At 38.0% G+C, this 72,089-nt stretch overlaps 1 protein-coding gene across 1 annotated transcript; it reads left to right on the forward strand.

Moving 5' to 3' along the window:
• The first annotated feature begins 1,274 nt into the window (after nucleotides 1-1,274).
• Nucleotides 1,275-57,946, forward strand: VIPR2 (vasoactive intestinal peptide receptor 2). The gene is made up of 12 exons (XM_010296649.1): nucleotides 1,275-1,416; nucleotides 13,655-13,762; nucleotides 17,480-17,577; nucleotides 34,797-34,894; nucleotides 40,240-40,381; nucleotides 43,348-43,498; nucleotides 44,741-44,801; nucleotides 46,127-46,196; nucleotides 51,467-51,558; nucleotides 55,293-55,422; nucleotides 55,509-55,550; nucleotides 57,244-57,946. Exons 1-12 carry the CDS (start codon nucleotides 1,275-1,277, stop codon nucleotides 57,415-57,417), a joined length of 1,308 nt encoding a protein of 435 aa, XP_010294951.1. The 3' UTR covers nucleotides 57,418-57,946.
• Nucleotides 57,947-72,089: the final 14,143 nt, after the last annotated feature.

Genomic DNA, 72,089 nt, shown 5'->3' on the forward strand with positions numbered 1-72,089 from the left:
TTGAAAACATATAATTTCAATAGTCAATATAGAGAAAATATGGGGGAAAGGAAGTAAGGTTCTGATGTTGTAGATGGTGAAATGAGACATTTGGAGAAGAGACAGATTTTTGTGAGTTTTCATAGGAGCTCCCGCTGTTAAGCTTATGGCTATTACACTCTATTTTTAAAAGCTGTGCAAGTGGCTTGCCTGTAAGGAGACTGCAGAATAACCAGGTTCTCAGTCCAAACTCTTGGTCCTAGGTTCTGGGTTGATGATCACAACTTAATTAATTAACTATTGCCATTTTAAAAAATAGTGTCTCACGAATCAGATACTATTACCAGATTATGCTATTAAATGTTTCCTAGAAAAAGTTAGAGAGAAAATGGGAGAGAGAAGCTTGGAGAGAAACCAGCCTTTTCTTGGTGCTACAAGTGTGAGAACGTCTGAAGTACAACATAGTCACATTTTATTTCATGATGATGTTATTTCCTTTGAGCTCATCTCACTGTCCCCTCAGCTCCAGTGGCGCTTCCTATTTTCCCATTTGTCACCTACTACAGTCATTTCTCCCACGCAGTCTCTTACGGACTCTGCATGTTTCTCTATTAGGCTCTGTCTGCCTCTGTGAATCCAGCTGACTTCAGCACAACTTCCCAGTGTCTTGTTTCTCTCCCCCATATTGCTCCATCCCTGCCTCTTCCCATGGACATAAACAACCCTTTCTGAAAATCAAGGGAGCAGGGCTGTAAATGAGTAAAGGCAATAGTGCCTTAATTTTTAAAGGAGTGTGGTTTTCCTCTGTGTAGCACTTGCTTGAATCAAATAATCATGCTCTGGGGCTTTCAGGAGGTAAAATATACATGGTGGAAAAGGGAAGAAAAGCAAAATTTTACCATGTCAGAGAGAACGCAGTTTGATCAGGTTTCCTGTTCTGTGATTCGTATTAAACTTTCAGGTTCCTAACTTACTACAAAAGCAAAAATATGTTTACTTTCCTGCTTCAGTTTTTCTGGAGGAAAAAGTCTCATGAAACAATATTGGTGAATGCACTGGAAAGTTAAGTATTTTCTTGTAAATGACAATTGGCCTTGAAATGCTACAGGAAGAAGGCAGTGAATGCTCCAGTAGATTATTTTAACATTTTGTTTTTAAAAGTCAGTGCGTGAGAAGCTGAAATGGGCAATGACTGTGTCTGTAAAATGCCTACACACACTTGGGCAAAACCAGTGCCAGTTGAAGTTGTGGATTGCATTATTGGTAGTTGCATCCTTCATAAAGCATTTTAATTTATGTTTCAAGATTCTGGCCTGTTTGTTCATTTGACACAGGTGAATGGTGTCCAGCCAGAATGCAGGTTTCATCTGGAGATTCACAAGGAGGAAACGAGGTGCATGGAACTTCTAAAGAATGCAAAGCCAGTGGACTACAAAGGTAAGAAAAGATAAACTGTAACGTAGAGATGACTGGAGTATTCAAGATTTTCTGCCTTTACCTTCTTTGCTGCTCTGGTTGCAGTCGCCATACTTACCTGCACTGTGCTTATAATTTTATGTATTTTAGAATTCATGCAGGTTTTGCGTTAAGAGTACAGCTGCAGCAAGCATGTTGTGAGAGGTGTGCCAGGCGCTAGGCACACACTGGATGGGACGCTAGATGGGAGCAAATGCATTCTCATGTTTTAACCTGTCGCTGCTAGTATTTTCTGACTGGCAGAGAAGCTTCAAGGCTGGTGATGACAGGACCAGCAGAAAGACGAAGTCTGAGGAAAAGTTGAAAGCCTTGATTCCAAGCATCTCTCTCTAGCTATGGTTGAAAGTAAAATGCTAGTGGCAGAAATGATCTCTGGGTTTCCCAGTCAGAATATGCTTCAGACAGAAGATCACATTCACCCCCAGAGTATGAAAGAGTCATGCAAAGGAAAAACTGGACAGCAGTGTTACGTTAAAAATACAAATTCTCTCTGTTGCTTTATTGTTTTTATTTGCTCTCTGCATAGAAAGATAAATATAGAGATACAGATATGACAAATTTTAATTTAATAGAAGAAAGAAGAAAGAGCAGATGTAGTTTATTATTTTTTTATGTTAGATTTTACTAGATTTCCTTGCTACATTTTCGTGTGAGTGAAAATTATGAATAAGATTATGAATAAATGACTTTTTTTATTTTCGTAAGTTGGAGCTGCTGATAAAGCCATTTGTTCAGTAAGCAAAATATGAAGGCAGCAGATAAATCCAGACAGCCAAATGAAAAGCAAATCTGTAACATGACAGTAGCTAGGGCACAGCTTGGTTAAATTTTTTTTTTTTGCTATTTAGGAAAGTTGGAAGTGTGCATTAATTTTTTTTTTTTTTATACAAAGGTATTAATGTTTTGTGATTAGTTACCTTTTGTAAACCATATGCCGGAACTTGTGAGCAGAAAGCAGCCTCTACTCACCTCCTGGTGAAAAGGTAAAAGTGCTTCTTGGCGTGCTTCATTTGCATTTGTTACCTGTCCAGCACGCCTCTCGTAACATGTAAAATATTGAAGGGAAGGATGGGCTTTCAGTGAGGCTTAGAAAAAGGGGAAAGAAATTTTACATCTAACGGTGACTGAACATTTTTCAGTTGAAAACACAACTTTGATATTTACAAAGTAATGTCACAATAACGGGACTCCTTGGAATACTACAGTATATCTTGCAGTGCAGTTGTTTTCCTTTGGCTGAACCAGGTGATACATAGTGTATTTGTTTTTTCATACTCACTCTGTTTTGAATGCACTCTGAAGATGATTATGCTACCTCAGGGACTTGCCATGTGCAGTGCCCTTTGAGCGTAAACATGAGTCCCAGCTCATGATGCTTTCTCCACCTCTTTTCTTGATTTAAATGTGTAACTCCCTCCACGCATACTCTAATATCAATTTGTAAACAATAAAATGATTAAAAGGATCATCAACAGTTTGTATTTTACAATAATTTCTCCTTTTGATTAATCCAGATAAGTAATTAGAAAAATTATAATAACAGTGAATAATTTACATGGCTATCTCTCCAAGTAACATCTTACTGGAATAATTAATCTACATTTAGATTTTTTTTATTTATATGAGTGGTGAAGAGAGACGGCTGTTTCATAAATAATACTAGTGTGAAGCCAGATGGAGAAATAATTACTAGCCCAGATTAAGGCATTAAATCTTGAATTAATAAATTCATTATTAGCTATTACACAGCTTTGAAAGTCAAGCTTTTTTCAGGATCTGCTTTTGTGATCCAGATGTTGGTCTGCTCCAAGGGTATCCTTGTGATGCACACCAGTTTTATTTTGGGTTCCCTAGAGGAAGAAATAAGTTTTGTGTCAGTATTTTCTTCACAGCCTCTTTTCACTGGAAGAGGGGTGCCTCCTGAAGGCAAACTGCTGTGTAAGAACTTCATGTCTTGGAACGAGACAGTATGTCTGATGGTGTTGATTCAGCCCTGCAGGTAGTGATAAAACAGCAGAGGAAGGATTTATACATTTAATTGAATGTCTGGCAGAAAGTAAGGGACTATTCCATTTTGTAGGAGACTGGAATAAAGCCCCTATGGTAATGAACCCTTAAAAACTGTATGTTTAATGTTATAGGAGAATTTATCCTATGCTTCATGTTATAGATACCTTTACCAAGCACCTGTTCAGAAGAGCCTATATTAAATACATGCATTTGCACTTCCAAAAATATCCATTCTATGTATGTCTTTATTTTCTTAATAAACTCCTAAAAGGAGTATTTTGAACAGACTTGCAGATTGTCACAGAGATACTCTGGCTACTGATAAAGAAGAATTACTGATGAAAACTGGTAAACTTGAACTAGTCCAAGTTGTAGCTCCACACCTAAAACTTGTAGTACACTTGAAACATAATTCATGACTATAAATTCACAAAACCTATTTCACTTTTTCCTCAGTGGAAAAGATGGTTATACAGCCCTTGTCACACTTTTGTAACTCTAGTATGTGCTACTTGCCTCACAAAAGCTATAATGGAATCCAGTGAAGGTCCTGTCTAGAATTTGGAAATAAAGGTTCACTGAGATTTTCCACTGGAGGCTTGGGCCTCAGTTATCAAAATCAGTGGGAAATTTTTCTATTAACTCCTTGAGCACCAGAGAAGCCTTCACACCTCTATGTAACATGCTCCAGAATTAGACTGGCATGCACAGCTACTGAATTTTGAAGGATACAAATTTTATGGGACAGACAGTTTCTCCTATGGCCTAGATGGCAATTATGTATGGAATACCGTATCTAATACTTCCCAGCTCCCAGTTAGCAAGACATAAAGGAAAGATTTAAAGGCAGTTGTGGCATTTTGTTTTTTATATAATAAAATGCTGTTACAGTCATCTCACCTGAGCTGCATAACGTAACATGGGCTGAAGAATTTCACTGAGTAATTTTTGTAGTGCACCTAAAATCATTGGCTATGAAGTCTACAAAGGACTTGCTTGCTTCATGGCTTAATAAAGCAATAATGTGTTTTGCAAGTAAACACTGTATAAATACTGTGTAAAAAATCCTTTCAACAATGCTAAGGATATAGTAAAACCACAGGACCCAGTTTGTCTAAATTCTGCTCATTTGCCAGCGTCAAACTGTTAGACAGCAATCTGGACCTCCAGAGCGTTACACCCTTTGGGGGTTTTTCAGGCATTAGTATATACTGTTCCATTAGTGGAGAGCATTACACTCCATTTAGGGAAGAAAGTCACTCTCCAAAGATCCATGGCAGTGTCTTCCTCTCTGTAGTGCTCTCAAGTTGTTTATTTTATGAAGACTGCATTAACTTCCATTCTCATTTATTTTCTTCTTTCCTCCTATAATTTGACACCCAAGGTATGGATGCACCTTAGCTGGAAGCCTAGGAGAGGATTTTTTTTGCACTCTCATTTTTGGAGGGCAGATTAATTCCATTCTAAATAACTCATAATAGCTACAGATTCTGAGGTCCATATGGGAAAACACTAATTTATCTTTTACCTACTACCCATGGCTTGTCGTCTTAAAAAAATAGAAAGCTTCCAATAGAAGTGATTGAAAATACATAAAAAAAGGCCAACTGCAAATTTCAGTTTATTTTATTCAGTATCTAGAATTTTACATTATAAAGTAATTGATTCATTTCTGTTCACCTTTTCATTTGAAGTGAAATGTTATGGTCAAAACTGTTGAAACTCAGTCAGAAGACTTTATAACAGGGATCTACAACAAAACATTCTAAAAAGAAAGGTCTCATTACAAAAAAATGAAGTGTGATTTTGGGGTTTTTAAAATTTATTTATTGTATTACTTGGGACTGAATGGCTGCACAGTTAAATGAGTTTTCAGCTCTTGCTTTTCAAAATGTGTTCTTGTCAGACCCATATGCCAGACAATATTTATGCCAGACAATATTTTCAATTTTAGATATGGCATCTTAACTTTGAGGAAGGGATGTAGACGGAAAGAGAAATGGCTTTGGGAAGAATTTCATAAACCTCTCAAAGAGGGGTTTCATAATGCAGCTAGTAATGGGAAATTAAAAAGGACAGGACTACCAAAATTATATTCTCACTTATTCATAAACTTAAAGCAAGAGGGACCAATGTCACTATGTAATCTAATCTCCCAAATTACACTGCCAGCAGAATTTCACTCAGTGATTCCAGCACTGAGCTCGTAATGTTGTGGACGAAAAAGAGCATATCTTTCTGAAACCTTTTCAGAATGGTGGGATGAATGTCCAAATGGTGGACCCATGGCCAGTTGTCCAAAAGTTAGTTTACCCAACTAACCTCTGCTGTTAAGGTTATTTCTCCAGTAAGAAAGGTGCCTATTTTGCATTCCAAAGCCACATATACACGCACATATCTCTGTATTGTACAAAAGAAGGACTGTGAGTGTAACTAAGCCAACCTAGCGATCACTTTCTCCTCCACATCAGTAAATAGGAGACTTACACAAAGCCAGATGAGGCCTTTCTTATGCTATGTGAAAAGGAGTCTCCTCAAGGTTCCCCCTTTCCTAATCCTCCCAATCTCGTCAAGGTCTTCCATCAGTTTTTGTTTGGTTTTGCAGCTATTTTCTCTGTAAAATGAGCCAGTAGTTCAGACTGCAGTGTTGCTTAGAGTTATCCAAGGTAGCACTAAAGGTAGAATTAAATGAGATAGTGGGATCATGGAACTTCCTTTCATACAGCACCAGTAGCTCTTGCAGGACAACTTGTGCTTTCTTGAATCTCCATGCTGCTGCTTTTCTAGCTGTAGCACACACATGTTGCTACTTTTTGGCTCACATAATTTTTTATGAGGAGAGCTGAAGGGGCTGCTTTGAACATTGTCTGTTTTGGTTCCTGTTAATTGAAGTGTCATCGTTATGACAGTGATCATCCTTAGGGTGTTGACAGTGTCTGGGCTTTGTGGAAGCTATACTTAATTATTTGAGGGCAGAAGACAGGCAGAGCTGGCGTACCTTTTGAGGAGGCGGGGTGATAGGTCAGAAAGAACCTTTCAGTAGGAGCTGCCTACTGAAAAATAACCAACGGGAAATAAATGGTGAAGACCAAGAAAATGTCCTGATCAGCCTCATTCAAAAATCGCACATAATAAAGGTTACTAAGAGTGACAATAACAAACCTTGTTGGAAAGAAGAGAGGCAACATTTGGCCACAGATACATTCTACAATTTTGAAGGTCTGAAATTTCTACCCCTGCACAACATAAATAGAAATTCAGCAGTAGATATTATTAAATGGCATTTGAAGCCCTGAAAAGGGAAAGTGCACAGTCATAAGTGAATTTATTGTGTTTTTCAGAAGATTCTGAAAGAAATACTGCCCTGCATAGTTTTGCTCTTGAGTCGTGATAAAGACAGCTGTGGCCGTGGCGGTCTACTCTCCATGACATCCTAAGTTCAAATACCACAAGCAAGCAATCGGCTCCAACTGATAAAACAAACAGCATGTGGGTTAGACATAATCCAAACTAACAAATCCAAGCTAAAACTCTTACAGCTTTGACTATACACCCATGAATATTTTTCCAATATAATAGAAAATGGTGTTCTTATGGTAAGATTAGAGTGCTGTCCAGTTATACAAAAATAAATGCTGTTGTCTCCAAAGGACATTTTGACTCATTGGATAGCAAGATTTACTTGGTAGAAGATTGGGGTAGAAATGTGTGGAAATTCTCTTTTTCAGAGGGTTTTTTTTTCAAAGTTTTCAGCTGGCAATGTCCATATTTCCTTACAGTGCTCTAAAATATGTAAATTACATTAAAAATAAAATTGGCTTGTAGATTTTTGATTCTATAATGGGAAACTGTTCTTCTGAAAGGAAGTAAGGTATTTCTTCTGAAGTGTTTCGTTTAGTGAAAAGCCAGTAATCTCCTAAGTATCTCAGTAACAGTGTTTTTGCCATTCCTGGTAATAGGGCTGGCTTTTGAAAACGTATAAACTGCAAACATTTAAGGTGAATATGAGATAAATGCTACTGGTTTCATCATTCTGTTTAACTAGTTACATATGATGTATATGGTAGCCTTCCCAAATTCTACTTGCTGTGTATGAGTGGTTTGTGTTGACCGGTAATTTAAAAAGTTTACACTCACATCTGCTCAGTATTGCTGAATAACCAGAGCTTGTATACACTCTGTACAATTTCACAACAGTGTTTTAGTTCAACATAGGCATATTGGAGCTGCTTCTTGGCCGTTTTGCAGCCCGTGTGTTCATTTTCACATGACTGCAGGCCAGCAGCTCCTTGTGGAGGGGGATTGGGGGTCCCTGGGCAGGCAGGGCAGGCGTCGGCCACCTCCCTGGGGTCGGGACAGCTGAGGACAGCAGCCTGCAGGTGTGGGGTCGGGATCCGGCCTGGTACGGGCAACCAGGGCCAGACGCAGCCCTGGGAAGGCCAGGCAGGGCCATAGTGGCGGTCGGGACCCAGGCAGAGGCAGGCACAGGCGCTGCTGTGATGAAGCTGAAGTCAGGTGCACCCACAGCACCGCTGGAGGCCCAGACCTGAGCCTGGAGGGGACCCTGAGCAGGGGCTGTGAGGCTGGGCAGGCCCCTGAGGCCTGTTAGTCTGCTCAGGGCCTACAGAAGTAGATGGCAAATAACTTGAGCAAAGTAGGTTGCAGCAAAGTGTTTTTGCTTCTGTCCTATTCCTATTACCGCTTTAAGCAGTTCTGCTGTGTGTTTGCTTTGCTTCCAGTTGGCTAGCTCGCTACTTCTCTATAGCCTCCTTTTGCTTCCTCTCTTACGACTTGGGTGAAAATGCAGGAATAATTTCAGTCCGTATATGTTCATAAATTCTCATGCAGCCTAAATTACATGCTGCGGTGTTCAGACCTACAGTCTAGAAAACATTGCCCATAAGAGGTGAGATTGCTTCTGCTTTGTCAAGTTCAGTACAAAAATCAAAACGTTTCCCTGTTCGAAAAATAAACCCTGGACTAGTTGACAATTTTCTGGCTGATTTTCAAAGCACTCTCTGTTTCATGTATCATGCATGCCTAGGCAGTTTAAAAAGTGCTAAACCTTTCTTTGAATTGGCAATTTTTAAAATCCAAATGCAAAGTGCCACCTAGTGGTTAATATATGGATAAAATGTTTATCTAAACCAAACTTTACAGTACAAACCCAGTGTTACACGTTTTCATAGACAAAGAAGCATATGTAGGTAAGCAAATTTGTTGCTCAAAGACTGGATCTCAGATAATCCTAACACTGAATGAATCAATGGCGGGACAGAGAGTAGTAGAGAGTGAGTACAGAGTAAGTACAGAGTAGAATATCAAGCTTGATCAAGCTAGATATTCTATGTGCAGAAAGAGGCACATTTAACATAGCATTTATAGCACCTTCATTTTCCAGTAGTATAGGTATTTATAGCATTGTAGGCTGCTCTATAGTCACTGGGAAGAAACAGGCAATTGTTGGGAGCAATTAATCTGGCCTATTTTCATGTGTTTTAGTACGAAGTGAATCATGCTGTCACCCTCTGACAATATTGTGTATGTCATTATTGTTGTAAAAGGATGCTATGGTGGGTAAAGAGCAGTATCTACTTGAAGACTTATGAAACTCACCAAGATCTCCAGTTGTGCCACATCTTCAATTTCCAAGATTAGTGAGAATTAATTGCTAGTTTCAATTGTGCACAATTAAGCTCGTGCTGTACAATAGAGATACGTTGTTGGGATGAAAGAGATGAAATGATGCAAGTGTAGTAAGAATGAAATTGTTGATTGTATCCCACCTCTGCATAAGGGTGTGTTTTGCTAAGAGAAGAAGATACATCACTGCAATATTGTCAGAAATCTATGGTAATAGGAGGAGGGAGAAATGGGGAAAGGTATGAGTTGAAAGCCCAGAAAAGTGCATATTGTTTAATAGTTGTACCTCTAAGACCTCCTAGCAGTGCACCAGTAAAACCATCATTTCAGCATTCAGCCCTAGACCAGTTTTCAGAAGTACACTGTAGTCAGTCAGTGACTATAAAGGCCTCCAGAACATTTCAGCAGTTTTCTCAGATTTCCTGTACCATAATAAATAAGCCTGTAAATATACATAAATTGAGGCTTAATGTTTTCTTGGAATTCTGATGACAGCCACTCAAGTTTCGCTCTCATAATTGTTGATGCATCTGAATGTAGTCTAGATGTAGGAAATACATCTTTTGTGTCATTTCATCTATTTGATTTAAGGAGTCTGAAAAAGTATCATTCTCTCCCGTGCTGTAGATACCTGTAAAGTCCTAAAATACTGAAGACAAACTGAGGTAAAAAATACATTCCCCAGAACACATTAGTGACTTGTAATGTTTTGAATGTCAAAAACTTGCATACTGATTTCCTTCCTGCAAGTCAGCTTCGAGATCTGATACAAATTGTGTTAATGAATTTTGGTGGGAATAGGACTTGGACCTCTGTTTTTCTGTCTAATATTTCATGTAAGTGCAACTTGAATAAAAGTTTTCTGGGCTTTTTTTTATGGTAAAGGTACTAATGGAGCTCTGAAGTCCACATTGTTCAGCTGCCTTTTTAGCAAAACCTTAGCCCAGTCCATATAGCAGTGTAGCCTCTGAACTGTTTGCAGATTACTGTAGCAAATCCACCATTTTACAGAGAGAATACTGAACAAAAGGGAAAATCTGTGAAAGTCATCAGCTTTTATGGGTGTGCATGAACACTTTCATGACTCATCTCAGCTCTCACTTGTTAGTGGAAATGGGGATGAACTAAAAAGGTCTGAAGTCGCATAAAATGCTAATTATTCTTGTGTACTACAGGGCTTGTTTATGCTGGCTCAGGCAGTACATCCATCAAAGCCAAAAGAGTTGCATTTGGTCACTATAGTTCTGAGTGCTGACAGATAAAGAAAATAGTTTCTTTGTCTTTCATGTATGTCACATTGTTGATGTTGTTTCTGGCTTAAAATCAATTGGGAAGGAAGCATGACCTGAACTGGCTGAAGTAAATATCTTTTTACTTTGCATAAGCTCTGGTGTTGCATCATAGAGATGCAGGACTTGATTTTAAGCCAGTACTGTAACTCAGGAAGTACATAAGCATGTTTAAGTTCCATTGACTTCAAAGGGTATGAAGATGACTTGCTCAGATGTAAACCTCTTAAATGATATACATATGGCCAAGTCAACATCACCTCGGAGATATCATTACTAACGCTAAAAGAAAAGCCACAAGTGCTGGAGAGAGTAGAAGGGAGTCAGGTGAAATAGAGCATAGATAAAACTCATGAGTTAATTCTTAAAGAAATGTATGAACCAGTTGTAGGGGCAGATACACTAGAAAGGGCAAACTTTGCATGATCATCAGGAAAAAAGGAATGATTATGGAATATTAAATTCTGATTCAGTTGCTAAACTCATTCAAGAGGTAAGGACCAGAAACATGAAAAGAGTGAATTGTCAATGGGAACAGGAACTTCTCAGCCAACTGTGGAATACAGATAAAAAGAATGCCACTTTCACAGTTCCTAGTCCTAAGTAAATCTCCCTTACCCTAAGGTAAGACTAAAAGATATATTGGTCTTGGAGTCCAAGTTACTAAAGGAACCAAAACAATTAGTCCTCTTCGGGTAACTGGAGAACTTGACAAGCTGAAGTTAGTCACACAGTGTTAAGCAAGTAAGGGTGGGATTGCTTAGAGTAAAGACAGGTACCTACAGTCTTGATTCCGCAACTGAATTAACAACTTCAGGCTCTCTTGAGAAGAAATAAGCATTTTTTAGGATGAAATTCTTCTGACCCATTTTAGGTGTTTGCATTAGAAATATATTGATTTAAACATGAGTCAGCAGTGCACCGTTATGGAGATGAGGTTTAACCATATATTGTGCTACATCAGCAAACTGGTAGATCAAGAGAAGCAATTGTCTGTCTCTATTTGGCTCCTGTGAGACTGCATCTCAGCGGAGGACTGTGTCCAGTTTTGGGCTCCTGTGTACAGGAAAGCCATTAACCAGCTCAGCAGAGAGCATGGAGATGGCATGAGAATATGCAGCATATAACAATTGACTGAAAGCTGGGTTTCTTCAGCTTGGAGAAGAGTGATCTGGTTGCTGTCTTCATCTACCTAGTGGGCTTATAGAGAAGATGAAGCCAGACTCTTCTGAGATGTGAACAGAAAAAAAAAACCCTCCAAACAAAAAAAATCACAAGAAGCAGCAATGGAAGCAACCTGCAGCAAGGGAAATCCTGATTAGATGCATGGCAAATTCTTCATGCAGAAAGTTGTGTGTGTGCAGGTTGCCCAGAGAGGTTGTGATAGACTGGAGATTTGGAATCTCCAAATCTCTTTGGAGATTTTTGGTGCCTGAATGGAAGAGGCATTGAAGTGAGTATGGGTGAGTGTGTGAAGTAATGAACAGCAATACATTTGTTGTATACCTCTTTGGAGGTTGATACAGCATACAAGGCAGTGGAGAATAAGGCACTGCATGATATCTACTCACACAGATAAACTTTGTGAAGTGTTCCCATTACTAATCCCTTATTTTTGGCATCATCTTTCCGAGTATAGAACAGATGCTGCATTTAGAGCTGTGTAATCCTAAGAGGAGTGAAGAAAGACCTAGTCCCCATGAACAAGTGACTCCTCTGGAGAATAGTATTTTCTTGTGAAACTCTGTAAAGATGACTCTATGGAATTGGTGACCAAATGCAGAATTTAGCCCTCTCATCTCCTCCTCTCATCTTCTCTTTTCATCTTGAAACCCTATTCTTGGTACAGCACAGAGGTTCCCAGCCGACTATCACGCTTAGATGTCTTCCAAAAGAAAGCAAGACCCATGGGAATGCTATGCCACTGGCGCTCCTTCAAGCTGCAGCTAGGACATACCCCCAGGGCCGAATCCAACTGCTGGTTCTGCAGCACACTCTTGGGTTCCCTAGTTTACATGTACTTTGAAAGTGACTTAAAGTAGGATGCTAGACACTTTAAGTCAACACAAGCTGTCCAAGTTTAATTGCACTAAGATGGTTTAACACAAATATAGAACTTTTAAATGTTCCTTTTCCTTCTTCATTTAACTCAGGTGGCTTGATTTTGGCCATGACCTCACTACCACAGAGTAATGAATAGTGAATTTCTAATTCTATTAATATTCAGAAGAATAGTATTATACATGGATATGAGTAGTTCCTAGTCCAAGTTTCATGTTCTCTACTAAAGAGAACAAACTGTCCCTTATACTTTCTAATAATCTTATGGACATAGTGCTGGTAGGATAAAAGTTTTATTTCTCTCTCTAGTGTTAATTACAAATTGATAATGTTGATTGTCAGTTTTCTTATTTGGAGACATAAATGCCCAGAATTTTGCACATGATCTTTCTTGGAGGGAGAGAACTTGAACTGAGATGATATGAGTAACATTTCCTTACTTCTTTGTACTTACAATTCTTCATAAGGCTTATGCTCAGAAACCTTCATAACTCTTCACTTAGCTTAGAAGGCATGCATTATAAGTAGTCACCTTTAAACAAATAGAGCGTGCTTGATCCAAGTGCCTGCAGCAGGCTATAGGAAGATTTATGCTCATTCACAAGATACTGCTTTTGAGCCACATATATACAGACTTCAGCATGGGCACAACCGTTAACAAGTAGTTACTATCTACTAGTAACAAGTTCTTACGAGTACTACAAAAAAACATGCCTAGAACATTTTATGACACCTCCTTCCTGAAATAAGTATACAGAAGTATTCTTTGTTCAAAACTTTGTTTTATTTAGTTAGGAGAGATTATTTTGATAGTTCATGCCCATTGTTCCAAAAATTCTTCAGTCATGATGCACTCCCCATTTTATTTGTGATGCTGAGTCCACTTAACTACTTTTACTTTTTAAAATATTTTCTTATCTTTTCTTAGCATGATCCTGTCAAAATTACATAGTTTTAATGAGTCATTTTGCAAATAAGGCATTAACTGACCTAAAAATAAGCTGGTTAATCAACAGAGTCTTATGATTCCCTTAACATTTTCATACAAAATACCATATTTGCAACTTTCCTGAAAGAGTCTGATCTTTCTTGAACTAGTCATCCAAATCTTCCACCAAGTCTTTATAAGGTAAATACAGTAGGGGGATTTGGACCAGACTGAGCTTTCAAGTCTGTTACTGCTGGTTTTGTTTCAGGGTGTGTTGGAGTTTGGGATAACATCACCTGTTGGCGTCCTGCAAAGATTGGAGAGACTGTCACTGTCCCCTGTCCAAAAGTATTTAGCCTTCTTTCTGGCAAACCAGGTATTTCATTTTAAGGTGTTTTTTTGCTGGCTTCTCTTTGGTATTTTATAATGTAATACACTAAAAATGTTTTTTGGTTGTGGGTTTTTTTTCAGTTCAAGGTTTTTATTTTCTTTTTAAAGAGTTAAAATAATAGGTTCTTAACAGAGCTGGTCATGATATATCATGAAAAGACCAAATAATTGTCTTTGTGGTCCATATGGTGTTCTTTGAGTCAGATACTAAATATATATTCTGATATAGTGACACTCATCAGGGCTGAAGACATTGCTTGCTTTTTTTGACCATGTGTTAATTATTAAGGTAGCTGAGCCTGACTGACATCTTTAACAGTTCCCAGCAGGTCACATGCAGGTTGTTCCTTCTGTTCTTAGGAGGGGAGCTCTGCCTTGCCTTCATGAGAATAATGAGCCAACATTAACACATCATACCTAAAAATTATCACTATTGCAGTTTAAGGTAGTTATTATGAAACCTTTTATTCTGCTTTGTAATGGAACTTGGAAAAGAGGTCATCAGTGTCTCAGACTGCTGAAACATTTAAACTGTTGTAAGTCTACCATCTTCTGCACCATCTTGTCAATATATCATACTGCGGTTTAATTTTGCACTTTGGCTTGTTAGTGGGGTTTTAAAAATAGGTGATGCACACATAGCATTTCACATATGTATCTCAAAATGCAGGAGGAAAAATCTTATCCCCATTGCTCAGGTGAGAAACCTTTGTCATGAAGAGCTGGTGAAAGATGCAAAACTTACCACAGTGATTTAATTCTGCTTTTGAGGTCTCTGTGGAGAGCTTAACACAGAGGCTAACTTGGGGTATGACTAAAATACCTTTATTCTCAAAACTGTTATAGCTTGTTCCAGTAAAAAAATAGATAACTCAATCTACAGATGAGTAAAGGTTTTCATTCCTGCAGCTCGTAAATCTTGATTAGTTTATCATGGATAGTCTAAACAGTTTATAAAGAAGAAAGTATGTATAATCTTCACTAAATCTTGTGAAATCTATAAAAGTATTCAAGTGATTCAAATGAAGATATTAAGGTGTTGGCATGAGACGAGGCAAACTATTAATATCAAAAATTCAAAATCCGAATTAAATCACACTGCTTCTGTCTATTCGCCAAAAGCTAGAACATGTACACTCTCTCTGGAGTTTGGATGTTTGATATTTAACAACTGTTTTGCAATAACATTTTAATTTTCCTATAAAACAACTGCAATAAATATTTAAGTCTGAAACCTTCACAATGCATTACAACTCTATCTCACTTGGGCATGGTGTCATCAAGACTGAAAGATCAATTCCTTCTTATAGTTTGCTATAATTTTCCTGTGTACAGATTCTATTACAGCTGCCTGTTTATTTCTTGCTTGTGGAACTAACAGGGTGGTTTTTTAGAGGTGCCTGTTCAGTTAAGAGGATTTTTTAAATCTTGTCTTTCTATAATTTCAGAGAAGGAAGACAGCAAATATCTTGCATGGTTAATTCAATTAAGATCTAACTAAGTATCTCAGCACCTAATTTGATTACGCTCAGGAATACGTACATTATTTAATTCATGCACAGCACCTTTCAAATTCACTTGATTCTTATGGCAGGAAATTATAAAAATAATTTTAAACAAGAAATCTAACTCTTTTTATTTAGCCAGATTCGTGAGATGTATGTTTTAGTATTTTCAAGGTTTAAGAGGAATTAAAATTCTTGTACGAGGTGATCTAAACTACCTTATTTTTTATGGAAGTATTCCAAATGTTAAGTAGGCTTTTAAAAAACATCAATTCCTTAAAGTATTTCTTAATTCGAATTGTGAATTGAAAAAAGTAGTTGTCGTCTCATCTTTAAAACTTTTGGAGAACTGGCTTTTAATTTCTTCTGTGATGGTCAAGGTTATAATTTAAGCATACCACATAATTAATTCTCAGTTGAATGTTAGTAACTTTATATTAAATTACTTTTTACTGTAAAACCAACCATATTATCCTATAATTTTTTTCCATATTGTACATGATGATATAAGTATATGCGTATCAGAAAGTTACTGTGTGAATTTTTTATTCAAATGTACGTGTCAAGTAATAGGTTTTAAATGAGGTTGCCATCTGAAATATTTAATTGCATGGAACAATGGCGTAGAAATAAACAATGTCTTCCACAGAACATTGCCTAACTGACTTTAAGTTAGAAGGCCTTACAGTACTTACAGTAGAAAATACTTCAGCATCTTGAGTTCCTGAGTCTTTTTCTTGCAAAACTGGCTTTGACGTAATTTGTGGTTCTGTTAACACATTCCTCTGCTCTGCCTAGTCAGAGAATCTTGATGTACTTTGAAAGTGAAGACTCTTGAGAGTGTATAAATACGTTACATTGTCTTTAAAAATGGCATGTCTGTGCCAAATGGCAGAAGTGGTCCTGTTATTTGAGGAGACACTGTGGTTTGAGGTCAAGGCCTTGTTATAAGTTAGAAAGATTTGATTGGTCAACCATTTGTAGGATATTTACAACTTTACACTGAAGAATTTATACAAAGAAGAAATTCCAGTTACCAATCAGCAAAATAAAAATCACAAAAGCTTTAGTTTAGAGTGTATATAAGCACGTTTGGTTATTCTTGCCCAAAGTTGATCTGTGACTCATAAATTTGTCCTTGTGTGGTGAAAAACAGGCATCTCTAAGTCAGATAAAGACCAGTGGTAAACTGCAAACCAAAGCAGTGTGTTGTTAGAGATTTCAAGTATCATGGAAATAAAAATTGCTGTAAGAAAGGCGAGGAGAAGTTGCATATAATTTAACATTATAAGAGTAAGTTACAATAATTTTAATGACTTTTTTATTATGATATCAGACTGTTTAGTTTTCTCCTATTGAAGCCGTTACATATTGTATGAATATTAGTTCATATTAATTAGATTAAGGAGTAGAATCATGGGTTGCCCCCATCTCATCTGCGTGACTTCATCTGGGTAAAGAGTCAACATCTTCTCTCAGTTGCAACCAAAAAATCCTTTCTGACATTAATAGATGTTCAAAATTCCTTTCCAACCATATTTGCACATTTCCTGTATATTCCTTGGACTACATTTTTTCAGTGATTGGTTCAAAGAGCAAGATTTAGCATGCATAAGCATTTATTTCTTCATTCTTCAACCTATCTCATAATTTGGCCTTTTAAAGTGCATTACCAACTCTGCCAACATTTGCTGTAGCAGTGATTCATCACCATAATATCTAAGACCTTTTATAACTCTTCAGAAGATCATTTGCTATTACCTTCTCAGAAAAGCTTAAATAGGAGGTTAGAACAACTCTCACTTAAATTACTTTTCTGTCAGATTACTTTACCTACAAATTATTCCCTTTATAGAGTGAGCTGAAAGACTCCCTCCAGAATACTTTAGACAAAACAGCAAAATGTTTCAGGCTTTTGCAGATGTGACAGAAATACCTGTGATACCAAAGCAGAAGCCTGCCATCACAGCTTGGATTTACTTTCTTTTTTCTTTAGTGCAAAGGCAATTCAGAGCAAGAGTAAAAGCAAGGAAATAAGAACAAAGAGCACATGAAAGGAAATGGCTGGGTTGCTTTAACAGGAGTGCTAGGAAATACAGCGTGTTAACAGAAAATGACAAACTTAGGTTGTCTAAAGATTCATTGATGAGGAGACTTTTGAAGCTTTCTGATTTAAACACTAAAATTTTGCTTTACAGGAAATATTAGCAAAAATTGTACGAGTAATGGATGGTCAGATATTTTTCCTGACATCTTAAGTACATGTGGATATAATGACTATGAGGATGATTATAAGGTAGGAAAAATACTTTTTCTATTCATTTAGATGCCTGTGTTCAATACAGCTATCAGATACACTCTGCCTCTAAATAATTCCCATTTTACTCTACCAGAATTCATGGAAGTCTGTGGTAATTTTTGGTAGCATTGATTGCCATATGCTTGGAGTGCAAATGTCATATAAAATACAACCAGAAATGTAGAATTGTGTAACTGTTTGAAACTCAAGGCTATAAACAGTTGGTAATTGCAGTAATGTATCTGTATTTCCAATATTGTAGTGTTACTGGTCTTATGCACAGTAAGTTTTTCATTGTGTTATTTCTAGAAGTTTCTATTATAACAAATCCTAATACTGTAATGATCTGTTAGTAATACATGCACCACTTGATTGCTGGTATGTGTTTAAGTTAGAAGTAAAATAGAATGAATTTAGGTAATTGGAATTATTGCAAATTTATACTGGACTTTAAATTGCATTAACAACTAGAAGTGGTTCAAAAAGCTATCAAGATATCTTGTATACAGTATAAACGGAAAAATCAGTTTTTTCACTTTGCAGATCCTATTTCTTGTTCTTTTTGATAAGACAAGTACTTTTCCATCACGTTTTATTTCGTATCTGTTTTTCTGTTGAGGCTAACAGAGCAAGATTTTGTTTACAAGGATGAGTTCATAGTGTCAGTAAAACTCTTGTTATCATGTACAAGAGATGAAGTCCACTCATGAATAAAGATACTTGACTGGTGGTTTTTGTCTGGATTTTAGAATGTGTGAAATTGCTTTAAGAGGCCTGTTCTGTCTGGTTTGCAGAGATGCACTGGCGTTCTAGCTAAGGTGTGCAGTTCTTGCCATCTCTTCCTGTATTTAAAAGCCCAGCCATTCCTGTAGTTGAAAACAGATAATAAATAAAAAGGCTAGAATATGTTGTTTTCTCAACTTTTCTGAAGGCACATTCTAAAACATTGGCATCATATGACAGCTTGGGGACGCACATGCATTACTGCTAAAACAGACATTTTAAAACAGTCATTCAAGCCAGACATTGTCACATGGAATGAAAATGTGTGAAGACTTAAAAATTCAAATCAACAAAAGATAACATTTCAAGTAGTGAGAAGTACTTAATTAGCAGATGAACTAGTGTAATAGAAAATCAGTTCTTGTTTGACATATTCATTAGTAATTTGAAGGAGAAGAATGACATGCAAGTTGACTGTACTTGCAGGAATGAACCTAGAGAAACTGGAAATAGGAAGTAGTAGCAACATTTACAAAAGCCTGGAAAAGTGCAAATAATAAACCAGTGAGGATAAAAATCAGAAAAGAGATGTGGAAAGCAGGTACTGAAAAAATGTTTAACAAAAGTACAATAGGTAGATAGAATATCTTAGATATCTAATATAGATAGTATACAGAAAAAATGCATATCATGTTGCAGAGAGGCAAAGGGGAAAGGCAAGCACTTGATTGCATTTCCAGCAAGATGGCCCGAGGGCCCTGTCCTTTTTTCTCAAGTACCAGTGTCATTGCTCAGGGAATATTTTTTGCCTGAAGATCATAAGCTGGTTATTTCAGTAGGACAAGACAATAATTCTTTTCTAACCCTGAAGATGCCAAGTCAAAAAGTGGATACAATACTGCTGGCTTGTCAGAAGATAAGCTGTTCCTGTGCAAATATTGTATTTTTAGTAGTTAAAGAAAGGATAAAAATTACCAGAATAAAATCTGAGAAGGGAAACAGGAAAGCATATGTTTAAATCCATCTCTTCATGGGAGACAATATAAAAAATGCAAGTATCATGCAGTTGTGAGATTTCAGGAGGCATTTAAGGTTCTGCATCAGCCAACTGTTACACAGAAATAAGATGTTTTCGTAAATTTGGATCTTAGCGCTCAATGGTAGCACCTCAAAACAAAAAGTCTTCACCCAACATGAAGCAGTATAGTTAATTTTTAATTGACCTAGAATTTCAACAAAAAGAACTAAGAATGAAATCCTAAGTATTTGGATGCAAAATATTTTGGACACAAAAATGTCATGCTTTATGGGTGATGTGTGAGGTTGCCCTCAAAGTTACAGTAACTAAGCAGATCATATTTTAGGGAAGCTGGCAAAATACTTTTCTTAGAGTAAGTCTTAAATTTTCTTCAGTGTGCTTTCTCTGAAGACAGTGTTAAAGGAATAGATAGAAACTGTCTTTGGTGTCAGTTTGGGGCATGCTTCTTCATTGCTGAATGAATTTCCATTATACAGCCAATTAAATAGTTACTCCTTTTTTTGCTGTCTTTTAGGATATGGACTTGTATCTTTACTTCAAAGGGAACTTATTTCTATACATATTTTATAGTTGTCTTTATATATATGCATACACACAGACATATATATCTCTCCAAATATGCATCTATTTTGGGCAGTTTTTAATATTCTAGAGAAGGTTTAAATGATAGAGATTGATGAGCAAATATTGAACAGGCAATTTATTAATAGGTACCAAATTTTTATGCTGAAAATTAACTGAAATGAGAAAGCTTATTTAAAAACACCATAAGCATGTCATCTATTATTTCTCTGCCAAGTTCACAGAATCACAGAATCACAGAATAACTAAGGTTGGAAAAAACCTTTAAGATCATCAAGTCCAACCATCAACCCAACACCACTATGTCCACTAAACCATGTCCTGAAGTGCCATGTCTGCATGTTTTTTGAACACTTCCAGTGATGGTGACTCCACCACCTCCCTGGGCAGCCTGGTCCAATGTTTGACCATTCTCTCGGTGAAGAAATTTTTCCTAATATCCAATCTAAACCTCCCCTGGCACAACTTGAAGCCATTTTCTCTCGTTCTATTGCTAGTTACTTGGGAGAAGAGACCAACACCCTCGTTGCCACAACCCCCTTTCAGGTAGTTGTAGAGAGCGATAAGGTCTCCCCTCAGCCTCCTCTTCTCCAGACTGAACAACCCCAGTTCCCTCAGCCGCTCCTCAGAAGACTTGTGCTCCAGCCCCCTCACCAGGTTCGTTGCCCTTCGTTGGACACACTTGAGCACCTCAATGTCCTTCTTGTAGTGAGGGGCCCAAAACTGAACACAGGATTCGAGGTGTGGCCTCGAATTCACTCGAAGTTCACTGATACTGTTTGGGGTATGAAAGAACTTGTCTACTTCCACAGTTTGAATTGATTTTACTGAGAGTTAAGACGTTGAATTTTTATTCCATGTCAAATGGTATATTAGAAGGATCTATAAAAAGAAATGATTTTGCATTTTGAAATGAACTATAAGTTCCTGATACCGCACCCTTAAGCAGAATGTTTTATTTTGTGTTAGATTTTCTGTTAGTATTCCTTAGTGCTCCTGTCTGTATTTATAGGGGACCAATTTGACAAATATGCCAGTATCTGAAAAAAAAATCTGTATGTTGTTACCACATCAAATTGTAGATCTAAACCTTTATTATATACTTCCAGTCTCCTTCCTATAAGTAAACTCCTTACCGCTAAGTAAACCACAACACCACTAACCTTCAAGATCAAGTTTTAGATTCAATAAATAAGTGTCTTTTTTTCCCTTTAATATTTCTGTTGAGGTCATGGCAGCACAACGGGAAAATGAGTAGCATGATTTGACCATGCTAGAAACACAGGTCAAGGTGTGTTAATCCAATCCAAGCCTCACCACAATCTTTCTTTTCATATGGGCATATTTTGACATCTTCTATCATCTAGACTGAACAAGCTAGAGATATGTCCTAGCTGTCCTCAGAGGGTATTAAACTCTCTGTCAACATTATTAAGATACAGCAAGATGCCTGGTGAATGTAAAGGACTGAAATGTGCCTACTTTACTCAAAATAATGACTGGGTCAGTTAAAACAGTCTTGTCTAATCTTACTGTGAATTGGCCTGAGGTTTATTAGGTCACACAAAAAACAATATATACAAGTTACAGACTCTATGATTTGAATGCATAAGGTTATACAAAGACAAATTCAGAAAAGAGAAAGATCCTCAGGGCTATTAACTGCAATGATATTGTTGCAGCTTGTACATAAGTAGAAGCATCATCTATGCAAGAAGTATTCCCCTTTTTGGCCAGTTGCCTGAAGCATTCGCTCTTAGGCTGGTGTCAGAGATAACATCCTGGCTGTGTACCCACTACCCAATACAGATACACTACCCAAGACAAATGGAGTCAAGACAGTGAGGTCAGCACTGACACAAACAAACACTGTCTTGAATGTCTGTAGCTACCTTTAGAAAACAGTTACATTACTACTGTCTGTGAAGTGGATCATTGCACTGGACTAATGGATTGTTTGTATTGAGTCTAAATTGAATCCTTCCCTGTCAACAAAAAGTAATGCAGGGCAGCCATCTACCAATGGTTTTCTGTGTGCCTGATGTCATGCTATATTTACGTTACATTCTGTGTTTTTCATTACTTAATGATGCTACTGTTATAAAGACATACCTAAGGCAATAGTGGTTTCATCTTTTTTCGGTGATGTTTAGACTTAAGGTGAATTGAAGGAGAAACATGTTGGAAAAGGGATATAATTAATTACTTGCATACAGATATTGAATAACATGAGGAATACCAATTTTATTACATATATTTTTATTAAGTTCTATTTTGCTTTATACCATTTAAAAACGTGTAGAAGTGCCTGATTAGGAAAAAGTAAATTGTCCACATGTAATCCATCTCTTTATCTCAGTTTGTATTTATTCTCTTGTAAGTAAGTACTACAGGATTTTAGAAATGGCTACCGTGTTGTTGAAGTTCATTTTGCAAAAGGAAAGGACTAGGGTTCTTTATTCCACTTCTATTTGCATTTGCTTGTTTCAGTGTTTCTATGCACTGATCTCATTTGCTAAGCCCAGTTCTGATTTTACAGTGTTTGTACAGTTTAAGGTTATCTGATATGTTCTTCTCTTATGAATATTTGGATATTATGGAATGTATTCTGACACACGTATCATGAAAATGTAAGACCACAAATTTTATATATGTAAGATATTAACCAATATATGTAAGTAATTGCATCTGTGAATACTACACTGTCTTACATACAGTATTACAGGGATATACTAGCGCACTGAATAAACAAAATGAAGAGTCACCTGGGATGATAATGATCGTAAATATTTTAGTAGCGATCAGTTATATTTTGGGTTAAATTAATAGAGGTGTGGGGTTTTCTTTTACGTTAAGGATGACATCTGGTCAATAGTAAATCTCCTTTGGCCAAAGAATCAAGCCCTGAACTTTCTTCAGAGCGTTTTGTCCTTCAGCACTGAAATACCCTCTCACCCCTAGAGGTCCTTCTAAGGCAGAGGTTGAAAGATCCACTGGGTAACTGTCAACTTTGCCTAGGAAGCTTCTGTGCTGTGTCTATTCTGTAAATAAACAGAAGACTTCTGTCTCCTGAACTTAGTAAAAATAACATGAAAGTAACTTTAAAGGAAACATTATCAGAAAAAGGTGTCTGTTCTAAGAAAACAACACACAAGTGTGCGTAAGAATAGATTTTACAAAAAAATGTATTGAAGACTAATTACACAAACTTGTACTAATCCAATTTATTTTTAGATGTGTGGGGGTTTTTATTCTTTTAAAACCTGTTAACATTAAGTAGCCACAAAAAAAAGAGGAAATATCTTAGAATTAGGTCTTCATAGTCTAGAAAACAGTTACAGACTCTGTAAATATTTCCATAAAATTGTTCTGAAAATCATAAGCCACTGATTTTTGCTGTGCCTGACTACCTATTGAGTTTAGCTTAGTGACTGTAATTTGAATATTTTCTTAAGAACTTTAAAAGTAAATTGTTGGATTTCAGTTTTGGAATCAGTATTGCTCAGATAATCTTGTGAATATTTTGCAGAGGCCAGCTGTTCCTACTACTGTTGCAAAAGTACTATTTTTATTAGACATGCAGAAAATCTAATGGCATTTCAATTTCAATTTCATAATGGCATTTCAGTTTCCTATGCAGGACTCGAATCAGTTTATGCCTTGAATACAGTAACAAAATCTAAATGAATTTTGATATTTATTCTGTATTAAAATCTTTTAAAAGTATTATTTAGTTTTAAATTCTCTTTTGGTTAATCCATACCTTCTTTGCACTCATTTTACTCCTGCCAATCTTGCAAATTTTTTGTTAAGTTCAGAGGTTTAAAGTTAAAGTTTAATTGAGAACTGGCTAATTATGGTTCACACAGAATAATAAATAAGAAATAAGATATGCCCATCTTACAGAAAAGACATTGATGTTTATGTGCTATCAGATTTGGTATTTCTTTGCCTATTTCTTTTGCAGCAATACAACGTAAAGAGTTTGTTTCTAAATGGTACTGTGTAAAATACAAAGTAGTGACAAATATATACTAGTTACAACTAAGTCAGTATTAATCTAAAGTAATTTTCTGGTTTTCAACTACTACAAAACAATGCAGAATTTACTTCTTTGTCTTTATGGGGGTCGTGTATATACTTAATAAACATAGAGTTTCAGAACACCATTTGCCAATTTTTTTGTTGAGTCACCAGGAGTTACAGAGGTCTTACAGGCAAATTGAGACACTTATTTACGCTAATACAGGAAATTTAAGTAGCAGTGTCATTGCATCTTCTTTGATGCTGAGTCTTATAAAGTGCTTCATGCTAATCAACTGAAATTTTTGCTTGCTTTTGAGAATCATGACACCTGAATTTAAATAATTATAATTTTGGATGTAATGCTTTCAAAATGTAGTAGTACTTACTTAGTTTTGCAGTAGTTTGAGAAGCAGGATTAATTTTTGATCAGTAGAAAATTTTAAAACATTTAAGATTTCTGACCATTATTATACTAGACCAGTAAAATGGTTTGAAAAAAAGAAATGTTCTCATTAGTCACAATTTCAAGTGTGGAATACGGAATAGTTAGAAATCTGTGTTATACGATGAAATAATTTCAATTGTATAATTATTTCTTATTTGCTTGTACTTAATTTGAACAAAATGATCATGGTCAGTATTAAGGTAATGTCAAAGTACTCTTGGCTGATTAGCTTCCATCCTGACATATAACTCCATGCAGCTACTTCATGTTTGTCCATTTGGCACATGAATGGCCAGCAGATACATTCAGTCCTGCTGACACTGACAGCTATTGTGCTGGACTGAAAGTACACAGGATTCTTGTTTTGATTTTAGTCAGACTATTTGTTGTAGGGGTCATGCGTGTGTACAGAATGCCAGAAACTTCATTTTAAATAGTGGTTTTTTTCTGGAGGAAGACAACCTCTTCTATTCTCCCTAGTGGGTAGAAGCGACGGGAGTCATTTTACATCCAGGCTGTCGTTTTACATCCAGGCTGCCTGACCTTTACTGTCAAGCCCAAAATACATAGCTAGAGGCTAAACTAGAGGTGCAGTTACATCAGTGTTGCTGGACAACCGATGCTTTTTTAGAAAGTTCATGCCAGATTTCACCTTTTTTTTCCTTAATTTAAGAATTCTGAAACCAGATGCAAGTAAGATGGGTCCAGTTTCAAAAGATTCAGTCAATGACTTTTTCTGAAATCAAATCTAGACAGATTTTTCAAGATGGTACGGAACGATAAAAAAATGAAATGAGTCCAACTATTTTGTTGGGCATGTTTTAATTGACCCAGTGTTGTCTGAACCACAGCTATTTTCTTTATGCCAAAGTACAAAGCACTCTCTTATTATTTAGTCTAATGGCTGAAAAATATTTATAGTATATCTTAAATTCTGTAATATCAACACCTGCCATGCAAGTTTGTTTATAGACGGCAACAATTTTGGTAAGTTTATGCAGCTGAATGCAATTTATGCATCTACGTCTGCAGTTGGAGTTATTAGACAACAGTCGAGCTCCCAACTTGAATAATGGGGTTTTATGATGCCTTCAAAAATTGACAAGGTTTAGGACCTTTCTGCTTTCAGTTCTATGAACATAGTGAATATAGGTGGTGAATATAGTTCCATCTATTTCAAGAGGTGACACATGGTTTATATATAGAGGGCATTGCTCTTGGGAGAATGTAAATATAATGGCTCATGTATTTCTTGCCAGTGTTACAGAATTTGCTATTAGATGCTTTCTAAGGACTGAGATCATCTCAGTTGGAAGTTGATAAGAGCTGAAGCATGAGAGAACTGGAGTAAAGGGTGTCTCTAGTGGGAATCCTTTATTGACTTTCTGGACTGTTCACCATTCCCTTTATCAGATGCTTTTACTACTGACTTTGGAAATTTACTCCTTACACATAAAAGTAATCTCAGAAAAGCTGTTAGATAAATTTGTGTTGAATTCAGAGACTGCCTGCAAATCCATTTAATCTGCTTTCCTCTCTTTGAATGTTTATAAACAATTTTTAAAAATAACATCCTTCATTTTTTTCTTTGTATGTTATTCCTTTTGTCTGTTTATTCGATGCCTTTGCAAACTGACAGCCTCCAAATTTGGTTAACTTGGCAGCATGATGGCAGATCATAGTCTAGCCAGGCCAGTCAGGAGCAGACATGAAAGGAACAATTTGTTCACTTAACCATGAGCACTGGGGGGTTATGAATTAGGTATAAACTCTCCAGGGCATTGTGGAGACATTGTTACAGACAGGTCAGTCAAGAATTTCATGCAGTATACTTTATTGGTAGAAACAGCAGACAAAAAATACCTGTCAATGATAATTGTTCTCTCTCCCTCTACCTGTTTGAGTTTAGATTCACATCTCAGGAAACAGAGGGTACGAGTCAAAAAGGCAAGTTATACAGTTAGGTATTAAGAGGAGACATAGGTCTAAGACATTAATTGTAAGATAAAAATGTGTTAGAGAAGGGATTTTATCTCTTAAAGTTTTTATTGAAACTTTTCCTCAAGCAAATGTGACATAGGGATGCTATTAAAAACAATGAATTTGAAATTCACATCTTGGTTTTCTTTAACATACTATAAAATCATTCTGCATACTGTCTTCTGCAAGATATCCTTTAAGAGAAAAACATGGGATATTTTGAACAAATATAACATCTTCAGTTTACAGTAGCTAGAATTGGAGGTGTGCTCACTACATGCTCTGTGCTCATTTTATATCTGGTGAGAATGACAACTCCTTTTGACCCATGTCTTGCTTTGAATGAATGTAAGTTACAACAGAAGAAACAAATTCAAAAGACTAAGACTCAAACTCTGGCTACCCAAAAACTTCCATCAGTTCAACTATGTGGTTTTGAAGTAAGCAGAATAATGTAAAACATGTATACTACATAACTATAAAACATAGTTTTTAATTTTATTTAAATTAAGTTTATTTGAATTACCTTAATTTCTAACTGACTATAAAGTATACATCATCTGTGTGCATACATAGCTGTATATTCATATTAAAGCCCCTATCTGTTGTGGGAATGGTGCAAACCTGTTGGAGTGGGTCCCGGAGGAGGGCTACAAAAATGCTCAGAGGACTGGAACACCTCTCCTGTGAGGACAGGCTGAGAGAGTTGGGGTTGTTCAGCCTGGAGAAGAGAAGGCTCCAGGGAGACCTTCTTGCAGCCTTCCAGTACTTAAAGGGAGCTTATAAGAAAGATGGGGACACACTTTTTAGCAGGGCCTGTTGCGATAGGACAAGGTGTAATGGTTTTAAACTAAAAGAGGGCAGATTCAGATAAGATGTAAGGTAGAAATTTTTTGCAATGAGCATGGTGAAACCCTGGCATAGGTTGCCCAGAGAGATTTTAGTTGCCCCATCCCTGGAAACATTCAAGGTAATAATAATACAATAATTATTATTATATCTTTCCGTAAGAAAACAGTATTTAAAGCATAGGTTAGTCAGTAGCTTCTGACACCTGACCTTTTAGTAAATTACCCTTTAAAAATGCCTCCTCCCTCACTTCCCTGTAATTTCTCTGTACCAAGCACTACTGTTTTCTTTTTCATTAGTCTTTAGCAACTTAAATAAAATATATAAAAAAAACCAGCTTTGAGATATGTGCTCATTATGTTACATGCTGGCATCAGTAGGACTGTGTGCACTTACCAGTAATAGTGTGGTGGCTGCTAATGAAAGGACACATCCCGAAACTGAATTTTTTGAACAGTAAGCAAAAATATGTACTTTTGAATTTCATCTGACTAGATTGTACAATGTACTTGTCTGCCTTTAATCCAGACAACCTATGCCTTCTCTACAGTCAAAGGAGATCTAGTCTTTGGAGCCTGGATGGAAATCAAATCACCCTAATTTCTTTGAACTGCTACAACCACAACGAAGCACGTTAATCATAGTGTAGAAGAGTCTGTTCTTCTCCATAGTGTAGAAGAGTCTGTTCTTCTCCATCGGCTCTTGGGATACAGTGACTAATTCTGCTGAGTTGCTTACCTTTTAGAAAGATTATATCCCACAGTTACATGTATTAAGCTAAATGAGTTTTACCTTATTCATTTCACCTAGTCACCAGCAGTTACTTGAAAAGTTTTAAAAGAATATATTGTATTTTTCTTCATTATATTATTACTGAGAAAACGGACTTGTGGTATCAGAAATTCCATGAGAGTTGGACCTCAGTTGGAAAAATTCCAAATAAAAGGAAAAAAAATGCCAGACTTCAAATGTTGGCCTTCAAAACAAGATGGGAAAAAAGAATAAAGGAAAAAATCTTAATGGAAATAAACCCCAAAGTTTTGTAGTGCTTTTACTGCTCAATGGAAAGCTGACCAAATCAGTGGAGAGACAGTGGGACAGTCATGTTGTCTGACTTTAGACATCTGTCATCTGCTTCTGCACTAGTCTCTCAAGGTTACATTTGCATTTAATGAAGAAAAAGTAGGTGTTTTTTACTTCACTCTCCTTCTAAATTATTTTAGATGCCTGTCTTAGGATGACATGAATAGCAATCTGCTGCTTCTATTCATTGATTGTAAAGAAACTCTTGAGACCTAGCTCAGATGGCCTCATCCCTGCAAAATTCAGTGGCTATTAGTGCATCTGTTTCTTTACTGCACTGTCCTGCACTTTATTCTAACTTGTTTTGAGGAAGTAAACAGGGACTCTGCATTCCTGGGCATGGAGAGCAGCTACAGGAAGGCAAAATTGCTTATCATATAATCAATTTTATAGAGATCTCAAAGAAAATTATTCCACAAAAAATGGAAAAAATACTCAGTGGAATTACATAAACCTGATAAATTTCAGTGTTGTTACTCAGTGTAATGGACTCCAAGAAAAGGGGAAGTAAAAGATACATTGAGTTCAAATTATTCTTGATGTGAAGCAATGCAGAACATATAATCAGAATCAAAGCTTTCCCATGGGAACATTGGTCTGACTGCGATTTCCCAATAATGACTTCTGGCCCAGAATCATTCCTATAAAAATCTTAATGCATGCCATCTAAAGACTATAGTGACTGTAGATCGTTAGAGTCTGTAAATCAGTTGATGCTGAGTTCTCAGTTTATGAAAGTATAATGGGTGCTGTGTCTAGGAAAGGGAGGGGAGGAAAAGCATGTAGGAGCACTGCAATTCATTCTGAAATGAAGATGGGCAAAAATATGGAAAAAGTGAGCAAAGGCAACACAGACTAAACATAGATACAAATTTGATATACTTGGCACCAAACAATTTACATATTTCCTAAACAGAAACTTCCAAGGCAAGACAAAAATTAAAGAGAATATAAAATCTCTGTCTAGATCGTTATGCTTAGGCCTTTTAAAGGATTATTAACATCATAAAAATACAGTACATAGATGAGAAAATTATATGATAACACAAGCAGTGACTGTTTTATAAGTAGTCAACTTGTTGCATTGCAAATATTTGCGTCAGAAGAAGTGATCAGAGACAAGAGATTTGTTCTTACCCATTCAGAGTAGAAGCTGAATGTGAAACCTTTCACCTTATGCCTCAGGTTTTTTTATCTGGTGGGCACTGGCTTGGCTGTGTTCAGAATATCAGAGCAGGTGCTGGAACAAATTTCTTGGGTCTCTCAATCATGTCTGTGCCAACAGTCAACCACATGAAATTCTTTCTGGTTGTTTGCATCCCATACTTGCCACATATTTTAAAACCCGGAAAGATGAAATTTAACTTGCAAATAAAAATTCCTGAAGTTAGATATTTACTTGAGATGTAAGTGTCTAATCACTAGTGTATGGAAACAGGGCTTGATGTGATTGCCTAAACATAGGTATCTAGTGCCATTTGACTCGCCACTGCTGTTCCAGCAAAGATGTCCTTTGTCACATCTGCCATGCAGGTGTCTTGGATACCATAGGACATGTCAAGTAGTACTAGGTGACTACATTTAGGTAAGAAGGTACGGTTTGTTCATTATGTCAGTGGACTTGTGTTGACCAAACGGTGATGTCTACTTAAAGGTGAACTGAATGTCTCTCATTGTCAAAATGACTGCATTTTTTCAGGTCTTGATTCTGTAATCAGTATCTCAAAGCTGTTCTTATCTCATGTACTGATCTGAAATCAGCTGGTGGTAAATCTGGCATGTTCACTTCAGTGTAGTGGGTTTGTGGCTTCACTTTGTTTAGTCTGGCCAGCAAAAAAAGGCAATTTGATAATGGGGTTTTATTGCTTAGATATTTTATAACTAGAATGATGTTCTTCTCTATTTGGTTTTCCTTTACGTATTTGAAAGGAGAGAATGAGTATCAGTGAGTTGAGGTATTCTAGACTGATGAGCAGAATGCACACTTTTGACTGACTGTGATTTAAGACATTTAAGACATTAGACTTAAAGACACTTCTACAGCTTAACTGAATCATTGTGTGATAGTAAGATGTGTAGTATGTTTGCATTTGTGTATGTTGTACAGTCTGGATTAGTCAAAACAATAAAGACACATTGCCATATACAGTCTTTGAAATCCACTCTCTGCAGTAGATACAGAAACCCATTGGATGAATTAATAGTAAAGGATGTTATGACTCATTTTTGAGAAACTAATGTTATATTCAGTGTCAGGTAGAAGCCAAGAACTTGAGTAATGGATTCTCAAAAATGTCAAGCATGTTCAAGAATAGCTACTTTCCATTGTTGAAAGGAAACTTGCAAGCTGAAATTACTTCTTATAATGCTGGACTCTTTGATCTCTGGTGTAAATATGGGATAAGTAGTCACTAGCAACAGAATTATAGAATCAAAATTGCTAATATCTTTATTGTAAGCTAAATTTATTTTATTAATTCAAATATTTTTAAGGATCCCTGCATCAAAATAACAGTGTTTCTAGTACTGTCAGCTTCCTAATAATTCCTGTGTATCATATGTGTGCAGAGTTCTTTACAAGATCTGCAGAAAAAGGGTTCAAGGCTGTTGTGGGTTAACCCTGGCCAGCAGCTCAGCCTCACACAGCTGCTGACTCACTCCCCCACAGTGGGATGGGGGAGAGAATCAGGAGGGTAAAAGTGAGAAGACTCATGGGTTGCGATAAAGACAGTTTAAGAGATAAAGCCAAAGCTGCTTGTGCAAGCAAAGCAAAACAGGGAATTCATTCACCACTTCCCATTGGCAGGCAAGTGTTCAGCCATCTTCAGGAAAGCAAGGCTCCATCACATGTAATGGTGACTTAGGAAGACAAATGCCCTAACTCCGAATGTCCCTCCTTCCTTCTTCTTCTCCCAGCTTTTATTGCTGAACATGACATCATATGGTATGGAATATCTTTGGTCAGTTGGGGTTCAGCTGTCCCGGCTGTGTCTCCTCTCAACTTTTTATCTACTTGCTGGTGGGGTGGGGTGAGAGGCAGAAAAGGCCTTGACTCTGTGTAAGCACTGCTCAGCAATAACAAAAACATCCCTGCATTATTATGTGTTTTCATCACAAATGCTACGAGCTGCTATGAAGAAAATCAACTCTATCCCAGCCAAAACCGGTACAAAGGCCTAACCCAAATGTCAGCAGCGAAAAGGTCAGCACAAGATTGTTTCTGAATGAAGCAAGGAGGTAATGGGAGGAAGTTTAATGTCTAGCCAGTGGGAACTAATCTTAAGTCTGGAGTATAAAGACCATGGTACTTAACAGAAAAGTATACAACTGGGTCATCTGTTTAACAGCACATGCATGAGTTGGCATGTGTCAAACTCACACACTTCTTGTCTCAGAGTTATTTCTGCTCCTTAGGCAAACTGACATTGGAGCAGACCTTATAACCAACTCATAGCACACTTTGGCTGCTCAGCAGCAGAATGGGACCTTACAGCTGCTTTAAGATTTTCTAGCACAATGAAAAACCTGAATAGGAGGGAAGAAATAATTTCTACTGGGCACTGTGAAGGGCCAGAACACAATTTACATCAGAAGTTCTGGTTTAAGAGCTTTCCTTTTGAAGGCTGTTAACAAATATAAATTACAGGACACCAGTGGTTATTTTAACATATTAGGATTTGTTAAACTACTTGGTAGTTCCCAGGATAAGAAGATGAGTAGTGTAAAGTTGTCCCTGTGTGTACTTTTACCAGGTGTCGTGTCCATGGCTTTAGCATACCTGGGGAGACCTCTGTCTCTGCTCTGCAGTAATGTGATGTTGAGCATCCCTGTTACTATTAAAAGGGTATCTCTTCTAATTATTTTTTTCAGTGAAAGTGAACAGGAAGACTTCCACTCAGTATTTAAACAACGCAGATTCATTGTCATTGCAACTTACTTTGCAAATGGCATTTATCTTTCTCAAGTTTACATGGCGGATGTTAAGAATTTTTGATTTAAAGACCATTCAGGCTGCTATTTGTACACTCAGTAGAAATGTGTTTTAAAGGGGTCTGCATATGCCAACAAGTTGATAACAAATAGAACATATTGTGGAACTGCTGTGCATAATTTCTAAGCTTTACACTATATTTGCAACTCCTGATGTGCACAAGGTCAGGAAATAAAAGTAATTTCCTTACAGAATGCTGATGATGGGCACAGTGAGGCTGACAAATTGCTAAGTCATTTATCAGAGTATCCATTTTCCGTGATTGTGCAGAGCAGGTCAGGTTCAATGAATGAAGGAGGGTGCCCAGACTATTTGCAGTGTTCTTGGTGCTGTGGGCTGTTGTAATTGCTGCTGAGAAACTGTTTATCACTTGATTCCCAGAACATTGCCTGTAGACTGGGTGATGTTCCTTTTGCTATGACAGAAGCCTAATTAAAGTAGCATAGGGGTGCTCTGCAGTGCTTATCTGTAGGCATAGTTTTCAGAGCTGTCCAAAAATGAGCCAAACTGGGGAGTATAATTCTGCCATTCTAGCAGGGAGTTCTTCAGAACCGATTTTATGTGAAATTATGTTAATTTTGAAAATAATATTTTTAGAATTGTATTTGAAAACAATTGTAGAAACATTGTTCAAGAAACATTGGACTACTTAGAGTCCTATTTAGCAAACACGGGATTCATGGGGAAAACCAGGATCTTTGGGGGCATTCATCTAAGTGCAAGCATTTGTACACTCTGGGTAGCTACACTTGAATTAGTCACTATGGGGCCTTTTCATTGTCTGCAGAAATATATCTAATGAAGTCCATGTTGACTGCTTACACAGATACAAGAAGTGCTTCCTAGAAGACCCTATGAAGAGACCCTACATTGCCTTAGATGTTTATATTTGCAGTGTAGACACCTAATGCTAGGTGAAATAGAGCCTACAATTTATGGCCACAGAGAGTGCCTAGGAATGAAGTGGGGCTTTGCAAATATACAGCAGACTCTATAGAGAGCAATAAAGTAATACTTTAGGTTTTACCATTTTAACCAGCCAGGGACACCAATTAAAAAAAAAAAAAAAAAAAGCAGGATTTTCACTGAGGGACTTTCTTACCATCATTGTAATGCCACTGGAAACTTCATTAAGTCCGTATGTTCCTTCTTTTATCTCCACAGTAAATGAATATCACGTAAAGCAAACAAAATATTAACATCAAGACTGTTGTCAAAAAGGCCAGCCCAGCTTACTTCTCTAATTAAAAAAAGAGCTTTAGGTTTCCTGTGACATCTCATATTCCGCTTTTAGCTCCTAACAAGCATGACATTTGCTATGAATACACTTAAGATCTATGGCAGTTACGTTTCCCTTGTTTTTTGCCTTTAAACATATCTATGATAGTGCAGTTTCATTTAACATTTCATTTAGTCTTTTCTGTATCTGTCTGATATTTTCTAAGTTAATGTCTAGCTAATTTCATCATGAATTGGGATTGCTAAAGTTATCTCTTTACTTGGCCTTTTAAATGCTATAAAAATGAATATATTTAAGTGATTTGCTTTTCCTTTTGCTATCATTTATTTAAAAGTATTGCTTCCTTGCTACTTTTTAGAAACATTGTTCGAGAAGGTGATTTAACCATGTGCACTAAATATTGAAATTCTGGCTGTTATTCATAGCACATTCTACACTGCTATTAAAAACTTTTCTTAACATAGTGAAAAACTTTACAATTTTAATATTTTATCTAGCTTCAGTGGAAAATGATGTCAGTCTAATGACTTTGTTATAGGCATAAATGAAAAAGCAGCTTAATTCTGGGAGTATTTAGCATTATTTTTCTTGATGTTGTCATTCAGAATAGGATTTAATGTAATATGTAGCTGGGAAATTTACAGATAACTGCAGTTAATCAGCAGACTGTGCACTTCAGTCTACTTTTACTCTGTTGAAAAATTTCCTTTCCAAGTTTTAGCAAGTAACTTTACTAAAGAGAGAAAGAGTTCCTTGGGTCACAATTTAATAAAGTATTTGAACATTTAGATTAGGAAATTAATGAGACTTAAAAACATGTCAGTGAAATTAAACTAAAGTATAAGTGCATTACGAAGTACACTGGAGAAGGACTGAGAGAGATCCTCTCTGTCAGGGATAATCCATTCTTTCAAACTGTGGCTCATTCTTCCCAGTTTCATTGTGCTTATGAAAGTTGATGAATCGGATACTTTCTATGACCTCACTGACATGGAATAATCAGCTGAAATTGTACCAGCTTGTGTGTCTAAATTTTGAGTTCCTGAGGCTGAACTTTCTACTGAGGTCAATTGGCTTAAGATGTCGCATTGCAAAAGTATGTTGGAATAAAGCTACATTCTCATCATGTACTGCAGAGCAAAGAGTGAAAATAATGCTATTTATTTAGCCTTCAGAGCTATTTAATGGAAAATTATATTATTTCACAGTCAATTTTACATTGAGTAAGTGGTTTCTGCATATATATTTTTCTGTGCAGGTCAACTTCTATGTAAGGGTGAAGGCAATTTATACCCTTGGACACAGCCTGTCTCTGATTGCTCTTACAACAGGAAGTATAATTCTTTGCCTTTTCAGGTATGTTATTTTTCATGAGTAAATTGAACAATGATAAGACAGTTTTAACTGTTGTCTGATTGCTCAGATATTTAGAAAATGCATTGTTTTTACACTTTGCTCAATAATTTACAATTACAACACTTTGCTCAAAATTACAATTTGCTGACAATAATGTAATGCCAACTTGATTTGTGCTAGCACCAGTCATATTAAAAAATTTCAAAGCACTTTACAAATTTAAAGATATTACAGGCCATGTAATAAACAATAGTCATTTAGGAATGGATTATATAAAGCATTTTCTATTTGATTATTAAAATTGACACCTTGAATTGCTCTTGAAAATTAGTAGGATGCTGGTCTCAACACTGAACAAGTGGGCAGCCATATTTTTCAGAAGTTTCTCAGTGGTCTCCAGGGCTACTATAATCAAAGGTAATCATTAATTTGCCCAAGTGGGGTTGTAAAGGTATGGATAATTGCGCTGAAGGATAGTGGTGAGTTTTTGTTAGGCAGTGTTAAGGAAAGGCAGTACTGTCTTTTGGTTTTGCCTAATTTCTGGGAGTTTTCTGAGACTGAAAGCAATCTCCAGCTGGTAAAAGACATTGCAAAATGGTATTATCAGTATCATAGCTTTTCTCAGTCTCTCCACCTTCATGGCTTTATGTATCACTTCTACCTGTCTAATAGAATAACCTTTGTATTGTCCATTATAAACTTCACACAATTTTTCCATTCCACTCTGCAGCAAGAAAAACAAGAAAATGCATTTCTCAGATTTGCTAGAAAAGCAGTACACATAGTATGTAGAGGATAGCATGTTGTTTGTCAGAGCCTCATTCCTCTGATGAACTGTTCCTATGGTGAGTTCTGTAAATCTTTCAGTCTGCCATGAAATTGTCAATATTTAAATATTCAGAGACAGAGCAGATACATAACTCATAATTATATTTTGATCAAAATGAATTGAGTTACTCATGGTTATCTTCTTTCTACTAGCAAATGCTACAGGCAGATCTTGCATTTTCAAAACTGCTAAAACCTAATAACGCATTTAAGACAGTGTGTTATGGACATCTGAATGTTGTCCGTCACTGGAAGTCAGTTCTAACAAACAGGTCAAGAATTTCAGAGGTGTACTCAAAACCTTCAACTTCAGTTTAAATATCCAAGCTGAGAACTCCTTAATCTCTCTGTTGAGTCAGTGGAAAGGTCCAGTCTTTTTTTCAGGGGATCTTCTAAGTCTCCTCCTAAAGCAGCCTATTTCTCTGTTATCTACAGGGAGTGCATGGGCGTCCTAACATGATGACTTCAATTAGGAGCCCAAATATGTTGTAAAAATACCCGATTCAGTATATAGTTTCCCAAGCATGTAGCAAGCAGCCTCTTACTATGGAAGACTTCAGCTGAAGCAATTGCAAATTATCAGTAATAGAATTGAATGCAAATGGCTATGTGTGTATGTCTCTTTGTCCCTCAGACATCTTGTAGGGCATACCTACATACATGATGGTCATTTTTAAGGACAGAGTTTGGAAAATAAGAATAAAAGATCAGTCGCTCACCCCTGAAACACATTCACCTTTGAATGTAACCAGCAAACTTCCACCTTGCTGTGTTTAAAAAGGAGAGCAAAGAACTATTCTAAGTGAAGCTATCTAAAGGAGATTTGGTAGTTAAGTAGTGAGTTAAAAATGAGAGGTTACTAATGCAGTAGGGTTCTAAGAATCCTGACTTCATCCAGCAGCATTAGGATTTGAACTCTGGCTATTAGTAACACAAGAGATTATTAAAATTGTGCATTGCTGGGTTTGTGTATATGTGCTTCAAATTATACTGCATTTAATCCTGAATATGTGCAGTATTTTTAATGAAAGAAAACATGGAATAATGTGGAGTTTAATTTAATTGTAGGTAACGTGTTCATGACAAGGAAGTGGAAATTCCTTTTTAAGTGTTACAATTTGACTTCTGCAGTCCATTATATATTGTTACGTACTGTTTGGCTGAACCGATACAGCCTCAAGGCTTTGCAGTTGTTCACAGTATCAGTTATAAGCATATGAAAGGCAGAACTGTGGGGTAGGGAAAGAGTTGTTTTTGAAAGTTTCCATGCAGTTGCAATATTCTGTTTTGCATTTCTTCCAAAGATGCGATTTGATTTTAATCTTTATGTAAACATCGTATGGGTTCCCATTATTGATATCTGTAAAGCACACATTTAGAAGAATTGTAAAAGGAAAGGTTTTTATATTTGACTACACTTTTAATCTCAAAACAAAGACATAGAACGTGAATATCTCTAAATAACTTGCCAGACTAAGCTGACAGCACTTTTCAGGTTACTGTGGTGCCACTTCCCACATAAGACTCTATGTACTTATTCTAATTAAAGCATCCAGAGGATAGCAGTCAATGGCTCAATGTCCCGATGGAGATCGATGACAAGTGGTGTCCTTCAGGGGCCTGTATTGTGACCAGTACACTTTAATATCTTCATCAATGACATAGAGGGATCGAATGGACTCTTGACAAGTTTGCAGATGACACCAAGCTGAGTGGTGCAGTTGACACACCTCAGGGATGGGATGCCATCCAGAGGGACTTGGACAATCTCGAGGAATGGGCCCGTGTGAAACTCATGAGGTTCAACAAGGCCAAGTGCAGGGTCCTGCACCGGGGTCAGGGCAAACCCTGTTATCAAGACAGGCTGAAGGATGAAGGGATTGAGAGCAGCCCTGCCGAGAAGGGCTTGGGGGTACTGGTGGATGAAAAGCTGGACATGAGCTGACAATGTGTGCTGGCAGCCCAGAAGGCCAACTGTATCCTGGGCTGCATCAGATGAAGCATGACCAGAAGGTCAAGGGAGGTGATTCTGCCCCTCTACTCCGCTCTGCTGAGACCCCACCTCAAGTACTGCATCCAGCTCTGAAGCCCTCAGCACAGGAAAGATATGGACCTGTTGGAGCAGCTCCAGAGGAGGCCACAAGACTGATCAGGGGGATGGAACACCTCTCCTGTGAGGACAGGCTGAGAGAGTTTGAGTTGTTAAGCCTGGAGAAGAGAAGGCTCCAAGGATACCTTCTTGCAGCCTTACAGTACTTAAATGAGGCTTATAAGAAAGGTGGGGCCGGACTTTCTAGCAGGGCCTGTTGTGGTAGGACAAGGGGTTGTGGTTTTAAACTAAAAGAGGGTAGATGTAAGGTAGAAATTTTTGACAGTGAGGGTGGTGAATCCCTGGCACAGGTTGCCCAGAGAGGTCGTAGATGCTCCATCCCTGTAAACATTCAAAGTCAGGTTGGACGGGGCTCTGAGCAACCTGATCTAGTCAGAGATGTCCCTGCTTATTGCAGGGGGCTCGACTAGGTGACTTTTAAAGGTCCCTTCCCACCCAAACTGTTCTATGATTCTAATTGGTATCATTCTGGTATAACATTTTGCTGTTGGAGATATTGCCAATTTATAAGGCACATTCTTGCTTCTGCAAACTTAATTTACAAACAGCAAAACCAATTTCAGTTTAGTCAAGAGAAGTTGCTTTACCCTTCTTAGAATCCAAGTTTCTATTTCTTCATTTTGAATGTCTAAGTTTTAATGTATCATAAAGTTGTAGAAAAGTGGAAATCAAAATGACTGAACATAAATAGTATTTACAGATATTTTTTAAAAGGTTGCTTTGTTCCACCTCAGAGTGAAAATAAATTGTGGAACAGCTTATTTCTACCTAACACTGACATTCTAGATCTTAGTGTAGATCTTGCTGTGCTTCCTTCGAGGTTACTCCTGTATAACAAAACCTTCCCAAAAACTGTCAGTTTCTCTGATCCGTGTTTATTACCAAGGAGAAAAATACAAATCTTCAACATTTTTATAAGATGTGCTGTCATATGCATCAGCTGTCTGTAAATGTTCCTCACATAGTAGTTTTGTATCATGAGGTAGTCATATCAAAGGAATCAGCATGACAGCTTTTGTTTCATTGTTGAAGAACAGAATTTCTTTGTTATTTTGAATCATCATATATAAACCAAATAAAAATACTGTCTTGCCACTACCTCTAAAATGTTGGTTTGACAGCCTTGTATATATCCAACATTTATTATTTCAGGTACTGAATGGGATGAAGAACTTATCATGTAAATTAGTTACTCAGGAAAATTATTTTCCTTCCATTTTCACCTTGCATGTATCTCTGAGTTCCATAGGAACATATGATGCAGTCCAACGTAATAGAGGTATTTCAGTTTTTCTCAGAACCTGTTTCAGCAAAGGACATGCATAGCCACAGAAATCCCTGTATTTTTGACAACTGCTTTAAGTTCAGCCTGGTATTATGTTATTTGCCAAACTGTGGGATAGCAAGATGGATCTGTTATTTATTTCCCTACGCTCACTGTAACTATCCTTGCTTTAGGAGTTTCAGAAAGGATTATTTCCTGTTCTTTTGTAAAAACCAAAACATGAAGAATGCTTGGAGGCTGACACTGCACATCACTATAACATCCTATTGCATCTTCATTCTTTCATGCCTCATACTTTCTGAAATGCCCTAGCTTCTGGCTTATTCCCAGGTGCAGTTCAAGGTGCTGGCTTTGACAAAAAATGCTTCTAGCAGTTTGGTTTCTATTTGAAATTTCTGTTTTCTATTTCTATTTTTCTATTGATTTGCTGTTAAAAAATTCTGTTGAATGGGACAATGTTGAAGGGAATGTCTTTTAAGTGAAAAGCCCTCAACTTATAACTTGCTTCCCCTGAGCACTCATTCCTACTAGGAATATTTAATTTGTCATTTGTTTGTCAGGCTTTCACATGGCTGCTGGACTGAAGAAGAGAAGTTTTATGTCGCACTGGATAGAAAGGATAAGCGATCTAATGTTTGGAATGCATGTTTTAATTTTTCCTGCATACACTCACATCACAGGATGAAAATACATTATATAGCAAAATGCAGTTAGTTAAACAAAAAATTAAACCAGAAAGTAATAGGTGAGAGCAGGTCTGAAATATATGCAGGATAACCAGGGTTTTATTTGCAAGAAAAACACTGGGATGAGTGCATACAGAGAAGGATAGTCTAATAATCTATGTTTATTGTCAGTTTATGCTAAAGTGTAGGAGAAATACCACTGGAATCTTTTGGTCTGTGATACTGAAAAGGAGTAAGAGATATTTATTTTTATATTTTGGACAGCCTGTAATGATGATGAGGATGATAAGACAGCAGTGACAGTATGACAGTGGAGGAAAGGGTAGTCTCCTATTTGAGGTTCATATTACTAAGAAACAACTGGAGAATAACAGAATTCTGTTCAAGAGCTTTCTGTCTTGAAATCTAAAATGCCTGTTTTTAAATCTCTTCTTAGAAAACTTCATTGTACTCGGAACTACATCCATCTGAACCTGTTCCTCTCTTTCATTCTAAGAGCAATCTCTGTTTTAGTCAAGGACGATGTTCTCTATTCCAGCTCCAACACAGCTCACTGTCCAGAGGATCAAACCTCATGGGTAATAAACCTCATTTGCTACCTGGTATAATACTGTTGTGTCACTAAATTTTCCTCTCCAGTCCTTTTAAATATTTAAGAATACCAAGCTCTCAGTGTAGACAATTCTGTAGAGAATACAATGACTAGCAAAATGATCTTTTAGAATTAGCCAGAGAAAGAAGATTGCAGGACAAGTAAGAGTATTTAATGTTGTTTTGCATGTCCATGAAGGGACAACATGTCATCTGCCAAAACAAATCATCACCAGCTATAGCTCAGAATAAATATGGCCACTGCATTAATCAGCTGGGAGAGTTTCAGACAAACAGGAGTGCCATCAGCTGTGAATGATTAAAGGTAGCTCATCTGGAAAAGTTCCAGCAGCTTTATCAGGGGTCCAGGAATTGGATGGGTATCAATCGAGGAGATAAATGAGTCAGGAAATTACATATTTCCAGGAGTTGTCTTTATTAACTTCTCTGTACTTTCTGGCTGTGACAGAAGTGTTGTCATCTGCATTCTTGGCAAGCTAACACGTTTACTGCATTTTCATGCACAGGGGTTAAAAAAATCTCAAGTCTTGTTGTTAAAACACTGACCACTATATGATAGTCCCCATTCTCTGCCTCCATTGTTTCAGTCAGAAGTGCTGCATAAGAACCCTACAAATATTGCTGAATACCTTCTGAACTTAATTTAGTACAGTTAAAGCTTGTGAGAAAAAAATGGAAGGAAGATATTTTTATATTGATGAAGACATATTGTCCCAAAGCATAAAGTTCTTGGCAGTCACTACCAAACTGTATGTATGAATTTGTAATCTGGGATATTTCTAAGGAAGACAAATAGGCTCTGCGTTAGTAGACCCAAAGTAGGCAGAGTAGTTAGTAGGCAGACTGCCAGGGGTAATCAAAAGTTCTCGGGTCCTTGAGAGATTAGTCAATGGACCCTCAAAATATAACTTGATTTCTGCAATTTCTTTTGTTCTCCAGATATTCTTGGCTGCAAAGCCTCATACCTTCCTATTTGAATATGTCTAGTTTTGTGAACCGTTGAGTAATTTCTGTTGCATTGTATGTGGGTTGATCTGACACCAGCTTGGCAAGGCTGTTTTGTCTTGCATTGGCTGATGCTACCTTTCTTACGTAACAGCAGGCGGGGTTTGCCCCTTTTGTCACGTGTGTGATGTTCCACAGTTCTGTTGTATGCACAGATGTCCAAAAGCACACAATTCAAAATGCAGTGTAGCTAGGTTGTGGATCTGAATGACACAGAGCTATAATTTTACTGACAGATACCTTCGCTGTTCAGCATCTGGAAATACACCTGATACAGAATTAGCTGCAGAAGGAAGGGAAAATATTTTGATGTGGGGTTCTGGTATGTAAATCGAGAATATAATACAGGGGACTATTGTAATTTAAAAGAGATTGCAAGAATTTTAGACTTTGACTGCTAATCTAGTTGCAAGTAGTCAGAAGCATAAAGGCAAGTCTCAACTTGCATTTTGAAATGTTAAATTTTCTCCATGTTCTCCATGTTAAATTTTCTGGCCCATTACTGGTCTGCAATGGATATCCCTTCAGTGGATACAAAGTCCAGAGGTAAGATCAGTCTTACCAAATGAGATGACTGAACTAAGCTGTTTCTCTAGGCTGCTGTCTTTCTCACCAAACAGTTTCCCTCATCCGCTTTAAGACTTTCTCTGGACATGCCTGTCTCTCTTCATGAGCTGTATAAGGAGCTAGCTTGCTAGCAGGTGGCTAGTAGGTGGCTAGCTTTCACCACAAACCTTGCATGTAGGCAGCTAAAATTATGTGAAATGAATTCATGCCTTTGGGCTCTTACTTAGCTATGTATATAGGCATGTACACAGCCATAAATATAGGCATGTATGTTACTTGGGATGCACTGAGATATCTGCAACACCAAAAGGGGCTGCTGGATACAAAGAAGTATCTCTAGGAGGTCTGGCTTAGCAGCTGGTGGCTGGGGTCCCTGGGAGCGTCTCACTTCATAGTAGACCCCTATGTTTAGACAGAGGAATCAGTCACTGAATGAGTAAGTTACCTACTTAAGTATTTGGTGCACTTGGAATTGTAACAGAAACAGCAGAGGTATGGAGGCTATTAAAAATGGGGAAGGGAGTAAACCAGGCAGAAACTAGAAGTTTTATTTCATCCATTTTATGTAGTCCAATGTCCATTGATTTTATCATATGATCACATTTCTCAGCTCAATCTCAGCAGAAACATTTTATGTTCAATCCTCACATCCCAGATTCCTACTGGGAAGTACCAAAGTAGCAGCAGCCAGCACTGTGGAACATCAGCAGCACAGACATCTGAAAATTAATTCTGAAGGGCAGCACACAGACTATAAGTGTATTGGGACTTCATTTTATGATACATGCTCATGAGTTTTGTTACTTAAGAAACACTAAAGCATTTTCTAAAGGGAAAACATAATTTTTAAAAGTCCAGTCAACATTTTTTTCTAATTAGAGTATTCATCATGTAAAGTTATTTTTATCACTCAGTTTCCCATTTAGCCTTGAAAAATTCATAAAGCTGTTTCTTTGTTAGTTTTTACTATGATAGGAAGACAGCTGGGATTTTAATATATTTATTAGCCACCTAATAGGTGATAATTTAATCTGATAGTCATTCATTAATTAACTGTTGCAAATATGTGCATTTATTGATAAATACCACCTTTTACAATATTTATGTTATGAAGTTTTCAAAATTTGTGAGTGAATTTGCTATAAGAGCCATCTAAATAATTTTTTTATAATTCATTTTCTTTTTATACATACAGTTAGCATTTACAATGTCTCAATTTGCTTGACAGAAGAAAAAAAGAATTCTACTGGACCTGGGTTAGTAGTATTACACGGAGACTTAAGACCTGTAGGATATATTAATAACAGAATAATACAGCATCTTTCCTGCAACAACTTTGATACCTATTCTCTTATTTCAGGTGGGCTGCAAGGCTATTTTGGTGTTTTTTCAGTATGGTGTTATGGCAAACTTTTACTGGCTCTTAGTTGAAGGACTTTACCTCCACATCCTCCTTGTGCTAATATTCTCCCCGAACAGACACTTCACAATCTACCTGCTGATTGGATGGGGTAAGGACTTAAACATCTTCCAATAATATTTTTGTTTACATATGCATGTATTAGCCAGCTTCAGTGTTTCACAACAAGGTAGTCATGCCGTTTCTGTTGGATGACTCCTCAGACTCCCTAGTTCCTCAGTTCAGCTCCAGCATAGGTTACAGCTGCGGTACCATGGGTGGGAGTAGGCACAAAACTGCTGAAGCATAACTGCTAGCTTGCTCCCTGGCATGGCTCTGACCTGTCCCAACCTGCACAATGCCATGGGGTTATTCAGGATATAGGATGGTGTAAGGACCACCACTGCAAAACTTACGATTCAGGCTGTCCTAATTGGGGAGGGAAAAAAAAGTTTAGCTGCACAGCCACAGGCTATGCTATTTGCCTTTTTAAAAAACCCAGTAATATTGTCCACCTGGTTTTAAATCAGAATCTTTGGGTTGAAAGGGACGTTTTAAGGTCACCTAGTCCAACCACCCTGCAATGAGCAGGGACATCTTCAACTAGACCAGGTTGCTCAGAGCCCCGTCCAACCTGACCTGGAATGTTTACAGGGATGGGGCATCTACGACCTCCCTGGGCAACCTGTGCCAGGGTTTCTCCACCCTCATTGTGAAAAATTTCTACCTTATATCTAGTCTAAATCTACCCTCTTTTAGTTTAAAACCTTATTTAAGGTTTAGTTTAAAACTTTTATTTCCCCTTGTCCTATGGCAACAGGCCCAGCTAAAAAGCTTGTATTTAACATGTATTCCTTTCATTTCCAGAAAGTGCAATGATATTTATACAGAGCACTTCAAAGCTTCCAGTAATAGGTGGTCATAAAACATTTAGGTATTGCTGGGAAATGGGAGTAAACCCGTCTGTGGAAATGGTTCCCCATGAAATGATCTACAGTTCGGTTTTATATTGTAGTCCTTGGAAGTGCATTGGGAATGCATAACTTGTAACTATCTCCCTTGTAGGTCACTCTGACAGCTTGAAAGAAGCCTAAGAAAGGGATGTTTTTTGTGTATTAGTCATTATGGCTGCATTTTTATAAGAAAGAAACCCACTTCCCTGCAGTCTTTGTTTGTAACGCATTGCTTACATCACATAGCTCATCAGCTGGGCCCTCCCTCCATTCACTAAACTGTTTACTATATGCTGTATATTTGGGGAATAATTGGTTACTAGCAAGCTGAACTTTTTTCTTTTTTTTTTGTGGACTTATATTTCTGTGATCAATCTCTAAACCTCTTTGGGATTTTTCAGGAATTCCTACCATATTCATTATTACGTGGACAGTGACACGGATCGTTTTAGAGGACACTGGGTAAGTGTGTTCAGCAGAGAGAGCTTAAAGCCTCCAACTGTGCCAATGCAATCCTTGCCTTGGATGTGGTGGTGTTCACACAGAAGTATTTTGCTGTTCTGAAGGGAACGAGCACAAAACTGAAATTTCAGATATGGCAATAAAGGGACAGGCGTTTAGGAGCTCTTATGCTTCTCTTTATTTGAAAAACTCTAAAAGCAGGAGACGGCAGAGGTAGGTTATGACTAACGTTACCCCTTGAGACCCACATTTAGAGCTTTCATCTGCTTTGGAAGTCAAAATAATACTTAAAATAGCAGTGGGAGTCCTTGGGTTCAGTGCTGCAATACAATGCAGAAAGATGTTGGGCATTCTAATTTGCTAACTAGCGGCTCAGAAGATTGAAATCTAGATAACTTTGGGTATATCTAAATTACATTTTCAGAAGTGAAGCAGTGTGATGTAACTATATGTTGGATGCACATAGTCAGGTAAAACTATAACTAGCGTTAGGCCTGGCTTCTGGCATGAGAAGGGGAACTGAGAGAATTTTATAGGAAGATCAAACTTGCTGCTGCTGCTGGCCCCAAGGAATGGAAGAGCATTCCTAGCTAGTGGGACAAACAGTTTTCACACTCCTTTTTATCAACATTACTAATATTTTTCAATTGATTCTGTAACTAAACTGAAAAGTCATGTCCTGCATAATTTCTAAGTTTTCTTTGCAAGATCTCTAACATGGAAAAAGGCTAACTCCTTTTTCCTTTGTCATTATGATCACAGTTAGAGGAACTCTCAAGGGTATTGCCGTTCCTTAAGATTAATCTCTCAGACCACTTATTCTCAGAGTATTTAGACCAAAAGTGCTAAATTAAAAAAATGTAATTTACATTTTTTCAGACGTAGTTTCACGTTCTGTCTCACATTTTCCTAAACCAGTTCCAGCCATCTGTAACCTAAATATCCCACAAGGAATTACGTCATTTCAATTGTATCTGTCAGTTGCTTTAGATCATCCTGCTACCCAGAGGCTTGTGTTAAGTGCATATTGGAAAAGTGTCCTTACACAAAGTGGAACTAAGCTTGGTTTCCCTAAAGGCCAACATCCTCCATGATGTCTAATAGTACAGTCAAGTGTGCCTAATGTTTTAGCTGATTTGAATATGCATATTAAAACCAGGGAAATAAAATTTAAAGCAGAAAAAGATTGAATGCCAAATTCTAGGCTAGAACAGGTATTATTTTAGTGTGTTTTGACGTGTATATAAGAAATACTTCTCTTCATAGGTCTTGCTTGCCAGATGATATTAATGTCAACATCATTTTCCCTCTCTTTTTTTTCATAGTTGCTGGGATACAAATGAGCATGGTGGTCCCTGGTGGGTTATACGAATACCAATTTTAATTTCTATTATAGTAAGTAAACTTCGAAGCATGAATTATAGATCAGTTCAGTATTGTGCCATTTATCAATATAGCCATTATTTTTTACTGCTAGTTAGGCAAGAATTCCGTTTTAATGAAAAGAAATTGTGCTGTAGGACAAATGTTAAACAGATGCCAAGGCCATTAAAATTTGTTGCCTTCAAAATTTATCTGTCTTCTATTAAATGAGCAGTTGCTTTTATTTGTGTGTTGTTCTTTCTTTAACATCTCTCCTGTTTATAAGCCTGGGGGATGCAAAAATTTAATTACACTTTTCAATGAATTGCAGATTTGATTTTGTGTGCAAATAGATAGCCCTGCAATTGAGAATCTGATACTATTGTAGCCATAAAAAACTGTGGCTGTGTGTATCTTTCTTTAATTGGTAGGCTACTGAAATACATATTGAACATGAAGTATTTGCAAAGGAATACCATTTGAGAATGTTTCATGGGGTTTTTCCTATGTGGAACTCATTAGAATTACTGGAGTAGCGTAATAAAATTCCTGTTCACTGTGATTATTGTGTAATTAACTTTGGGCATAATATACTACGGTTATATTTCCATTCCTGAAAACAGTCACAGTGCAAATTAATACATTTTAGATACACTTGCTTTATTTTTAACATTTGAGTCAGAAAAATTTGGACATTATTAGATTACAGAAGATTTCAAGTGTCTACATTACTCTTGGGCTTGCCTTTCAATCTGTGCCAGCTGAAAATCATTTTGAGAGAACTTCCTATTATCTTCATCAGAGTGAATTCTACAGTGTTTAAAGAGAAAGCAAAGTAGGCATATGTGTGAAATGACATAAGGTAACTCACAGAAAAGTTGGTATATGATATGAAGAAATGGGCATGCAACAGAACTACAGCATGAAGAGGAGTATGTGTACCTCAAAGGAGCTGGAGAATGGCGGATGGTCCAGAGTGAAGAAAACATGCTGAGAGATAAAAGCAAAACAAACCACCTGGTGTTTACAGAAAGATGAAAGTCGGGATGTTCAATTTAAACAGCTATCTGGTAGGCAGGTGAGACTTCATGTGCCAGAAAGCAGTGCTTCTCCAAAGGAGTCATAGACCTGGAAACAGAAGTTATCCAAGTGCTCATTCGCAGACTGGATCTCAGCAAAGACTCGGAAATGAGTTGTGAGTTAAGAACATGGAGTACTAGTCAGTCAGCAAAAGTCCAGTATATCATAAAACATGTACCAGAATCACTGTTTGAGGCAAAGGAACGGTCATTCTCCAAAGGGATTCTAAGACATAAGGAAACGTTTTGCCAATTACCTTTTTTGGCTTGCCAGATGCACAAGTTTAGGATCTGCTGTCTCCTTCCAGATATGTTTCTTCTCTTAAACAGCATGTTTTAGGGATGAGAGCAACTAAAGAGAGCCAAGTGATTCTGCAGTGTGTACTGTGAGAAGCCACTTACTTCTCCGATTAGATGATTCTTCAGTTCTTTGATCAACTGCATTTTGCATTTGGGAAGTTAAGTTGTGAAAGGGAGTGATACTCTCCCTTTCCTGATGGATAAGTAACGTATCTTGTTGGAACATCGAACTACAGCCAGCATGTTCATTGTGGCAGTTAGGATGTTATGCAAACTTACTGCTGTGCAAAGTAGAGCATGCATTCATAGCTTAAGAGGAGCTAATGAAATGTCTTGTAAAATTGGTCATCGATGAATGAAAAACACTACATTCATGAGAACATTATTTTCAATATACATACACCATGATAAGCCTCAATGTTTCCTGATACCTTCTCGAAAAAGTAGAAGTTGAAGATTCAAATCTTTGAATAATGAGATCAGTGCTGCATGCCATTCAACAATGAAAATAGATCATTGCAAGTTCTTTGGATAGGTATTGTGAAAGAGTCATGATGTTCTTGATAAAAGTATGATGTACTTGTATCATACTTACTCACACTGTGCCTTCAGTCTGCTCGAGAATGGAGGGAAACTGGAAGACTTGCAGAGAATGATGACAAGGATGACCAGCAATAGCAAAAGGCTTCAGCAGTAGGAAGGACATCTATGTAAGTGGTCAATGAGGTGAACACAGGAAAATTCTGAAAGAAGCTGAATTTCAGGAAAAGAAAGGAGAGCAGAACACCTAAGCTGAGAATTCTCATCTACTGTCTTATGTAATGGCATGAAAGCAAGCCCAGAGCATCGTTGATATTGAAAATCTTTAAGATTTCTTTAAGGAAGAAGAGTGAAGAAAAGAGGAGTAGAATAGAGCCTGATTGTGAGGATGATGCCATGAATACTTTTGAAAGACAGAGTAAATCAATCAAAGGTTTTAAGGAACAATGGTTTAACTGCATTAGATTTAACAAGATGTCTGCTTAATCTTCATGCCATATTCACTCTCTTCCATCAGTTTCTGTGTTAACTCCAAACATTTTCTCTGCTTAAAAGATTATACTTTCTATACAGTTGTTATCCAGTACCAAACAGTATTGTGAGAGCAAGTTCTGAAGTCACATCTCATGAAGTGGGAATGGTTTCTGTTAATTTGGCGTGTCAGAAACCTTCCCTGGAATCTCCTGCTGACAGTTTTGGCTTGAGAAAAGTTATTTGGCAGGTTTCCATGCTTCAGGCTGTACACGTTTCAGAGTTATTTAAAAGAGGGTGACTATGCCAAACAGTTAATGTGGTGTTACCCATATTCTCCATTTAGCAAATACCTCCACAGCTGCGTTCTCCACACTTCCACTTGCATAAACTGCTGTCATTTGGGAAGGAGTGGTGTTCAGGTGGAAACAGTACTTCTGTCACATCAAAGTAACTGAGAAATGTTTATCTTGTTATCTCACATTGCAGGTAGTATAAGGGACTAAGTGGCAAGAAAGAAGCAACATGAAGACACTTTAAATGATACATGCTCGGACTATGTGTTTAGGGTCAAAACACTTATTGTCAGAAGTCAAATAGTAGAAAAGGGTACCAGCAACATCTTGCTGTTACTCCACTAAAGAGGCATCATTTGTCCTCACTCTCTTGCAGTTTCTCTGCATTCGTATTCTTTTCTTATTTTCCTGTTCTTAGATGTTCATTGAACGGTATATATATTCTATTTTATTTAAAGACATTATGCTCAAATCTTTTTATGGGAATGAAAAGCTACGATATTAAAAGTAAAGTTCCAGGGCACTACTTGTTTCACATTTTATTGAAACATGCTATTCTAAATCAGGTATATACTTTAGAGGATTTTAACAGATGATCAATTCAATAATAATCTTAAAGAAATTAATTTGCTCCACTGTAGTAAGTCAGTGGCAGTTGCCACCTTTAAGATCTTAATACCCAGTTTCAGCTGGCTGGCTTTACAAGCTCAGCACTGTCAAGGACTGTTACAAACTCCAAACAAGAATGTATGTTTTTCATTAATCCAAGATTGTGCTTACAGACAGAAAGGTATGTGTTTGAAAACAGGCTTAAAAGTAATACATGAATGTCAGTCGAGAATGTGAGTCACCTGAGTGTAGTTTTGCAGATGATTTGATGCTTCAGAAACCACACGGATGGCAGTTTATTCTGTTACAGTAGGAACTAGGGATGCCTGTGAAGAACAATAAATTATTCTGCCAATCCCTTTGCAAATACAGAATAAATATTTTTCCTCCTCTTATTTTGTGGCTAACAAATATACAGTGAAACGGAAGCTCTCTCCTTGTCCATTAATAGGCTGCAGTGCCTATGGCAAACTAAATGTATATCCCTTGGTCTGTACACTCTGCTGTTTTAAGTCTGTAGATACAATCACCAATAACAGGCTTCTGCCTGTTACTTTTATAGGAGATGTACATCAAGGAAAACTTCTAAACCATCATCTGCCTGAAAAATGTATGTTAAGTTCAGTAAAGGCCTATATTTTCTAACATTTCTTTTTTGTTTTTTTTTTCAACAAAAGTACTAGATTTAATTTTCTTAATTTTTTATTTAATCCCTGTCATTTCCTGTCACTTCACCTGTCATTTCAAAGAAAATATTAAATACAGAGGGGCATGCAATTGCTATGATTATAGTTTATTTATTAACACCACAAATTGTACTGGGTATGTCAGAGAAGACACAGAAATTCATTGGACTTGAAAAAGCTTACAGATAAATTATTAAGACTGGAAGAAGAAGAGTTCCAGCAATACATCAAGGCAGAGACTGAAGGTTTATAGCAGTGAGGCAGGCACTGTCTGGTTGGGTACCAACCTCCTGATTTTGGGCTTTGGGATGGGGTTAGTTAAAAACAATAAAATGCTCATTTTCACAGTGCTAGAAATTTTTCTCTAGGTTGACTTCTTCTAAAATGTGTGAATTTGATGCAGCTGTTTAGGTAGCTGTAGCTGTAGTTTTTAGCTCATGTTGTTGCTGTGAAGGTGTGGATTCCAGGTGCTCCCTCGCTTTAGTACGGGCATGCTGTATTTAGTGTGTGGTTTTCTGGACTGCACCAAACAATCCAGCACCAGAAGGTCTGGTGAACACAAGATGCCAAAAGCCAAGAATGAAGAAATAATGGGAGTGAGACTTAGGATATACCGAGTTTTATACTTCATTTTTCTAGATTGATCAGGGTCTGATCATAACTTTTGTATGCAAGTTCCTTTCTATGAAATAAAATATGAAATAAAATAGTACTACTGTTCTATCTCAGAGGGCTGTCATGAGAATTAGACTGGAATAATTGAGTTCCTTCAGTGATAATGTCTGCATCGATACCCAAGACAGATAATTCTGAGAGGCCCTTTCTATGCTTGACTGGAGTGGACAGATGACCTGTGCAACAATCTTCTCTTCCCCTAATTCAGACAGTGTTAAAAGTCAAGGTGAGAGGCAAGAGAGGGTCAAAACTGTGTATGGGACTCACATTTTCCTTTGGGCTTCCAGTTGTGAATCCACATGACAATTTAGGACAATGTTTGATTGCACCAAATTACATCCAGTGTCCTATCCTGCTAGGAAACCTGTCTTCAGCTGAGATTTTGGAAGGAGGGCATTTCTGACAACTGGGGCTTTCAAAGGCTTTTGCCAGCCAGACTAGAACTGGTGGCCATGCAGAGGTGTGCTGGACGTAGAGGGACCTAGAGGGACAGAAAACAGACAATAGGTTGTAGAGCTTGATGTGTTCTGGCAGGAGGTACACAACACCCAGTGCTGAGTTGATTTATCTCACTTGAGAAGCATTTCTCTGTACTACGTATTGAGTAGATAGGTGAGAAATCACCACTATATTTGTTTTCTTTGCAGGTGAATTTTACACTTTTCATTAGTATTATAAGAATCTTACTGCAGAAGTTAAGATCTCCAGATGTTGGAGGAAATGACCAGTCACAGTACAAGTGAGTCATATTTATAGTTATTATATACAGAACCAAAATAATCTGTGTAAGATTTCCTCTACTGAAACCTACTACCAACAATTGCTGTGATACTATAATTACATTTGATTCAGAAGTACTTTTAGATGTGGTTTAAAGATCTTATCACTATGCTGAAATAGAGATGAACATAATTTTTTTTGTCAAACACTAAATTCAATAGAAGAAATGCAATTTCATAAAGACAATAAGCTATTCTTGAATTTTAGTTTAATCCATGAATGGATATGCTGGTACAAAAGATATGTAGAGTAATATCTTTCTTACAATGTATAAATATTTCATTTTGACATAAAAAAAGTTTCAAGATCAAAATACTTTGCTTCTACCTCCTTAAAACATTTTTCTTCCAATTTTTCATTTCTAAAATACTTTTTGTTGTAATATTTACATCTATTTTAAGAGCTGGAAAGAAGTTATGTTGTTCCCAAAAAGCAAAAAATCAGATACGATGTTTTATGTTGATTTAAAGTAGCATCTTTAATTTTCTAGAGGAAAACAAGTGCATCTAATTCAGGTCAACTTACTATCTCTTTTGTGTTTTGGTTTGATCATCAAATCCTAACATCCATTGTTTCCACAGCTTTAGAATCAAGGAATATTGGGGAGCAATTTAAATACATTGCTAAAATTGGATTTGTTCTTTATTATATTGCCATATCAGTTGTTGTTTTTTATTATAATAGCTGCTGGATACTGTAATCTAGAATCAAGAGTCTGTTGTAGTAGGTCTTACTTTAAAGTCCAGGTATAGACACTGAGTTTGACACTTCAGGATGTTACTATGATATTTCAATGACAAAACCTAACATGAATGCTGAAAATTCAAACCCATGCAAGTGGCCTTTGAAAATGTGTTCCTGGATAACAGCTTTTCTTAATTTAAAAAATACTGAATTCCTGTGCTAAAAGCAGATGAAACATGGTGTGCTAAAGTAAAGCATATCTTTAAAGCCAAGAGAACTAGAACCTTATGTGTTTTATAAAGAATGTGATACATTTGATACAAAAACTGAAGAATTCTGATGCACCACAGAAAAGGTGACATGACTAGACTGACATAAGGCTTTGCTTCATAGAGCTACAAGGGTCCATTTTTGTGTTTGCTGCTTGAATTTACTAAACATGTAGGAGAACCAAATGAACCTAGATGAAATTATGCAGTTGCCACATTATTATTCAGCACAACAACTGACCTATGTGCAGGGAATCCTCTCAAGTTTACTTTTTGTGACAGGAACATTTCTTTGTTTCCATGTGGTATTTATGTATTTTATGAAAATGACGCATTCCCTTCCTATCAGTCCCATCATTTTCCACAGTTTACTGGAAGCACTTCATAGTATAAAATGTTCATTAAGAGCAACATTGTCCTTCATTATTCAGCCCTGTGGATTCTTTGTGTTTAGCATTTGATTGCCTGATTAAGTTTGGATTGGATGGTCTTTAGCTGATACCCATGGGAACAGTAGACTAACCTCCTCAAGAAATACTGCATCTACAGAGCAAACTAAGGTCTGGAAGGCTTGTTTTTTCAAAATGCAAATGCATTTTGTAAAATACAGAGAAGAATAAGGCTCTTTTGTCTATCCCTTCATTAAAATGTAAGTAAGTGCAGTGTAGAGAAAGTAACATCAGCTAGACAAAAATTATTAAAACAAGAATGGATTGAAAGTGAAATATGAGTCTAAAATGCAAGTCACCATTTTTCTTCCCTTCCTCTGTCACACTTGCTTGTACCTGGTTGCATCCCTTTGTTGCTCATTTTACTTTAGCAGTGGGTAAGGTTAAGTTCAAATAAAATCAGTTTTCCATTTCACTTGGGAAACCAGGAAATTTGCTGCCATCGTCATCTCCTCAAGTTGTAAATTAATTTTTTCTGCTAAGGAAATCCTATTTGTCCCACTTACTGGTATCACCTTTAGATGTGAGGGTTTTACTATTCTTGAGAAACTTTGCTGTCAGAACTGATTATTTCCACGTAAACAGATGCAGCCTCTGGGACGCTATGAACAAAGGAAGGCCATGAAGACTGATACAGAAAAAAGAAAACCCTTCTTGAAATACCTTGATTTTTCGGTTAAAATAGGTGAATTCACAACAGCATCACAGAATCACAGAATCACAGAAACACTAGGTTGGAAAGGACCTTCAAGATCATCAAGTCCAACCATTAATCCAGCGCCACCATGTCCCCTAGACCATGTCCTGAAGCGCCACATCCACACGTTTCTTGAACACTTCCAGAGATGGCGACTCCACCACCTCCCTGGGCAGCCTGGTCCAATGCCTGACCACCCTCTCAGTGAAGAAATTTTTCCTAATATCCAATCTAAACCTCCCCTGGCGCAACTTGAAGCCATTTCCTCTTGTCCTATCGCTAGTTACTTGGGAGAAGAGGCCAACACCCTCGTCGCCACAACCCCCTTTCAGGTGGTTGTAGAGAGCGATAAGGTCTCCTCTCAGCCTCCTCTTCTCCAGACTGAACAACCCCAGTTCCCTCAGACGCTCCTCATAAGACTTGTGCTCCAGACCCCTCACCCGCTTCGTTGCCCTTCTCTGGACACGCTCCAGCACCTCAACATCCTTGTAGTGAGGGGCCCAAAACTGAACACATCCTTTCATTGTTGAATCAAGTTATATTCATCAAGACAGTGATGAATTATGGGACTCAACATTATAACTTCTTGAATTTTATCTGATACCAGACATCCATAATCATGCATGATTGGCCCTGTATAATATATAAAACTGATGTTATTAGAGTGAAATGAGTGACAGATAAGGGATAATTAGCAATTCATCATTTCAGCAGTTTCACAGACAGTTTGTCAGAGCTGCTGTGCTTAATAATTTGAAGATCTCCTTCCTAAACTTCAGTAGTGTCTTGTGTTAAAATGTATTATATAATTGATGACATTAAAAATTAGTTAATAGTATATGCTTAATACCATCAGTATAGTTACATGATTTTAGTATTTGGGGGTAAATCTCAAATTGCTCTTGAAAATCTTACAGTTGACATTATTCTGGATTACATTTTCTAGGTACTGTTTGCATACTGTGTATGTGCAATGTACAGACTAACCATACAGTTGCACATTTAAAGGAAATTAACATCAATTAATTTCAAGAGAGAGATTTTACCTTCCATACAAGAGGATCTGCCAGTATGACTTTGCAGGAAGGTGTTATTCCTTTCCACTCTGAACCCTTTATGCCAGGTAAAAAATATCTTGAGAGATCTGACAGCAGCTCATGACACTGTCGAATGTCGTCCTGCAGAATAATGCAGTAAAATCCCACCCCAAAAAACTGTGCCATGAAACCAGGCTGGGAACTGAACATGTGTCAAAGAGACACTGAAGAAGGCAAGTCCTACACTCTGCTGCTGTCCAGAGGGCACCTGAAAAAGGGTCTTTTGGTTTAGAGAGGCCCTGCAACCTTTTGCCAGCTTTTGGAAGGGTGCAAGGTCAGCAAGATCAAGTATAACATGGAAATGCACGAGGTTACTATGTGGCTAATCTCATAGCAAGCCTGAAAGGAAAACAAATTGCAGTAATTGACTCTTACTAAGCCTGTTTATAAATCTGAAGTCATACGAGGTTTATGTAAATGACATTGCATCAGGTTCTTACCTTAGTAAAGCAAGAGCTTATCATTAAATTCCCGCTTTTTGTCTTTTATTTATCCAGGAGACTTGCAAAATCCACGTTGTTGCTTATTCCGTTATTTGGAGTTCACTACACAGTGTTTGCTCTATTTCCTGACCGCAGTTCCAATAATTATAAAATAATCTTTGAGTTGTGTTTGGGATCTTTTCAGGTAAATTTTAAAGTTTTTATTCAAAAGAAGTTTTATTGACCTAGGTTGGTGCTGCCTACTAACTAAGGAATATTGTCTCTTTCCAGGGGTTGATTGTTGCAGTCCTGTATTGTTTTTTGAACAGTGAAGTAAGTCTCACCTTTCCCACTGAGGATGTTAAATATTGGTTTAATAAATGTATAAGTGCCCCTGTAATACCACTCTGATACATGAAGCTTTTTTAGAAGATGGTTGCATTCCTATTTATGGAATATATATGTGGCAGTTTTGATGCAACAGCAGAAATTAGTGTATTTGGGTGAAGAGTTAAGAGTTGTTCGAAATCCAATTCTTTGCAAACTGAGGTGTTAGTAAGTGTGTCTTCTGTTATGTAACATGATTGAACTCTCACTCTGTTACAAGCAATATGGATTGTTCACGTGAGGTGCAACAAGTCTAGAAATTTATCCAAAACTTGCAACACCATTTAGTGAATATTTAGAGGTAATCTTCTGACAGAATCTAACCCCCAGAACAGCAGCAGATTTTCAGAAGTGCTCACCATGTAGCAGCTTTCCTAATCTCAACTGAGGAAGATACAAGGAATTCCTTTTGATGTCAGCCACTTTTGAAGGTAGATTATACATTATAGAGCACGCAGTGTCTGACAGGAGGAATGTGTCTGAAGAAGACACCTTCTTGCACAGGGAATTGACATTCAGGTCTCCTGAGTGCTATTCTAGTCTTAGATACTCATAATATGCCTGATTTTGGGCTAATCATTTGATTCTATGCTTTAAGTATATGTGATTAATAGCTAGATACCAAAAGCTAATGTTGCAGCACAAGTGATACAAAACTAACTTTGAAAGTGGCCTTGGGGCATCGTCTCACAGACAGTGTAGACATAGTCTGCACCTCAGTTTTGTGATCTTTGTAAAAATTGATTTGATCCTCTAGAGGGAATGGATGCCATCCAGAGAGTCCTTGACAGGTTTGTCTAGTGGGCCCATGCGAACCTCATAAAGTTCAACGAGGCCAAGTGCAAGGTCCTGCACCTGGGTCGGGGCAGTCACCAATATCAGTACAAACTGAGGGATGAATGGATTGAGAGCAGTCTGGCAGAGAAGGACTTGGGGATACTAGAGGATGAAAAATTGGACGTGAGCTGGCAATGTGCACTCGCAGCTGAGAAAGCCAGTTGTATCCTGCATCAAAAAAAGCGTGGCCAGCAGGTCGAGAGAGGTGATTGTCCTCAGTACAAGAATGACATGGACCCGTTAGAGTGAGTCCAGAGGAGGGCCACAAAAATTGTCAGAAGCCTGGAACACCTCTCCAGTGAAGAGAGGCTGAGAGAGTTGGGATTGTTCAGTCTCTAGAGGAGAACGCTTTGGGGAGACTGTATTGCAGCCTTTCAGGATAAAAAGGGGGGATTATAAGGAAGATGGAGAAAGACTTTTTAGCAGAGCCTGTAGTGACAGGACAAGGGGTAGTGGTTTTAAACTGAAAGAAGGTAGATTTAGATTGCATGTAAGGAAGAATTTTTTTCTATGAGGGTGGTGGAGACACCAGAAAATGTTGCCCAGTGAAGTTGTGGATGTTCCATCGCTGGAAGTGTTCAAGATCAGGCTGGACGGGGCTCTGAGCAACCTGATCTAGTGAAAGATGTCCCTGCTCATGGCAGGGGTGTTGGACTAGATGATCTATAAAAGTCCCTACCAACACAAGCCATTCTATGATTCTATTCCTAGAGGTCCCAGTTTGACAGCCAATAAACGTGGAACAGTTCCTCACGTAAAAGAACATTTTCAGCTCATCTTGTGCATTTTCTTTTTAACACAGGTGCAAGGAGAGCTGAAAAGAAAATGGCGGAGTTTGTGCTGGAAGCAGACAGCAGGCAGAGATTACAGACTCCACAGCTCTTCGATTTCTCGAAATGGATCAGAAAGCGTTTCTCAGCTCCACCGGAATTCAAGGGCTCAGTCATTTATGCAGACAGAGACCACCATGATATAAATCAACTAGCTTCCCCAAAACATGAAAAACTGTAGGATATATCATTCATTATGGAGCTTAATGTGATATTTTATAAAATGTACAGTTTAGTGCTTTGCTTTTCTACATGTTGGTATCTGGGAAATTGGTTTGTGCAGCCAACCAGTTAATAAGAGACACCTGCCCCATGAATGTTTTCTGTTTTTTTTAAGTGGCCTTCATATTAATTCTGATGTTCTCTTGCCATTTACTAGCCGCAACTATTCAAAAATTCATTTACTATAATGGTCTCTTTACCCTCCACCATGTCTACAAGATAGATGTATGGTATCCTGTTCAATGTAGACCGCTTTGGTACATGTTGAAAAGGCTAAGATGGGAAGCAAGAAAATTTCTTACACTTTATTTATACTTAAGGAAACATTTCTTTCCTTAAGGATTAGGAAATTCTTTTCTAATTATGGAAAATAAAATAAAAATAAAGAAATGTAAGACTATAATTAACTGCACTGGGAGTTTAGTGTGCTAATCCAGGAAATCAGTAACGTTATTTGTACAGAGGGAAAAAAGGTAGTACTTCTCAGCTAATTGTATAAATTTCAGAGATTACTTTCTACAGAGATTGGTTTCAATTCTGTTGTTCCTTTCAGAAGTGCCTGGTTTTATGTTTAGGTGCAGAAAGTAGGGCTACCTTTGCAGTCCATACAGAAAAAGCTACTGTAATAGTTTTGATTTGAAACATCAGCATTTTCCAGTAGTGCTATTGCAATCACCAGTTGTTCTCTTCTGTTTAAAATCAAAGAGATTTGTGTTGATCTTTTATTAATTTTCTGAAGAGGTGCTTTATTGCTAGAGAAGTCTGGCATAGGATAAACAGCCTTGGATAGCATATTACCCATTGAAAATATTTTTATATAATATTTTCATTGAAATATGTCTCTAGAACTACACACTTGGCAGCTAAAACATGGAGTATTGCAATAAAGTTACAACTCCCATTTAAGGAATAATGTAAATTCTTTTAGCTTAATTCTCTTCTGTATCTGTCTGAGCTGCTTTGAAATTTAGTCCTGACTATGACTCCAGAAAAAAAATGAGACAGAATCCCTAAAAATTACCATAAGAGGCATAAATAGAAGGAATTCTCAACAACGCCAAGCCTCTTATGTAGCCACTTGGTAAAAAAAAAGACATAGACCTCACAGATTCTTATAAATATACAAAGAACATTTGCACTCTTTGAAAGAAATAAACCCAATTATGTTTACTTCCCATGTCACATTTCGCCATGTCCACTTTAAATAGTGAGTGGGAATAATATGTATTTGCGTGAGTACCTCTGATACGTAAAAGCTGTTGCACTGATATTTCAGGTAACAGATTATATGGACCTAACAGAATCCAAAGTCCATAATACTTCCAGGTAAAGGGGAGAACAGCAGCAAGGGCATGTCTTGGCAGGCATACATGTACGTTCTTGAAAATATTACCAGTATTGGGAATACTATTTCCTGCCATCAAAGTGTCCATACACCTCTTGGTCTGATTTAATTTGTCCATTTCTCAGTCAAACACAATTTATTTTAATGGCATTACCCTGGAGTGATAAAATGTCAGACCAAAGATAGAAAAGGCCCCATGGTTCACATGACTACTGTGGAACAGATAACTCTGTGAATCACAGAATCACAGAATAAGTAAGATTGGAAAAGACCTTTAAGATCATCAAGTCCAACCATCAACCCAGCACCACCATGCCCATTAAACCATGTCCTGAAGAACCGTATCCACACATTTTTTGACTTCCAGTGATGGTGACTCCACCATCTCCCTGGGCAGCACATTCCAATATTTGACCACCCTCTCAGCAAAGAAATTTTTTCTAATATCTAGTCTAAACTTCACCTGGCATGACTTGAGGCCATTTCCTCTCATCCTATCGCTACCTAATTGGGAGAAGAGACCAACACCCCCCTCACCACAACCCCCTTTCAGGTAGTTGTAGAGAGCGATAAGGTCTCCCCTCAGCCTCCTCTTCTCCAGACTGAACAACCCCCGTTCCCTCAGCCACTCCTCAGAAGACTTATGCTCCAGAGCCCTCACCAGCTTCGTTGCCCTTCTTTGGACACGCTCCAGCACCTCAGTGATCTTCTTGTGGTGAGGGGCCCAACACTGAATACAGTGAGGTCCCACCAGTGCCGAGTACAGGGGCACAATCACTTCCCTGCTCCTGCTGGCCACACTATTTCTGATACAGAACGTTACGTGGCACTAATAGGTATCATTTGAGTTAAACAATGATCACTTGACGAATTGTTACTTTGCCAAATTTGACTATAAAGAAGCTATTGTTCACCCCCAGGCATTCAGAATGTTTTCTGCTGTCACTTGGTAAAGTAACTGAGATTCAGGAGTGAAGTAGCCTGCCCAGTGACAGTCCCATGGGGTCTAAACATATGCCCCTACACATGCATTTAAACTAAATATATTCCCAAAGACTTTAAACTCAGAAACCACTGCTAAACTTGAGTATTTTTCCTGGCTCTCTGAACAACCTTATCAACCTTAGGCCAACCTTACTGGCGTTTTAGGGTCTGCTCCTATACCTAAATTAAATGCAGCTGTGCACCTTAGGCTTCTTTGTCTGAAGTGGCATGGGGACTGCTCAGCTGCTTTGTCTGAGGTGGCATTGGGGCTGCTCAGCTCCCTGAGATGTGATGTGCAGTATGTGCTTTTTTCCCCAAATTTCTAGGGTAGCAAGGCACACTTCCCAAGCATTCAAGTGTGCTCATCTTTATGTTCAAAGGAGGAGTTGGCACACAGACAGAATGATGGTATAGAAATACAGATTTCAAGCAATCAGTTCCGTCAGTCTGTTCTGCATGATACATCAGCAATTATATGTGCTTATAATTCATTGTATCCTAGAGAAACCTGTCTTTGTTCTAATTAGGTGAGCATGGAGAAAAATCTGCATTTTAATGATTTCTGGGTTATAAGACAGAAAAGCTTAAATAAGAGAATACATTTTAAGATGCAACAAAACAGCATAGTTTCCTTTAACAGGGTGCAGATGCATTGGGACTTGATTCTGCTTTTCATGTTGGGAGTAATGCCATGAGGCAATGAGGTTGCACCACTGGGAGAACGTAGTGGTATGTAGAACATGGGTATCACCAAGTTTGTAAAGGACTGTGTAGGCATGCGAAGAATGGCACACAAGGGAGAGAGGTGCTGCGTATATTTTTCTTTCAAACTAGTGAAAAGTGCAGTACTTTGTAGAACCTCATCCTTCTATTAAAAATTATAGAATCTAAATACAGAAAATATGTTTTCTGGGAGTCAGTTTAACTTCATAATGTTTTATGCAAGCATTTTCATGTCAGCAAAAGCCTGGAGGGCACTGTGCTCACTTGTTTTTACTCACAGAAAATTCTGATTTCCAAATACTGTTATGCAAAGTTCATCAACCCCATCATCACCTGTTTGACTTGACTTTCAGCTGCCTTAAAAGGCAGATACACATTGTATTAAAATGCATGTAAAAGCTGCAAAACAGTTTGACAAATCTAGTACTTCATCAATGTTTTGCATCTTTACAAGACCCAGAAACAAGATAACTTCTCATGGCTTTGTCTTTCACTGCGTTTTGCACAGGGGTGTGGAGTTAAACACTCCCGCTCTGTGCTGTGGTGACTCTGAGTCAAAAGGACAATGTGACAAAAAAATCATTTAGCCTTCTGTCATCCCTAAACCTAGTTCTCGCTCAGTCCTAGCAGCATCGTGGAGGCGGTGGAAGCAGCAGGAAGGACAGGCGCATACTTTCCTGGCACGACCTTGTCCCATAGCGCTTGCTCCTCCCTTCCTTTATTCCTTTACTGCCTTTCTCCCTTTGGTTGCATCTGGGTCTAAACTGAGTTGTAAAGTCTTCAGAGCAGGAAACCTGGGGTTTTGTCCCCACTGGAAAGCCAGTAGCGCATCATGTAAAGTTACTGAACAAGGATGATAATACAATTCACCCTTGTACTGCGGTTAATTTCTGTACTTTACCTTCCTTGGAGCTGCCAGGGTGGCACCATTCATTCTGAGTGATTTTTATCAACATTACCTGCTGCTGATGCCTGAGGAACACAATGACAGATTACTCTCCAATTGCTAACCACGATCAAAATCTAAATGTATAGCGAGCGTTGACTTAAATTTTCCTCTGCAGAGTCGATTTTAGCTCGCTGCTCGATAAACTCAGGTGAAATTCATCTGCCCTGGCTTTTGGTATCTAAAAGATGGATGTCTGTCTCTGAGCTAAAGACTTTTTTAAGTGCCTTCCATAGTCATCGTAGAGAAATAGGCACTAGTTGAAGATGATTCAGCCCATGTTCAGCTGGGAATCTAAGGTAGGTACGCTGAATCACCTTCTATACTTACTATAAAATGAGCCCAGGGTAGCTGGCTGGTACTTAGATTTCTCACTCTACATATAAAATTAGGTAAGATGAATCTCTCCAGAAAAGGCCATTCAGTTATCTGGCTACTATTACCCTTTTAGTCCTTTTTAAGCCAAGTAACTTGGATTGGCCAAAGTTATCCTTCAAAAAATGTGCAGGATGATTCAAAAGTTCAGGCAATGGAGGATCCCTCCGTTCATTTGGTATGGGGTCCCTGTGGTTGACTGCCTTCTGTGATAAAGCCAGTAGCCTTCTGTCCCATTTTGATTTGCCTGGCTTCAGCTTTCAACAATTGTTTCTTGTTTTGAGCTAGGTGTTTGGCTTTTTGTCTTTTGTAGAGGGGTCGCATGCTGAAACGATGTGCTTTGGACTACCAGAAATTTTCTTTATGTGAAGTCTCTTGAAAATTACTCTTTAAATCATGTCTTGATGTCATCTCTAGGAAACTAAAGATGTAAAATATTTAAAATTCTGACAGCAAGGCATTTTCTCAAATATTCTTCTTGATCCAATTCTGTGCCCTGTTCCATTCATAATGGCTTCGGTCAAAAGAAGCAAAGAAAATATTTCAGTATCTCCTCCTTCAGGAGTGCACACACCTTTGGCCATATTTCTCACTCGCACTTGCAGCTCAGCTAGTCATACCTTTGAAATCTTCAACTTTACATAGTCATTTCAACTGACCAGGATCTGGCTAGCGATATGCAATGAGATTATTGCTGGCGTGTTTTTTGCCATATAAACTAGTACATTTCTAAAATAAGTTGGCCTTGGAGTCTGGGTCAGGTGCATTAGCAGGCTTTGCAAAATAACCTTAGGAATATGGAGAGCACCCTTTTAGATGTTGAAAGCAGTGCTGGCTTTCATGAAATTTTAAGAATTTGGCATGTATTTAAGTAAGTACTCCACGCTGGAGTGCATGAGAGCCCAAGAGATTGCACCTGCGTGGTGATGGGTGTGCAGGTAGCCAGCTGAGGAACTACCCAGTTTAAGCATTCGTTGGAACTGTACAGTAGTGGCAATAACTCACTGGTGGCAAAAGATTACAAAACGTTACAAAAAGCTTTCTAGAGTCAAGTTGGAGGCAGCTTGCCCCAGTCTCTAGGATCTACTCGACAGGCTTCCCTCCGCCTTTAACAAGATGAAGAGGAAAGCAACAAGCATAGAGCCTCAGCACACCAGGGAATCTGTTTGCATCTACTTATGAAATAAGGCATTGCCAAGTACACGTGTCTCACACTCCATGCGTATGGACTAAGATGAGTGATTTGCATTATTTGTCTCCTATTTTTATAAGTTCTAAAAAACATCTTCTGTTGACTGTGAATTTGTCCATTTCAGCAAACAGATTGTGAATAAAGCCCAAATTCACTTTATACAGAATTCTTTCAGACATCTCTAATGAAAATAAAGCATTAAATATGTCTGATAAAAAGGTAGCACCATTAAGTAACCTGCAGAGAAGGCTGGTATGTAAGGGTTATTGTCTGAGCAATTACTGTCTGTGCATAGTGATACAGGAAATACTTGTCCTAACAAAAGTACCTTCACGTTACCAGGAGTGCCTATCTGAAGCTGTGGGCTGTCAGTGCTAACCTGATATAACCAAATAGCAGGAGTTAGTATGCAGTGCTATTCTGTTGATGAAAAAAAAGTAACAACAACAACAATAATAATAATATAGCAATATGTTCTAACATGTATGTTACAAGACCACATCAGGATAACATTTAAAAGGAACATTCTATGATACGGTTTAACCACTCTCTGTTGAACCTGGTTCTGCCCAATGATAACAGTATGTAGTTTAATCTAAGTCAGTAACATTTCTCTTGTCAGCTAAACCACTGGCTGAAATGTCCCAACCCCCTTTATTTCCCAAAGCACTGTAATACGTTTATGATAACCTGCAGCTTTTTTTTGCCTAGCACATTACTATGAGTATTGTTTTGAAATTCTTTTTTATTGTCTTTATCATAACATTTTTTTTTATCTGTCAAGTATGGTAAAGATTAAAGATTATGTAAAGAAATGTGATTATTTTTTACAAAATGTACAGACCATGATGTTGTATAGATTAATGTGTGTAAATAGATTTCCTTTTCATACTGTAATTCACTATGCTTTTCTTCTGGTTTTGCTCTTCTGTTCTTTTCTGTTTTCAGTTTTTAATGTCACGTACCTAACAGCCTTCTCTGACATATGTTATATATAAAGCTGTGAACAAATAAGCGTTTACATCTTTATGCTATTAGAGATAATAGTAGTTAATAACACCATAATGGACTGAAGAGGAATCAGAGAATAAAAATTTTAAAAGTTTTGCACAGAAATTCTGTTATTTATGTTTAAAAAAAATGTTTAAAACTGAATCAGTTTTAGTGGGTCGGGGCCATGCAGAAGGATGTGGCTAAGTGTTAATATTTCACTTTTTAATTCAACAGCTGTAAGACATGCATGTTGAAGAAAACAAGCCCCTACGTCAGATACTCCCCTGAGGAACAGGCGGCTCCGTGCAGCCCAGATGTGCTTACAGGGGTGTAAGGATGGCACACACATAGAGCAGACCCAGGTGATCCTGTATGTGGTGTATGTCAACACCTCCATGGCCAGCAGCTATTTTTGACTTACTATGTCTTGCTTAAATTCATCGAGTTATCTGTCCTAAGTACAGCCCAAGGTCAATCCACCACAATGGAGCCTGAACAAAGGAAAGCTGTGAATTTTTTTCTGTAGAGGGAATACCATACAGCACGTATTTCTTACCTAAAAGGTACATACCTATTCATGTATCTGTAATGCGTATTTTTTAGAAAATCAGATGCATTCATAAACCAGATTTTCAAAACTGGAACTGGTTCTCCTGCTTTGGCAGCTCAGGGCTCCTCAACAACGTAATTAAAATCAAAATGTATTGCACAGAAAGTAAAAGGCTGAGGCTGCTCCTGCCGTGGGAGTGGGCTCAGGGAAGAGACAGACGGTGGTGGGCCTGGCAGTGGTGCACCGCTGGCGGGGCCAGCAAGGGAGGTGAGCGCACGTGGAGGAGGAGGAGGTGGTGTCTCATGGGGCAGCATACCTCCCCTGGCCGCAACACCGAGCGGGGACAAAGGATGGAGTGCTGTTGTGCTGTCTCTCACGGACCAGAGAATCCATCCCCTTCTGTGTGTCTCTGTGTGTCACAGAAGCTACATCGCCAAGCGGCCGTCTGATCCTTTGAGAGACCTGAGCTCTCATCCTCTCCAACCTCATGTGTGTGCCTGTCTGAACCCTTTTGCAATCACTTACATGACTGCAAAGCACTTCAGTGTCCTTGCCCGCATGCATGTCCTCCCTCCCTCATTGCTAGCTGGGTGGCCCCACAACCAGATCACCTTGACATCTGCAGGCGAGCTGCTTTCGGGCTGGTGAGCCTGAACGTGCGGGAGAGCCAGGGTGCAGGTGAGCAGGGGCACTGGCAACGGGACCGATTCTGTCAGCGCTGGCAACAGCGCCTGCAGGTTTCCATGGCAAGTCTGAGTCCTGTCACATGCAAAAAGTGGATCCCTTTAAAAAATTCTGTATAATTTCAACACTGTCAATGCTGACAGACTCCTGTAGCTAGAGAAACGGATGTCCCCAGAGTAAAAAGCAAAAGTCAGTGTATTGGTGAGGGGAGGGAGTAAGGGTGCCGGCACTCAAGAAGCAGCTTAGAGCAGCAAACACTTCTGTTACAACTCCTGCATCGTTGTGCTGGGCAGTATGAGCCGCAGACTCTCTTCGTAGCTCTGTACTCGTAACCACTGGCCCGCAGGCGGGCTTGAACAGGGCACAAAGCTCCCAGAGTTTTCTGATCGCACCAAGGAGCTTCTAACTGGGACCTTTGAAAAGGTAAAGGAGATCCGGGATCGTGAAACAGTCAGACAGACTGGCTGTGTTCCCCTCCCCTCCTCTCTGTAATGAGCCAAAGGGCTACAGAGACAGCACAAGATAAGGTATTGCAGACTCTGTGTGTGTGTGTTTATGTACGTGTGTATGTAAGTTCGTGTGTGGACTGTAGAACGAGGTTGCTTTTACAGGACATCTTTTTTTCCCTCGGCGGCACGTAAACCAAATCCCAGCCCAGCTCCCGGCTCCAGTTCTGCTTGCTTGTACCCGGGCAGAGGTCGGCCCTGGGATGGCAGAGCGACAGTCCGAAAGGAGATTTACACAGACCACGAGGAGGAACCGGGCGCTGGGTGAGGCCGGAGAGCCTGTGTTCAGGCCATCTACCCCGCAGGCCGCAGCCTGCTGTGCACAGGCAGCGCCCGCGCGCAGCCTCCCGGCGTCACCGCGTCGTCAGGGCAGTCGGGGGTGACTTCCGCCGCAGTGACGCCGCGGCAGGACAGAGGTCATTCCAGTTTGCAGAGGGGGTTCCTTGGACTGCACAGTGCTACCGGGTTAATACAAAGTTATAAATAATCAAACCCTATGGGTCCAACCAAAATAAAGTGCTTTCTATTAATTAAGTTCTATTGTTTATAATTGACTGTATTTCAATACCCTCATCTTTTCTTAACAGCAAAGGCCAGCATATATTGCGAGCTAGCTGGCGTGCAATTTAGGTTGAACTATTGTATCAAACCATTTAATAAGTAGGCCTATGTTGTATCAAACCATTTAATAAGCAAGTATATGTTATATCACACTAGTTACAGATTTTTCATATAGGAAAAATAGCAATAGCCTACAGAATATAGTCAGTACCCTGGGATACTCAATTAAATCTGAATATTGGAGTTGGAGGACAAAAAAAATGAAAAATGAAGATTTGTGCTTTATGTTGAAACCCTTCTGTATTTCTGAGCTGGTGCCTTTGTAATTGAGACTGCTTCTCAACACAATCCTGTTAAGCTGTGAAAGTCTGTGTTCAGAAAGGCTTTATTTAGCAATAGCCCTCAGCCGCTGCTTATCCCTGGTTTCCTGTTTACATTCTTCACCTGCTCTTAATTAGCATTTGGGCTTTGGCTGCCTGTCTCTGTAGGATATGAAAATATACTCTGCAAATAATGAGGGAATCAGTGAGCAAGTTTTTAACAATATAATTAATAATGGATCCTGACTACTAGGGGACATTTTGTTATACAGAGCTGTATTTGTGAGAAGCAATTTGAAAATTAAAATATAATCTGAGTAATACAGAAAATTGTTCTGTAGAGGATGATTGTGTCTTAGCCAGGTGATGAATTAGACAATTTAACCATTCCTGCAGATTCTAGCTTCTGTTATTCAGATAAGTACCCAAACCATATGGCATGTTTTAAAAAACACTTAACTTGAACTTATTACTCAACAATAAAAACATGAAGAAAAATACTGTTTCCCTCAAATACACAACATCTTTAAAGAATCATTTTCATTTTGCCTATAAAGACTGTAGCACCCTGTTTCTTGGATTAGGACAATAATTTATCAATTTAAACACTTGAAAGTGCCTTTTTGCCTTGTAGCATATGGAATTAATATTGTTAATAAGTTTTTTTAAAAACCTTTAAAAGCCCAGCATATACCTTACTCAGGGTATGGCTCTGGTTACTTGTCCCGACGCCCTAAATATGAGCTGACTACAGCTTGGAAGGCTCAAGCAATATTGGCTTTTTGTCATTTAGGTCCAGTTAATTTCTATCTAACTTTAAACATCTCAGTTAAGTGTTCTATTTATAAATCCCCTTTTTGGCTGAATGCAAAGCCAAAAATCCAGCCTGAGCACTGATCCTGCCTCTGGGATAGCTTACGTCCTGCCCCAAGGGAGGGCTGCACGAAGGACCTGCCTGATGCCTGCGAGGGGCTGCAGTGGGGAGACCCGTGTCCCCACCAGTGGGTTCAGCAAGCCCCAACAGTGCTGCTACCCCTCCACACACATTTCCCTCTCATTGGCAGTCTGACAGGGTTGTGCTACAGATATGTTGAGGATTTCCCATTCTTTCAGCTGCTTATGAAATCTGAATCTTAATTTAAACTGGCTGATCACTAGCTTTACTGTCCCACTCCCATGACATTCAGTAGGAAGATATTTATTTTACAACCTTCTCTAGCTTCACTGCAGTGAAATACTGAATTTATAGCAATGCTTTGAAACAGCCTAATGAGTAGGGGGAGGGTTTTATTTAAAAGGATTAATGTTGTGTAACAAGAACATGTTGTTCTTGGATCCACAAATGTTAGCAGAAAAAGTTTTTTTATGGTTCTGCTACCTATGCAAATTTCCATACAAAAGTTAAATATGGACTGGCATCACATAAACTGAGGCTGGAAGTTAGAAAGTTGTTTGTAATCACCAGAGGAGTGAGGTTTTGAAAAAGCCTTATGGCATCTAAGGAAAATTCCACTTTTAGATTCCTGTTTAGAGGGCTTAGAGGGAGCAGTATGGTATGAGTCTAAAACAGCAGGGGATTAAACCCCATGACCCATGCACTTAGACTTCCTACACTCCCATAAGACTATGGGATCTTAACTGCATTAATATGTCCGAAGTTTTGGAAAGAAATAGGAATAGTTAGAAAAAAGTTATAAACTTTTCCAAATCTGAGGGTTTAAACACATAAATGAATCACAAAAATCATTAGGTTTTGATCTGTTGTCAGCTGCTATCATAAAACTTTCTGTTGCTGTTTCAGTCACTTGTTTCAGCTGTAGATTCAGTCTGACAAGGCTCCATTGTGCCTGGATGAACAGAAACTGCTGTTGACGTAGATACTTTGGAAGAAAATGTGAATACTATAAAGAGATTTTTAGTCTAAGTTCATCTTCTTCCTCTATTGTGCTCTGCATTCATCCCTAGCCTAGAAAAGTTCTTCCAATTACCTATTCATATACTGATCCATGAATAGTACAACTGTACTTCTATGTATGTTCTCCAAATGTCTGGGCTGAATAGTTTATTTTCTCTGAGTTGTAATTATTCATCTCAGCATTTGGCAATGGCTTTGAGTGGTTTTAACTTTCCTCATGCAATGTGTCAGCAAGTTTAAAAAATAGCAGTTTCTTTGGACAATCTGGATACTGAAGTATTTGGTTGGCTCCTAGGGTGGAAAGTGGCTTCTGACCTTCACAACTAACTTGCAGTTGACTGCTTTAGTACATTTTAAAAATTCAGATTAACTCAAAATGATAAATTAAAAGAAAAACATACAGAAAAAGAATGTGAATTTGGGGAATAAAATGGGGTCAAAGCTGGGATCTTACTTTGAGGAAGTAAGATTATACTCTAGGAAGATGGAAGGGTGAAGGGAAGCTTGGTTTGTGGGGCCACATGTAGTATGAGGTGCGTGGAAAAAAGGTTGTGATAGGAAGTCAAGAGCTTTGCTGAAGATCCCATTTGAGTCAATCACTACTCGGGGACCATTTTGATGGGGGATTGTGAATGGTCTTCCAAACAACTTTCCATTGTATATGTATGGAGATAAACTAAAAGCTAAATTTTCAGAAACGTGCACTGCATACAAAACCTGAGCAGTTTTGCTCCAGTTTGCAGCTAAGTTATACAGACAGATATTCAGGTACAATCTACCTATCAACTGATGGTCTACGTTTATGTCCTCCTAAATAGACATCTGACATATTTTAGGTGACATGAAGGACATTTTTATCACTCTATATATATGACAAAATGAAAACTTTTCTGAATAAAGAACAGAATTGGGAAGCACTGATTCATCTGCTAAAATACAAAAGGCAAAAGCCTTTCACACCATCAGACCAAGAAAGCATTTTTACACCAATAAGCAAATAAGGTAATACATTTGGAGGCATTTAATATAAATGATGATTCTTGGTCTCATTACCAAATTTAAACACTGTGGCATTAACTATATCAGCCGATGGATTATGTTTGCTGTGATTCTCAAAGCCAAAATCAGTAACTGAAAAATAAAATTCTTTATACCTTCATATGGCTTCAAGTATTTCCACTGTATCAGAGATTTTTTTCTGGACCCAGCATGGCTTTGTTCTTCCATTCTCCCAAACCAAAACACAATAATTTGGGCTTTCACTCTTTCACTAGTGTCCAGTTTGTACCTGTTTAATTGCAAAAGATTCACTAATGGTACAATCCCAGTAGCCAGCAGGCTGCTAACCATCAAGCTACAGCTCAAAACCAGCTAAGCAGAGTGCCAGGTTTTGATGATGACTCATTAATTTGCCCTTCAGTTTCCTACTTGCGAATAGTTAACATTTTGTTTCTTTATGAATACAGCTTAAAGTTTGCCACCTGCCTTTGTGAAGCCATAAATTTCAGACATCCAGAGTCAAATTCCTGCAAGGTAACGTACTGCCTATCCCAACCTCAACTATGTCTCTGCTATTCCTGACATGTTCATTCAATCTGTTCTTCATGTCCCTCAGCAACAGGGACTAAAAACCTTCCCAGGGCAGAAATCCCATCAGGGAAGATCTTTGTCACAAGCTGTGGCCACTGAAAGACCTATGCTTTGTGTACAGCCCTTCCTCAAGTGGGATCCACAGATGTCCTGGTATCACAGTAGTTCTTTGCAGAAAAATAATTGCTGCTCTAAAGTAAGTCTTCTGCAATATGTTGTAGTTCAGCTTCTGCAATGAACAAAAAACAAAAGCTACAAAAAACATCTATATATCTGTTTACCATAAAGCTTTATTACTTTAAATATTCAAATTTTCAACTACTGCTCTACTGTATCTGCTGGGGGCATACAGGTGACAGTATGGTACCAGCTAGGAACATGTGCCCAGCTCCTACAAGGGAGCATTCTCTCAGGCCCGTTTAAGTATCTAGCTGACTACATTTCAAGCTTTAAACCTGTGTTTAAGTTCTAAAACATCAGTGGATCTTAAGGAGTTGATCTGGGGTTTTGCTGATCATAAACACAGTTTAGAGCAACAAGTGCTTGTTCTTCCTCTGCTTATGCTTCATGGTTTCAGTTATGTAAATTATATGCAATCTTGAGAATCCCTTGCCAATAGTTACCGATCTTATAGCATCTGTTTGTAACTCAACTTTTGCATTTCCCCAGGATGCAGTTTCTTCTTTTGCAATACTGTGAATACTTTATGATGCTGTACATATTTCCCATTAATTTATATAGATGTTACTTGTTTGCTGACATTAATCTGCACCTTATTATTGTCTCTGGATACATTTTCAGAATCTTTATGGCAGGAAAAAAACAAGATCAGAGCTATAGATGAGATGAGACAGTCATGAGACCCCTCAGGACAAGTGACTGAGGCTGGAACATTAAGCTAAGAGGGTGAGTGCCAAGGCAGAGAGCTGGAAGACCAGATCATGTCAGCAAGCTGGAAGAAAGAGCCTTGAGCACCCACACCGCCATGGGCAAAGCCAAGGAGAAACAAACAGAGCCTCCGAGAGAGGGGTCAGCAACCCTTTCCTAGTGACCTTGGTGTTGACATAAATGGACACCCCACTAGAAGAGCATAAGGGGAGAGCTTGGATGAGCTGCACCAGTGCTAAGGGAGCTCTTTTGAAGGCTTCAGTTGACTTATTTCAGCGGGTGACTTTAAGGGACAGCAATCTCATCTGGGGGCGCTGGACAGCAATGCAGGCAGCTCCAAACTTGCAGTATGACCTCCCAGTTGTGGGTTCCAGCGGGATCTCTGGCTCATACATCAGAAAGTCTTGCTATCAGTGCTCAAGATTTCTGTTTATTATTTCAGATACCTTCTTGCAAATATTTGTCTTAACTCCTGACATGGTGTTTCAAGTACTGAGGTGACTGTTAATTATGGATCTGATGAATGGCTTGAGAATATCATGGGATTTGCTTAAATTAAGATGGCTTTTATCATAGTTATTTGCTAAGGACTTGAGAGATTTGATGTAGCACTACGTGGGATAAATTCTACCAGGCCTATAACTATGTTATGGAAGGAGAGAGCTTGAGTGAAAAAAAAAACAGTTTCAGATTCTGAAGATGTAGGACACACTGTGCTGTTCATGAGACACAAGAATGACCAGCCAAGATGCAGAGGGCCATTAAGTCAGATTTTGTTTCTTCTTTTCTTGGTGAATAACTCAGAGCTAGCTTCTAACTGAATTTGAACTGACATTAAACAAGTAAACACTTACACAAGTCCCACATCTAGGTCCCAATATCATTTACCGTTCTTTAAAAATCAGCCATTGTAATGTAGATGAGGAATTTAAACAAGTGGAGAGATGAGACCACTAGATTTTCCTTCTAACTTCCAATACAATCTTATTTTTAAAACAGTTGTATGTTCTGGATGGATAATAAG

The sequence above is a fragment of the Phaethon lepturus genome, unplaced genomic scaffold (genome assembly GCF_000687285.1).
Source record: "Phaethon lepturus isolate BGI_N335 unplaced genomic scaffold, ASM68728v1 scaffold1091, whole genome shotgun sequence".
NCBI lineage: Eukaryota > Metazoa > Chordata > Aves > Phaethontiformes > Phaethontidae > Phaethon > Phaethon lepturus.

What these genes read in the sequence shown, in the direction of transcription:
- VIPR2 (XM_010296649.1), top strand. Translation starts at nt 1,275, where the DNA reads ATGTTTCAAGATTCTGGCCTGTTTGTTCATTTGACACAGGTGAATGGT. An exon ending in CAGAGGATCAAACCTCATGG is followed by an intron (nt 40,382 to 43,347) that starts GTAATAAACCTC and finishes CTCTTATTTCAG; the next exon opens with GTGGGCTGCAAGGCTATTTT. An exon ending in AATGACCAGTCACAGTACAA is followed by an intron (nt 51,559 to 55,292) that starts GTGAGTCATATT and finishes TTATTTATCCAG; the next exon opens with GAGACTTGCAAAATCCACGT.